The sequence below is a fragment of the Saccopteryx leptura genome, chromosome 7, assembly GCF_036850995.1.
Source record: "Saccopteryx leptura isolate mSacLep1 chromosome 7, mSacLep1_pri_phased_curated, whole genome shotgun sequence".
In the NCBI taxonomy this organism is placed as follows: Eukaryota; Metazoa; Chordata; class Mammalia; order Chiroptera; family Emballonuridae; genus Saccopteryx; species Saccopteryx leptura.
This window is the reverse complement of record NC_089509.1, coordinates 71,515,349-71,587,437: the sequence shown is the minus strand read 5'-3', so window position 1 is coordinate 71,587,437 and position 72,089 is coordinate 71,515,349.

Sequence of the window (72,089 nt, the reverse complement as noted above, 5' to 3'; positions counted from 1 at the left end):
CTCAGCGCCCAGGCCCAACTTTGCTCCAGTGGAGCCTTTGGCTGTGGGTGGAGAAGAGAGAGATAGAGAGAAAGGAGAGGGTGAAGGGTGGAGAAGCAGATGGGCGCTTCTCCTGTGTGCCCTGGCAGGGAATCAAACCGTGGACTTCCACACTCCCGGCCGATGCTCTACAGTTGAGCCAACTGGCCAGGGCACTGATTATCTTTCAATCCTACAAATCATAGAGGCTTAGCATGTTAACTTTATATTTCAATGTCCAGATCTTTGATTTCCTTTAAGATTTATAATTAATAGTAAGTAATTAATATAATTAACTGTATGTCTGTAAAACATACTTTAATGTGCTGTATTGTTTTAAATACATCACAAACTATAAATTAAAGTGTAAAGAAGGATGCATAAATGCCTTTGACTTACTTTAATATCAATGTTATTTTTTAATGTAAAATTATATATATATATAACAATACAGTGGATGTTTATGAAAGATCATAGATATATTTGTATTCTATTTATCAAGGAAATATATATACTTTTTAAGTGAGAGGAGGGGAGGGGAGATAGAGAAACAAACTTCCACATACACCAGGGCCAGGATCCACTCAGCACCCCCCCCCCCAGCTGGGGTGAACGCTCGGACCAATTGAACTATCCTCAGCGCCGGGGCTAGGACCTATGCTCAAGCCAATCGAGCCTCTGGCCAAGACAGGGGAAGAGAGAGAAGGGGGAGAGTTAGAGGAAGATAAGTAGATGGTTGCTTCTCATGTTTGTTTTGACTGGAGATAGAACCCATTACATCTTCATGCTAGACTGATGCTCTATTCACTGAGCCAACCAGCCAGGGCAAGAAATATATATATAAATATTTTGCTTTTAAAAGAATAATTTGTGTTCACACCAGGAAAATTTTTTTTTAAATACTAAGAGGGAAATTTGAAAGTATATGTTTAATAAACTATTATTGAATACAAGTAATGATTTTGAGAACATTGAAATATGTTAAAACAACATATTTGGTTAAATGTGTTGGAGTGAATAAGAAAAAAAAGCACAAAGATATTTCACTGCAAATTTTTACTACGATAATATACAGAGGAATGAATCTTAACTTTACATTTTCATTATTTTAAAATGACCAATATTTTTTGCCCAATTGTTCTTTTAAAAATGTTCATTGTTTTATTATGTTTTGACATAATCTTAAAAAATATGGTCTCTAATTTTTCTTTATAAACTTTTGGCTTATGTTATCTTTTCTTCTCTGAAAATTTTTATTGATTTTGTTTTTCTCTCACTCAAGCACCATATTTAGAATAAAATAATCTATTAAAATAACTTTTGCATTAAAACTATCGTTGAGTTACCTAAATAACAATTGAGTGATATGAAGATTTGATCTTTCACCTTCTAAAAGGAAGGATAGCAAGAATAATTTTGTTTTCAAATCTAAAAATTTAGTGAACTTACAAATATTTTGACAGTTTTTAACTAATCTTTAAAATCCCCAAAATTCTGAGAAATATAGGGTAAATTTAACCTATATAGATTATTTAAAAATATATCAATATAGATATGCTTCAATGATAGTGTACTTTTCAGGTAAAAAAAAGATATAGCAATGTTTATTTACAGAACACAAACATTGGCAACAAATTAGTGAAAAAATATATAGCTTTTTTTAAGTTTCCACACTTTGTATATTTATAATATTTATAATATATTAATGAACTAAATTAAAGGCCTAGAGATTTGTTAATGGTTTCATAGTTTGTATTATAGTTTTACTCTTGGAATATTTAATGAAAATATATTTATTATATGTTAAGCACAAGTGAAACTTCTACTATCATATATATATATATATATATATATATATATATATATATATATATATATATATATATATAGAGAGAGAGAGAGAGAGAGAGAGAGAGAGAATTAGCCAGTGTTATCCCCAATAAGTATTGACTATCTTCTCTTGCCAAGAAGCACTATATGATCCTAAATTAGAAGGCTAGGAATTTTGATAGTACCCTCCACAAAGCACTGCACTTGAGAAAATGATTGGAGAAAGTCTTTTCAGTAATATTAACTGATATTACAGCAGTAAAACTTTAAGAAATTGATCTGTATATGCTTTTTACTGCTAAAACAGAGGTACCCAGTACCTAGCAATAAAAATTATAAATTCTACAGTATTTGAAATTGAAATAAAGGATCCTTTTTTTATTTTTTTTATTTATTGATTTTAATTTATTGTATTTACATAGATTCTAGTGTCACACCGAATGCATCCCTCCTCTCCCGCATTCCCCTCAACATTTCCCTTTCCCCCCTCCCCATAACACCCTCCCCTCTTCCCTTCAGGTTTATCCCATCCTATCATCCTGTTTTCCTCTGTCCTCTTTTCCTCTGGTCCCTTTGATCTCTCCTCTGTCTCAATTTCGTTCCTCAGTTCACATTGTTCATTGTTTATGGCAGCATTGTTCACAATAGCGAAGATCTGGAAACAGCCCAAGTGTCCGTCAGTGGATGAGTGGATTAAAAAGCTGTGGTACATATATACAATGAAATACTATGGGGCCATGAAAAAGAAGGAAATCTTACCTTTTGTGACAACATGGATGGACCTGGAAACTATTATGTTAAGTGAAATAAGTCAGGCAGAAAGAGAAAAATATCATATGACTTCACACATTTTAGGAAATAAAGGATTCTTAAAAATCCTTCCAAAGCAGACAATCATAGGAGGGTGACTGCTAACTCAAGTCCTTTTAATTAAACATATGACAATAAGATATAGAAAGCTTCCACTCCTAGATAAGCAAATAATTATTTATATGAGAACTTTTCCACATCTCTTCCTTCAGCTTTCCTTTTAGTTATCTATATGTGGCTGCACTCCTGACCTCTCATAGCACTTACATATCCTCAGAGACAATTTCATTTTTTTCTTACATATGATTGCCAAATTGGTCACTTGCCCCACATGATCTCATTGACAAAATATTAATGTTTTTTTAAGCACTATAGAACATAGATAGCCATCCATTTAGTCTGATACTAATATTTTTCATCCTAAATGGAAAAAAATGGAACATTTAGTTTAAAAATAAAATGAACCATGATGGCTAAGGTAACAAAAAACTTCTACTGAAATTACCACATTGTTATCATTGTAACCAAGCTCATCAGGGATTAAAACAGATCTTGCTGCTATCCTGCAGCAAGGGTCAGTGTGTTTCATTCAGTTTCCAGTCTGTTTGTAGGAATCATTCAACATAGGGAAAATTTCTACCTCAAGAAATCAGGAATCGGTAGAAATCAGTATGGAAATTGAGAATCAGTTTGTTTTAATATGACAAAAACTATTCCTTTACCTTCAAGCCCAGAGCTGTGTTAACTCTCTTGTACTTTGTCTTAATATTGTCTCCAGGGGCTTTTGTTATCATGAAATAATATGGAACTATAATGTTGATCTATTTTATTGCTGACATTATACTCATACCACTGGGCTGAAAGTAGAAACACCCTGTATCTCCTGATAAGATAGATATGTGAGATAAGATAAGATAAGATAAGATAGATTCAGAGCATGCAAAATGAATCTTGTGAATGTTGGAGGGCTTGGCTTTGGACATCAGATATAACCTTTTGGGTGTGATTTACAAAATAATGTATGTTACATCTCATGAAAATGAAACCAAAACATACATGGTGGTCTTTTTGAATTTCATAGGTGATATATACAGTATTTGCTCTATTAAATTTTTTAACTAGAAACTTTTCAGGCTTCCACTTTTAAGTGATATCTAGACAAAGAAATAGCTTTGCATCACTGGCTCTAGCATGCTTGTACCTATACCTTGACTTTACGACCCAGCAGACCAATGTAATCAGAAGTGACTCTTGCAGACAGAGATGAAACCATCCTCAGGGAAGCCCACAGTGCCAGAAAATCTCAGCTGACACTACTAAGATTTTGGAGAAATGTATATCATCCTCTACTGAAAAATATTTTGAAAAGTAGTTCTGGGATCATAGCTACACCTTGTTAGAGACTAAAAACTTGGTCAAAGAGCGCTGAAGCATAATGTGAAATTTGCACAGAATTCTTCCATTGTAAAAGGGAAGTAGAATATTCCAGACTAAGCCAAGTTGTTCAGAATCTTTGAAAATGTAATCCTACACTTTTTCTGCTTTCCTCGCAATCCCCAGCTATAACTTTATAGTGAATTTGCTGTCATTATTTAATAAAGGAGAAAATGCAGGTCAAGTCATATTTGGGTTTATGGATGGGTCACAACTAGTCAAGATGAATGGTTTCTATACTATAACTTCACTCAAGAGTGACCTTCAAGGCATTAGTACAGTAAAATTCTCTCTGTGGACGTCTTTAGGTAGTATATTTTCTTGGGTATTTTACATGGCCTGAGGTGTGGTTCTCAAGTGACTTATGTTTAGTACCTAAGGGGTTGGCATGCTACTCAGGGACTTGGGAAAAGCAAAATTAGAGTTAATGGTGACAAGATTATGTGGGCGAGCCTTCCAGAATGTGCAGAGTATATAAAGACTTTTATGTCTTTTTAGCTGTCTGCTAGATAGCATCTATGTAGAAAAACTGGTTTTTAAAAATATTCAGATAGACAAAGTAATCTTAGAAGTCAGTTTTTCTGTCAGCTATCCTAGTGTTTGCTCAGTGAGGACATATATAAAGTAGCCGTGGTGAAAGTGCTGCTGCCCAGCATGGGTTCCCCTTGTTTTTCTCCAGATTACTGCTAATCTGGCTATTTCTACCAATAATTGCTAGTACGGTACTATTTCTTGGTGGGTCAGAAAGATACTTGGCAGCAGATAAATTTTATTATATTTATGCTGTAATGGACTGCACAGACTTGTGTCCTCTTACAGTTAGCCATATATTCCTGATATGGATTTGCATTCCCAGACCAGAGTACTCTACCAGCTTCATTATTTCATTATTATTGAATTTTTAGAATGCTTTATTCAGCATTGTAGTATTATACACAACATCGTCTCTCTGTCCAAGGGACAAATGCACTGGTAACAAAGAATATCCTTATGTGATTAAAAAGTCAGCAGATCAGTTATTTGTGAGAAAGCCTAGGTCATAAGATTAGGCTTGTGACCAAAATGCAGGTATTTTTGGGATAGTCCATGAGCAGACAATCTTAGAGCATTGTTAAGAGTTGATATCTGCTAATACCTTAACTTTATCTTAGCAGGGATTCTTTTGTTAGAATTAAGTGACACTAAATAGCATTGATATTGATTATTAAAGTATTTTCCACATATAGGATTTTATGTAAACCTTAAATAACTTGTGATGTAGGTATTAAGTTTAAATTATTATCTTATCCCCTATTATAAATGTGGGAACTGAGGATACAAACCTTAAATGAGCTGCCAAATATATCTTGTAAGTAGGAAATTGAGGTGAAGCTAGAATTCATATCTTGAGAAACCAGCTTTTATTTGTTTTTCACAGTATATGCTTTTCCATATAAAGTTTTTATGTTTTTTAGAAGCACAATAGGAATTTAATCGATGATAAAACAGGCTTTTGATTATATTTTCAAGATATCAGCTAATTACACTAAAACTATTCTTAAACATCATCAAGTTTATTCACACTATATCAGCATTTCATGAGCATAACCTCATGTTTTCTCGTGTTAATAAATAATAGTTTGTTGAATTAAATGTGGACTGGGTATAATTTAGTTCAATGTCAAGAATTCCATACAGCTTATACTATGAGGTCACTCTAAACTGAAGGAAAAAAGAAAAGCACACTACATTGCATAGTGGCAGATGCATTTTTAGTTGCTTTTCAATTAAACAGACAAAATTGGATTTGAAGATCTGACTTTACCCAAATAATCAAAGTTATTATTTTATAACTAGAGGCATAGTTGTGAATTAAGAGCACAATCAGGGGCATCAGTCAAGCATAACAGGAACAGTTCAGTTCACATATGTTCTGTTTTAAAATGGAACATCCATAACAGTTCAGTGGAGCTCAAAATTACAGCTGAGAGTGATCAGCTAACCACCCCGAAAAACTGCATATGAGAAATAGACCGAAAATTATTTTCTTAACAGTGACATCTTGCTGCAACTTTATGTTCATGAAGAGATCTAAAGAACATTCCTCTCAAAATAGAGTATAGATAATAATTATGCATATTAAGATACGTTAATGTTTAATGGAAAAAATTTTAAAGTTGGAACAAACATTTTTAACATCACATTTTTAAAAACAAATTCAAAAGCCAGTGCTAAAAACATAATCTATAAGAAATGTAGTGTCTTATTTATCATTATGATAGGTTCTGAGGGCAACAAAGATCATCTAAGAGAGTGTTTTTCAACCACCTGTCCACATAAGAGCTAACCTCCCTGACTCAGTAAGAATGTATATAAAGTAGCCATAGTAAAAGTGCTGCTTGCTGTGTTGTATTACATTAATGCCAGTGTATTATTATTTTTCCATTAAAATATACACCTCCAAACAGCAACACTACTCTTTAGATAGAAATACTCAAATAGCTCACTCACAACATAATAGGTTCAGACTGTGACATAAATTATATTCTGAATTAGGAACTGGTTCCCTGCTTTTCTACCTGAGTAGAGCTGGAACCCAGAGGAGAGAGGTCATCACACTTTTGGTAGAAAGTACTCAAGAACAAAGTTTCTTAAATACTACCACTTGTGGCCTTAGCAAATGTTCTTTATTACTTTTTTATGCACTTTTTTTTTATTTCTCCAAAGTGAGAAGTGAGGAGGCTGGGAGTGGGGGAGGAGGCAGACAGACACACTCCTGCATGTGTCTGACCGGGATCCACCAGCATGCCCACCAGGGAGGATGCTGGACCCCTCAGGGGCGTTGCTCCGCTGCAATCAGAGCCATTCTAGTACCTGAGGTGGAGGCCATGGAGCCATCCTCACCACCCTGGTCAACTTTGCTTTAATGAAGCCTTGGCTGTGGGAGGGGAAGAGAGAGAGAGAGTGAGAGAGAGAGAAAGGAGAGGGGGAAGGGTGGAGAAGCAGATGGGCGCTTCTCCTGTGTGCTCTGCCTGGGAATCAAACCGGGGACTTCCACACGCCAGACTGATACTCTCCCAGTGAACCAACGGGCAGGTCCAGCAAATGTTCTTTTTTATTAGATGATTAATTTCTATCCATCTTTAACTTCTAATTGAGGTCTACTTTGAGCCCCAATTTAAGAATCTTCTCCCTTTCTCAGCTCTAGAATCAATCTTTTCTCCCTCAAATCCCTGGCCGCCTGGCCAGGCAGTGACACAGTGGATAGACCATCGGACTGGAACACAGAGGACCCAGGTTTGAAACTCAAGGTCACCAGCTTGAGTGCAGACTCATCTGGTTTGAGCAAAGCTCACCAGCTTGAGCCCAAAGTCGCTGGCTTGAGCAAGGGGTCACTCAGTCTGCTGTAGGTCAGGGCACATATGAGAAAGCAATCAATGAATAACTAAAAAGCTGCAACGAAGAATTGGTACTTCTCATCTCTCTCCCTTTCTGTCTATCTGTCCCTATCTATCCCTCTCTATGTCTCTGCCAAAAAAAAAAAATTCTGGCCATTTAGTGGAGAATAGCATGTAGATGTGCTCAGTGCTTACAGTCTGTAGTTGCATCTACTCCAATTTTGATCCAATACTCTGTATGTTGCAATTTACACTTTTCACTTTCCATATTTGCAACTGTTTTCTACAATAGTGAGACTCTTGACTTTTACTATCCTCAATATATTTACTCATTTGTTCAAATTCATCATGTGCAGATATTACTTTAATAATTGTTAGCCTATATCACTCTAAAAATCAAAGCTTTTTTGATTAAGCTAGAGTTCAATATAGATTTACAGTTTAATTTATTTTTTAGGTAAAACTTTACACACAGTGAAATATACAGATCTTAAGAATACAATTTAATGTTTTTTGACAAATATATGAATTCACTCAACAGCAGATCCGTTAATTATATGTCCTATCCTCAAAAAGTTTTCTCATATTTCCCTACTCATTTTCTACAAGCAGCAATCATTTTTTGTTAAATATATTTTTTCATGATTATATATTTTTTCTGTTCTAGATCCACGGGTAAATGAAATCATGGTAAGTCCTCTCGGGGTCTACATTCTGTCACTCAACATTATGTTCAAGAGATGTATCATTTAACATGCTATTGCAAAGGTTGCATTATTCACAGGATGTGTGCAGAAGAAGTCAGCAGAAGGCCATGCTTTGTATCCATCTTGGAGAGTTACATTATAAAGTATCCCCTGAGGCAGAGAATGCTTCTACTGGCTCACCTGCCCTCTTTCCCCTTTGAACCATGTCTGCAAATCTTCCACACAGAAAATCAGCAGCTTAACATCTTGGATATCTCTTCTATATTTAGCACATGCATTTGTTAACTTGGCTTTAGATTATTTGTCTTGCTAACAGCAAGCCTTTGTATTCTAAAAAGATTTTATAGCTGCAGAAGATGAAAATATTTTCTTTAAAATGAACAACTAAGGTGCACAAGGAAGAATTGATGCTTTTAATCTCTTTCCCTTCCTGCTGTCTGTCTGTCTCTGTCCCTCTCTCTGACTCTCAGTCTCTGTCACAAGAATAAATAAATAAATAAATACTAGTAATAACATGAATATAGTGAAGTAAAATGCAGTAATACAATGAAATGTACCTAATGTTATTGCAAAATATGCATTTCAGGCAATCTTTGGCTTCTAATGATATAATAAATGAGTCATATTCCTAACAAGACATATTTAAAGACTAGGAGAATGAATTAATTCTGTATGTTTAATCTACAAGAGGAGGTGTATAGAATAAAACAGCAACACTGGAATGCTTTAATAGTTTGAAAGAGCTTATTAAAATTAATGAAGACCTTTAAGTGAAAGCATTATATGAGACCCTGGAAGAAGTATATAAAGCATAATATTTAATGTCACTGTCTTTGTGGTTCAGAATCAAAGGTCTTTTTTTTTTTTTTTTTTTCATTTTTCTGAAGCTGGAAACAGGGAGAGACAGTCAGACAGACTCCCGCATGCGCCCGACTGGGATCCACCCGGCACGCCCACCATGGGGCGATGCTCTGCCCACCAGGGGGCGATGCTCTGCCCATCCTGGGCATCGCCATGTTGCGACCAGAGCCACTCTAGCGCCTGAGGCAGAGGCCACAGAGCCATCCCCAGCGCCTGGGCCATCTTTGCTCCAATGGAGCCTTGGCTGCGGGAGGGGAAGAGAGAGACAGAGAGGAAAGCACGGCGGAGGAGTGGAGAAGCAAATGGGCACTTCTCCTATGTGCCCTGGCCGGGAATCGAACCCGGGTCCTCCGCACGCTAGGCCGACGCTCTACCGCTGAGCCAACCGGCCAGGGCTTCAAAGGTCTTTATAGATAGCAAAGGTAATTTTTTGAAGCAATTATTTTTCAATTTCATTAAATCATTCTTACCAATATAACCAGTTAGAATTAAATGTTTTCTGACACTGTATCTATTTCCTCTGTCAGTAAATAAGATAATAGGAGTACTATTAACAAACAAAAGAGGAATATTACCTTCATAATAATAATGCTGCTGTAAATTTTGAGACAGTAAGATTCAAAATATTAAAGGCTGAGTATCCTATTTCTAGCTGGGTCAATCTTTGAGTTTTAAAAATTTATAAAGATGATTTAAAATGGCACGTTAGAACAAGCTGAAGCTACCAATCGTAACTGCTAAAATCTCTGAAGATAATTGATTATACAAAGCTCTCTAGCCTAGTTTTGAAATTGGCTGTAGTATTTTTTACCCGTCAATTTTTTTTTTCAAAAGCATCTCTTTCTTTGACAGCTTTTGGGACACTGTGTCCAGACAAATTAGTAATATTACTTATTATATTAATAATTTTCCTCTATCTAGGCCCGCATCTCTCTCATAAACTTCCATCATTTATTTATGCTGAATATTTCAATATTTCAGTTTCTTTCAACATTTTAAACACAATTAAAGCTATCTCCATGCAAACACAGTAGTATAAACATAGTTATTTCTCACATAATGTTAACCTGCCCTGACCCTTCTTCCTGCAGTGGCTGTCTACTGCTCTCAGATCGAGCAGGCTTTGAAACAGAGGTGCTCAAGCTGTTGGCAGATCACCAAGAGATCCTCAAACTGTGAGCTCTCTGTCTATGACGGGCGAAGGAGTTTGAATCAGAATGTTAATCTACTACATGACTAAACATATGGTTTAGTTGCTCTTCCTTATTTTTTTTACAGCATGACTTTTTTTCATATGGCAAGTAGTGCCTTAAGTCACATACAAGCACGAGCTCCGGAACATGTTGCAGACTGGCTTTCTGAACGGCATTTCTCCAAACCAAGGTTCAGCGGACTTTCTGTAAAGGATCAGGGAGGAAACATTTTTGATTTGTGGGCCATGCCGTTTCTGCTGCACACACTCACCTCTGCTGTGCAGCAGAGACACAGCCATAGACAATACATAAGTGCCTTTGCCTGTCTGTGTTCTACTAAAACATTATTTCTTTTATGGACAATGACATTTGAATATCATGCATTTTTCCATGTCACAAACATTGTTCTGTTGTGCCTAGTTTGTGAGCCACAGAAAAATATTTGCTAACTTCTGCTCCAAACCATCCTTTAAGTATCACTTAGACACTCATAAAACTTTTTTCTAACTTAACAAGAGTTAGTATTTCTCCTATATTTTTCTTTAGAATTGATTCATACTTATAAATGTTTATTATCTTTTATTTCTGTGATGATTAATTTTTTTCTCCAGAAGATTGAAATAACTTCTCTGAAGTTTACATTTTTTTATGTGTGTGTGGGATTTGAAACTAGGAGTCTTGCAGTAAAGAATGTGTCATTAGTCACTATAAAAAATGTCAGTTCTTAAACTATCTATCTGCTATCTTGAGCAAAGTAAGGGCTGAGGAACAGAACTTGGTAAATAGAGGAGAAAGTATATTTTTGGGATTTCATGAGTAGCATTTACGAGATCAGTGTATCCAGTGATTTTGCTGGACTCTGAACAAGTTATCTAGGTTCTGAGTCTCAGCTTTATCTTCATCTCAAAATTTAAAGGCTATGTGTGATGAAGTTTCTTCCATTTTCATGATTCTGGGATATCAGGGCACTATAGAAACAGTATTGCTCTGTATACAGGATGAAGCAAAAGTATATTTATAGTTGTGAGTACACAAGACAGTTTATTCTTTTTTATTATTTATTAATTATTGTGTTATTTTTAATATGAACACTGTAAACGTACTTTTGCCCTGTCCTGTATTGAGTTTGCAAAATGCACAGATTTGCATATTTAAAAGACAAGAGGTGAATGTTAAAGAGGTTATGCAGCCAAAACAATATTTTTTTAATGGTTCATGAATGAATGTGAGAACTGAAAATAATTCAGAAAACACATTAGTATATGTTACACAGATTTTACCATCAAATTCATGAAGCTAGATTATAGCATTTACAGATATGGCAAACATAGGAATTATTTACACACCAACCTCAGCACCTTCAGACAAAGTGAGCAATTATGTTATGTTCTCCCTAAGGTAATCTATAGCAGTGGTTTTCAACTATTTATACTTGTGGACTGTTGAAAACAGGAGAATTATCTTGGGGATCACTAAGGCAGAAATCACCCTGAGCATAAGTGAATCTTACTATCATTGGGTCTATAATCTTCATATTGTTGTATTGGAATAGAGAGATAAGACGTCTTGCCACACAGTCAATCAATTAGCCAAATTAAGAAATTAAGAGTCTTTAATTAGCTGGCTACATGGACCGCATGGAAACCTAAGTCGTTCAAATCAATGTGGCCCCGACTGCATTTTGGAGTTAGCTTTTATAGGGAGAATTACATACTGATTGAGAAATGGGGAGGGGAGAAAGCATAACAGTAAAACAAAGTAGTGAAACAAGCTTTCTTACAATGTTTATCTGTAGGGTTAATTTAGGGAGAAACATTCTGACAACACCTGCTATTTCAAAGTCAGTCCAAGGCCACAGTCTGAGAAACCAGCCTCAAGGCCAATAGGGAGTAACTTACTTTCAGAAGAAGTAAGTTCTGCTAAAAGTTTCTTTGTTTTAAGGAAAGTAAGTTTGCTAAACATTATTTATGTTACAAGCCTTTCTTTTCTATATTTCAATACAACATCAGGGTGGACCAACACAACATTTCTAGCAGACCAGTCTTCAGGTTGCAAGTTGAAAAACACTGATCTATAGCATCCATGGACTAAAACAACAAATTCTAGTTTTTCTAGATCTCTGACACTAACTTTTCTGACTTCAATTTACATTGTCAGTGGTGCTACTCTACCAGAATTATCTTTAGAATTTCAAAGTTCATTTACCACATGTTGCCTAATATGTCTGTAATTTTTGGTCACAAACTACACATTAGAAAAGTCCCCTTGATTTATTTTCTCATGTGCTTGCTACTCATGGACTGCCTATAAATATAATTCAAGTTCCTTACAAATTTTTCAAGTGGGATCTCTCCGTTTCTTGGTTAATAGTCACGGGGGATATCAAAAGACTCACAGAAAATCTAAAATAAACCAATCCTAAATTTTCTCTGCAGGAAGGAAAGAGGCTGTTAAATTTCCCAACTACCATAATCTTTGAGATAAGAGTTAAAATTGGCTTCTTTCTTGTTCTCCAAAAAAACACTATCCTGGATTACTTTTCCTTAGACTATTAAAAATAACCCCTTCTATTTCACTTTACTGCACTCTTCTTAAGCCATATATTGCTTTTCTGGGCATGGAAACATTCCCTCCTGATTGTAATATTTGGCAAAATCTTCTTTACTATTCCGTGTGTGTGTGTGTGTGTGTGTGTGTGTGTGTGTGTGCTTCAGACCAGATAAGTCATTGGAATTGTGGGTGGAGTGCAGAGTGCATTCCTAGTAGCTGTGGCTGATGCAATGCTGTGAGAATACTCCAGCTCCCAGAAGCCTCCTGGGCACACCCAGGAAGGAAGCTCGCCTGCTATAAGGAAGTGACTTAACGCCAACCACGCAGCTCCCTGACCTTTTCAGCCATTGGCTTTGAGGAACATGCTGTAACACCCTATAGGCTGAACCTGTGTATATAAGATAGTTTACTTCCTGAATAAAGTGGATCTGCATCACTGAACCTGGTCCCCGGAGTCGGGTCTTTGCGTCTCTGTCATCATCACCCCCGGCAGAACTTGTCCACAAACATGATAGTGTATGATACTGTCTCTCTAGTGGTGGAACACATGGGTTATCAGAATTATAAAATAAAAAAAGAACACCTGGTTAAATATGGGTTTCAGAAAAATAACATTTTTTTTTTGGTAAAAGTATTCCCCATCCAATATTGGAAATATACTTACACTGATTATCTGAAATTCAAATTTTACTGAGTGCTTCTCATTCTCTATGACAACCTTAATAGATAGCATATATGTCATATTGTATACTTAAATATATTTTTTGAATAAAGAAAGTCAGTTATATGGATGTGTAGGTGAATGTGTGTATATTTTCAGAATGATGTGGCTACCACCTTTATTTCCCCTTCCCAAATGAAAGGTAAGACCAATGAAACCCATGGCTCTATAACTGTTGTCATACTTCCTTTATTATAAAGTAAGTTGCATAATAAAAGGTAATTTTATATGGAATACCACATCATTGAATTTAATATATGGCAAACCCTTAAATATTGATGCTGATTGAAGTCTTGTCAGCAGCAAAAGGAAATCCACACTCAGAATATATATCCATCCTAATAAGGATGAACTATTGTCTTTTCTAAGATGAAATGAGTAATAAGAAATCAACTCCACATCCGCTGACTGGTTGACCTCCATGACAGATCTAAGATATATATGGGGACCTCAGAGCCTTTAGCATCCACTGCTGACAACCTGGATATTTTACAGTACTGGTGGCTTATATCAGTTTCAGTAGGAAAGAGGCTTTGTGTGTTGTTTTATTCACGGTCTATATATTTGCCACCATGGCTACTCCCTTTATGTGCACCCACTGAAGTGTCAAGAATAAGTTAGTTGATATCTACAGCACATCATCTCTACCTCCTGGTTACTGAGTGCTCCTTGTGTACTGGATATTTCTTGCAGTACATCAAAGGTCCTCATATTTAGTGCTCACTCCTATAGGTAAATTTATGTGCCTTTTTCCATATGCTCTCATCTATGGACTTCTAATCTCTATCATCCGAAGTTCCTGACCAAAGTGTTAATTATCTACTCAAGGATCTATGTATGTTCTTATATCAGGCCACTCTCTCTTACACAGGTACCGGGACAGATATATAATCCAAACCTCTGTTCCAGAACTATTTCTCTTACAATGATCTTTGCAAGAAATCTTGATAAGTAATGTAGTAAAATATCAATATATTTTTGTCTTATTAAATATACTGAATTAACCAATTAATTTACAACCCCCCCATTGATGATCTGTAAGATAGTACACATGAGGTTATAGATATAAACTGAGGGAAAACATTAGAAAAACAGAGATGAGACCACTGGGGGGTTGAGGGTGAAATTAAACTTCCAGGCAGTTCTGGTTTTGCATACATGTGGAGCATGTGGCTCTAGTAGCCAGACTACAGCCTTTACAAAGAGTCCCAAGTGCTTCCTACTGAAAGAAAAGAGAGAAGTGGTACACAGAAAGGATAAAATATATCTTAGGGCGTTCAGAATGGAGAATTAACAGTGTCTGCACATTCCTTTTTTTTTCCTTTTTTTAATTAATTTTAATGAGGTGACATCAATAAATCAGGGTACATATGTTCAAAGAAAACTGGTGGGATCTTGATAACATTATACGGAGTGAAATAAGTAAATCAGAAAAAAACAAGAATTGCATTATTCCATACATAGATGGGATGTAAAAACGAGACTAAGAGACATGGACAAGAGTGTGGTGGTTACGGGGGGGGGGGGCAGGGAGGGAGAGGGAAAGAGGGAGTGGGAGGGGAACAAAAAAACTAGATAGAAAGTGACGGGAGGACAATCTGACTTTGGGTGATGGGTATGCAACATAATTGATTGACAAAATAACCTGGACATGCACATTCTTATAACCCTGTTCTTTCTTAATACCTGTTTAGAAACTCACCAACACAAATTTTAATATATTCTTCCATTTGAACTAAGTAAATTGGAAAAAAATGACTAAACTGTCTAAATAGATGTCATTACAACTTAATAGTCTTAGAACTCACCAGGATTCACTGTGACTCTTCTTGGTCAACAGTCACATAATAAACATTTCAAATCCACAATATTACCTTAACTTCTGCTTCCATCATTTCCTTATTAGACAATTTAAAACTGAGGTATCCATGGATCTTCTTCTCAGGCTTTTGTTTTCAGCTTCAAATATAATTGCTCACTAGCTTCCCTCTGGTCTCAGATGATGAGTTACACCTCTTGCTCAGAATAACCCCTCTGCTTGTATCATCTCCATCTTTTACCCATTAGTCATACATTCTCCACTTCTCTTTCCCTCTATTTTCTTAGCCCAAATTTATGAATATATATTTTTATTAAGAAAAACATTTCTGTATGTTGCAAACCTTCTAGTGGCTGTCTACTGGTCCTATAGAGATATATTTAAATTAAAACTTGTCAAGGAGAGTCTTAAACTTAAATGGTTGTGTCTACTCTTGCATTTCACTCCCTAATTTGTTGTAGTCTGAGTTGTTTCTCGTTCAGGTCTTGACGTTACCACAGATAAGTCCTCAATGATTTATTTGCCAAAGCAAAAAAAAAATTTTCAATGACTATATACTTGGATATTGACTTTCTTCCTCTGCCTGCTTAGACAATGTATTTTATGCCTTCTCTTTTCTGCTCAGGAGATACTAAAAATTATCTCCTGGTGAACCCAAGTATTCTAAAGATCTAAAACACCTTCACTATCTGTATTTCAGACTAATGGGTTTTAGGTTCACATATTCAACTTCCTTTTGTATGCATGCATATACTTTATAGTCATAGCTAACACAGAACTATTCATAACTGAAATCATAATCTCTCTATTGAGTTATCTACCCTAGTAATCAAAGGTCATCTTTTATTCCTCTCGCTAATTTCACTAACCACACTGAGTTTCTATAGATACACTCAATTAAACATTAAGACCTGTTGGTTTATCTCTTATGCATTTGTTAGAACTATCCTAACTTTATCCATTGCTACTACAGTAACCCTCATTTACAGCTTAGTCATTTCTTAATTAATTTATTGCATAACCAATAACTCAATTTTAAATTTGTAGTTCTATCTTATGAAAGTGCTTTTTCTATGCCTTTGCTTAAAAAATTTATCTAAAAAAACCCCTCAACTGTCTTTGACTTTTTTGAGTGCTGATAGTTTACATGGAAGGTGATTCAAGAAAGCGACATTGTAAAGTGAAGTGAGATTGGAGATGGAGGAAATTTAAGAAATGATGCATTAATAGGCAGATTATCACCTTGAGAAACTAGGGCTTAATCCTGTTGAGAGCCCTCTAAAAGAATTGTATAGCATACCTCAGAGTAACTCTGCTGAAGAATAAGAAAGCAGAAAAGTTTATTCACCAATTTCTATCTCTCACTGGTCACGAATGATGTATGTGGTGAGTTAACCTCCTGACACTTTCATCTGCCCCTGTGAAAGCTGAGTATAGTCCTATAGTGAGGGGAAGCTGTCCAGCACAGAGAAGCAGGTACTTGAGGTAGAAAACCATTACTGAGTATAGGAACTGTACCTGAAGCCATAGGTAACCTCCAGTTTGGGCTAAGGACATGGGAATGTAGCAGTGACAGAGTCTGTTGCAATGCAACATTATTTTTTATTTTAAACTCTTTAGTGTCTTCCCATTGTATACCCAATGAAGATTTCCATAAATTTCTCTAAGATGCAACAAGTAAATTCTTATCACTTCCTACCTTGTATATTTTATTTTAGCCACAATCAAGTTGCTTATAGATGTTAAACATGTTTCTATGTTGTCCCAAACTTATCCTCACCTTTTACCTGACTAATAATTATTGTTCATGATATAGTCAAGAAATTGCTTCTTCCAGTGTTGCAAACTGGAGACTACCATAGTAATATAGGTCCTTTATTTTTTTATCCTCCACTACCATTATTACAGTCATATGTTTCTTCTACATACCTATTATAGTAAATTCATCTTTTACCTCTACTAAACTTTGAGCTTCTTGAAGAAATAAAGACTTTATCTTATTTATTTATTTATTTATTTATTTATTTATTTATTTATTGCAGTTTCAGTGTCTGACATAGCAAATTGTCCGTACTTACTGAATAAAACATTAACTTCTTGTTATCTCATATGTGGAGAAGTAATTCAATCTGAGTAAGTCACTTTTTACAGCACAATGGGCTATAACTCAGAGGTATATTAATTTTTTCTGCAAAAACCTTTTATGGTTTTAGTTCCATTTACATTAAAACACCTCTTCTATATTCAGTCTTTAAATAAAGTATGCATTGTATAAACATTTCAAGTGTTTATCTAAGACATAAAAGTAAATCAATGATACTTTAGCTATCATAAAAAATATGTTAAAAGCAGATTTCTATACTGCTCATTGGTTCACTGTAAAGCAACTCTATAAGATAAAATGCAGAATCTGACTACCCGTAGCACATTATCATTCATTTTCTTGAAATTAAAGAGAATTATTTTAGCTTAATTTCCCAGATATCTATTTTACTGATTTTTTTCTAATAGCAACTTCTAGATGAAGAGCTTTATTTTTCATATATGATTGATATGCAAATACTAAATTTAACTCATATCTTAAGATAAGCCTATTCTTTTTTTTACTTAAATCACTATGAAAGATCAATACTGCAGTTTCCAAGATTTTTACCAAATAATAATTCTATCTTACTGCTTGAATGCACTTTTCACTGAAAACTCATAGATGCTAAACCAATAAAAATGCACTTTGCCAAATGACTAGAGATCATGATATATATTTGAAATATAGATTAGTTATTATAAAGAAGTTTAGAGAGATAAGATAATCTAAGAATATAACAGCAAAGTGCCTGAAAGCATTTTGTATGAAATATGCTATGGTCAGGTAGTACGTATATCAATAACATATAACAGGAAGAAGATGGCTTTTTCTAATTTTATTTCTCTTGACAGCTACTAAAAGGATGTTTGTTGAATTACGTGAATCTCTAGTTTCTGTTCTTTCTGTTGAGATCTGACGGATGGGAGCTCAGAAGCAGTCACACACAGTGTTGCTAAATGTGATATGTGTACCAATCAGGTAATACCTGTTTCCCAGGTAGGCTCCTTAGCTTTCCTCAGCATCTTTGACCCACTTTATCCAATACATCTTCACAACAACAAAATCACAAGACATTTGTGGAATTTTCTGTGAATTATATTAGCCAAGTATCATAGTGATCTTTTTTCTGGATCTCATTATTAAATATAACTAAAAAACATATCTTCCACATAAATATACTTATATTTTCACTTAGTATCAATGATTATTCTTTATTTAAATGATATCACTTTAAAAACATGATCCAACAGATGATAGATTTTTATGAATTTTGGTGAATTTAATAATTGAAATACAAGCCCATTTAAATTTTTAAAATATTCCAAGTATACTGAGTATAAGTACAGTTTTAAATTTTTAACAATTATTGATATTCACCTATTTTAAATACACTAACAAAAAATAGTGACTTTAAAAACTATTGAAATGTATTTTTTTGAAATAAAATTTGAATAGTAATTGCTAAATTTTCTTCATTCAACTTCTCACTAAAGTAGAAACACAGAAAAAGACAATGAAACACAAACAAAAGGCACATATCCCTGAAAATCAAGACTGACAGAAACAATAATGTCAGAATTGACAACAATTCTAAAGGAATCAAAGCGGGACTTAGAAAAGCTTAAGCAAGGTTAACAAAGTATGGTTTCACATCATAAAAAAGAAAGCCTGAAAGAATATATAGTTAATTTTTTGTTTCTTTCTAGAATGCCCTCTGACTCAATGGACTGAGACTTGCCATAAACAGACACTGAGCTGCTGTCCCAGCCCACCCTTCAGGTCCTTCTCTGTTTCACAGCAGCAGTGATAACTGTCCTCACCATTTGTCTTCTCTGCCACCCTTATAAATTCAGGTCAGAGATGAAAAACACCAGAAAATTCTGGGAAATTATAAAGGCACATAGTCCTCTGCATTGAAGGAAATGGAATACAAAAAAAAAAAAAAAAGTGAAAATGAAGAAACTGGAATCAGAGAAACCATAATAACATATTATATCATTAAAAAATAAATTATATCATTAAAAATACCCCTCAATACAATGATTGAGGGGTATCATTGACTTCAATCTATAGATACAAATGTCAAAGATTTGACAGGATACTTAAGTTTCCCGAGACTATGTTGTGATCTTTAGTGTCAATGACATTGCTGGGATGTGAGTTCTTTATGGAGTCTAATTTCAGAGAGTAGAGTCTTGAAAATAACAGGAATAGACAAATTAATAGTTATGAGTTAATAGTTAATTAGTACTTACTCTGTGTCAAGAATTGTGCTAGATTCTTTTGTTATAGTTTATTGAAATCTAATGTATATGTCACACAATTCAATCATTTAAAGTGTACAGTTCAATGATTTTTTCTATATTCACAGTTTTATAACCATTAGCAAAATTAACTTTAGACAATATCACTCCAATAAGAAACCTTCCATGCTTTAGCTATAATCCCTCTCCCAATCCCATAATTTTCTCCAGCTTTAGGTTACCACTAATATACTTTTGTTTTTAATATTTTAAATAAAGAATAGTGTATCTTTAAGGTGTACAACATGATTATTTGATACACATAAGGATATCATTACTCCAGTCAAACTAATTAACATATCATTCCACATAGTTACCATCTTTTTAGCATGTTGAGAGAGCATAAAATCTACTCTTTTAGCAATGTTTCAGTGTTCAGTACAATATTAACTCTAGCCATCATGTTTATTCATCCTACATACCTAAAATATTTGACTATCTCACCATTTTCCCATCTCCCTGCTCCTGATAACCACTATCCTACTCTATGCTTCTATGTATTTGAATTTTTAAAATATTTCACACAAAACTGATATTGTGAAACTTTCTTTTCTTTTTTCTTTTAGGCTTATTTCACTTAGCCTAAAACCCTGGAAATACACATTGTTGCAAATGATGGTTTCTTTCTTTCTCATTCCTTAATAATACAACATTTTATTGTGTGTATGAATATCTTTTCAGTATCCTATTTTTACTTTCTTTAGATATATATCCAGAAGTGATATTTCTGGATCATAAGGTAGTTATATTTTAAATTTTTTAAGGAACCACCATTCACTGTTCCATACTGGCTGAACAAATTTATATTCCCACTAACAGTGTGGAATGGTTTACTTTTCTCTTCATCCTTTCTAATACTTGTTATTTCTTGTGTTTTTGATGATAGCTACCTTAACAGCTGTGAAGTGACCCCTCATTCTGGTTTTGATTTGCATTTCACTGATGATTATAGGTGTTAAGCATCTTTTCATGTACTTGTTGGCCATTTGTATTCTTCTTAGAGAAAATGCCTATTCAGATCCTTTGCTAGATTCTTGACAAGTATAATCTCATTAGGTCTTCTGAGCAATTAATTGTATGCGGAATGATCATGAGTCCCATTTTATCAGTCAGAGGAAAGATGGGCAAGTATAAATGAGTTGCCTCATTTCATACTTCTGTCACTGACTCAGCAACACAATTGATTCAAATTTCATTCCTCTGCTCCTGAGTCTGTGGCAGAATCGATCCACACTCTCTGGAAACTTTATTTAGGCTGAGCCAATCTGATTTTCTTTCTTTAGAATTCTGAACTGTATAACAGAACCAGTTCATTTCTATATGTTGATGAACTATAAGGTAGCTGAATGGCCACATGCTGCTATATAGAAATAAGAACAATGAGGGGACTGAGAGAGAAGAGCAATAGCAATGAGATGAAAGAAGGAAGAAGCAGGAATGAGGAAATAAAACTGGATCTATTTCCAACTTTGTTGCTGCATCTATGTGACACCAAGTAGCATTCCAGTCCTGGCTTTGTGTCTACCACCTCTATAATTACATATTTTACTTATGCTAAATTTGAGTAAATTGTTTTATATAATAGTTATATGTGTTAATAATATGCCAAACCAAAAGATAATGTTGGTTATTATTTTGAGATGAGATTTATTAATTCCTATTTTCTTGTTTATTTTTTATTTTCCAAAATTCTACTAGTTGGAAGTTAATTAAACATTAGATTAAATGAAGAGAAGTTTAACTACTTTTGCTGAAACATTCAATTATATGTTAACATTAAGGTTTTACAACACCCTATTTGACAGTGATAGAGAAATAACAGAGCTCACATCAGAAGTCTTTGACACTAGCTTTGCAGAAATATTTAGAGCATTTAGTCTAATCTTTATAATGTATACTTTTGCTTTAATGAGATATTTTAGGAAAAAATATTTGTGTGTGATTATATATATGTGTATGTACCCACTTACACATACATATGTATATTCAACTTTAATTGCAAAACATGATTTTCTGAGATTTTTTTCTTAAATGAAAAGTCAAAAAGCAGTGCAGAGATGATGCTCTAATATTAGTGAATAATCAGAAAATGTAATGAATGAGTAGTTTTATTTCTATAAATATCTAAATATAAAACAAATTATATACAGTAAATGTCAAGAAAAGACAATGAAATATTCTACTTTTATAGTCTTAACTTATAACTATTAAATATCAAATATAATTTTTCAAATGTTAATTCAGAAGTTCTACCATAATATAATAATTAGCCTAAATCTTGTCATTAAAAGTAGAATATCTGATTATAAGCTTTAGTCTTTCTAAATTAGTAGAGAGCACATATTTTCTATATTAGTGAGAGAAATATAATGCATAGAATTAATATACTATGTATTTTTAGGACAGAATAATTATCTATTCCAATTTCCAAGATTCCATTACTTAGAATTTCCAGAGTCAAGAAATAATTTTTATTTTACATTTAAAGGCGAAGTCTTAATGAATTGGTTGCAGTGGTAGCTAAAAAGAGTATCTGATACATTATTTTAGAATTCAGCTACATGTTATAACTTGCTTTTAATCTCAATAAAATGTCTTTTATTTATTTATTGAGCTGTTGTAAGAAAACTGGCCACAAAATAATGAAGACGCTTTTAGTGGTGATGGGAATATCTTTATCATGGTGATGGTGAAATTCACCTTTTTACTTTGTCAGAATTCATAGCACAGTGCTCTTAATGTGGTAAATTTTACTTCATGTATGTTACACCTCAACAAACCAATGACCAAACAACAATATCAGTAGGAGAATAGAGCATGGGACATTAGGGGGGAAATCAGCACATGGGCTCTCTTTCCTTCACATAAATTTTCATCTTGATGAATGGCTCATTGTCCCACATATGTCATAAACTTTGCTCTATCTCTCTACCTGATCTTGCAAGTTCAAAAACGCCTTTTCTCAAACCTCATTTTTTTTTCTTTTGAAATCATTTTGATAACCAGTGGTATGCTTAGAATTCATGCTTGTCAGGTACTTTTATAAATATCATTTGCTAATTTGGTTGAACACAGCTTTGTGCCATCAGCCTGGTGCCTAGCTGACCGTACTTACTCAGATGTCATGTTGTTTTTGTCTGGCTGGGCAACTTTTCATTTCCTGAAGCCCTATTTTTCATTAGTAATAGTGTCTAGGAAACATGTCTTTTAAAGATCTAATTCATCATCCTGGCGATGAGGCTTGAGTGTTTTTATTTTCCCTATTATTATTCACTCTAAAGGTAAAGTATTGATTTTTTTTTCTGCAGTGTGCTTTGTTTCAGTGATTCTCATTCAGCAATGCACAGTAATACAATCTATTGAGTTTCTTATTAATAGAGATGCAGAGCTGTACTCCAAACCTACAAGATCAGAATCTATGAGTAAGATCTCTGGAAAGTATGTATTTTAATGCACATAAAAATTGTAATATTCATTTCTGTTTGCATTGTTGTGAGGGACCAATTTTATTGCAAACAACAAAACTGATATTAACATTTATAATATATTACTAAATCTGAAATTTAGATTCCTTTGGTTCTAATTATTTACATCAATGAAACTACAAAAAGGCAGATCAGATTACAATTGAACATATATTTATATATAGGCAGAAATATGTGTAACATGAAAAATGTCAAATTAATTTTCCTTTACATTCTTACAGTTAACATAAATAATATGCCTTATGCTACTCAGACTGACATTGTACAGATGGAATTCTATTTCCTCTCTGATTTAAAATGTTAACCTAGACACAATTATTTTCTGAAATCATGTATGTGTGTGTATGTAGAAATAATTTTGTATGTCAATTTAGCTAGGAAAGTGACCCAGATATTTGGTCAAAAATGTCTGAATGCAACTGTGAAAGTATTTTTAGATGAGATTAACATTTAAAACAGTAGTCTTTGAGGAAACAGATAACCCTCTACAATGTGGGTGGACCTCATCCAATCAGTTGAAGTTCTTAGAAAAAGACTGACCTTCCTTGAGGAAGAGGAAATTCTACTAGAAGACAGTCTTTGGATTTTGTGTTTGAATATTAACTTTTCCTTGTGGGTCTTTAGTTCACTTGATGACTACTTGGTATATTTTGGACATGCCAGCTTCCACAATTACGTGAGCCAAGTTCTTAAAATAAACATCTCAAATCTCTCTCTCTCCCTTTGGTATGTACACACACACATACATCTATATTCTATTTTGTTTCTCTGGAGAGCCCTGACTAATAAATACATAAGTATTTGCACAAAATCAAATCTATTTCAAAGGATCTCAGTATAAATTAGTACAGAACTAGAAGCTATTTATGTAAAACTTTCAATATTGACTAATTAATTAATAATTATTTGGTAACATTCAAATATCATTAATACCCCATATAAAATAATGTATAGTTTCAAAACAGTTTCAAAAGATTTTTTTTATTTACCTGTCTAAGCTTATGAAATTTATGTAGAAGGTGATATTGATGAGTATTTCAAGCCCATATTTAAAGTAAATATAAAATGTAAAGTTTTCAGACTAACACTATTAGGCTAAAATCAAGAACTCTCTTGATTTTTGATATTTGTCATTTCTTTTCTAGGCTTCCTTCTCCTTGAGTTACCACCTCTACTGGCCTCATCTAGACTCTCATCCCTGAATGGTCTGCGTTCATGGTCAACATTGTTTTTTCAGGCCAGAGTGTTGTATCTGTTCACTTATAGACACAAAGGGAATAAGTACCAATTATGGACCCAGCCTTTGCTCCTTCTAATAGGCTTAATTACTCCTACCAAGATAGTGGTTATTCTTTTTTATTTGTCTTTTTTATTAATCTTTTGGTCTCCAGATACAAGGAGACTGAAATGCCCCAGCAGCAGACATAGGTTATAACTCATTAGGGTTTTTACTTGTGCCCTGGATGAAGTGTTCTGCCTTCGGTGACCAAGGCCTCTCATGCTATAGAACCCAAAGTTCATCTTCTCCTCCTAAATCTGCTTTATTTTTTCAGCTCCTGGGTAAAGTTGAAGTTCAACATACACATACATATACAATATGGCAAAAGCAATTAATAGTGTTACAAGATTTCTATATTATGTTAGAAATCATAAGAAAAGTAGAAATGTATGGGAGTAAAGGATAGGAGATATGCTAATATGCAAGAGTTAAAAAGATAAAATAGCTTTACACTAGTTTTCAAAGAAGTATTTGAAAGCTACTTGGGCACTGCAAATTCTTTAAATTAATTTATATTGGTATAGACAGATACATTTCCAGTAACTTCATACAACTTGGAATTAATCTCAGAACCAAACTATGAGAGTCTATCATTAGGCAGTTCATGTCAACACAAAAAAGATTCTAATAGAATCATGTAAATTTGGGAGAAAGACTATTCAGAGCATTTTATGTGGAAATGACAAGGCCAAATAAATGACTGTCAAAATAACATAACCATCATTCCACAGTGGAATATCTGGCTTGAAAATCTAGGATGATTTATTATATATCTGGAGAAAAAGTAGATAAGATAGCTCAAGCATATCTATGAAATATTGATATTTCTTAAATTTTACATATTATGAAAGTTTTCTACACAATAACATTTGGAAAATAAGTAGTTCAGTCTTTATATTTATGGTAAAGTTGTGTGAATATTCATTTTTTTGAGCTGAGTGTAAAGGAACTATCTTCAGAATGGCAGTTTTTTGGGGTAGAATAATAATTTTCCCATTACTTTTCTAGTTTCTTGGCTGAGATTAAACAGGAGAAAAACAAGCACAAATTTTATACAATGTATACCTTCTCTTGTTTCCAGGAGAGATTTCTAGAAAAACCGAGTAACTCCCTGAAATGGCTCAAGTCACCACATTAAATAACATCTCCAGCTAAAGACAAAATAATATGTTGTGGTTTGAAAGGGGCCAGTCATAGGAGGTCATCAAGCAAAGCATAATAAACATGGGTCCTCGCCTTCTCCATTGATAAATTTCTAGAGATTTAATCATCATCCCTTTCCTGGTACAGAGAGGGAGACATTATACAAATGAAGATTTTTCTCATAAATATAATTTTTTCATACAGAAGAGAAACATCCACTGTTTTTCAGAACTTTTCTTGTGTCTGCAGTTCTTAAAAATAATCAGTTTAAGATAATTCCTATGTAAGAAGGCATATTTTGGGGTGACAAATTCTGCTCTCCTTCAAGTGAAATATAATTATAATAGTTATAAAGAAGATAATAGTTTCCTTTAGGGTTTCCTAGTAGAATTCCTACTAAACTTAATATTTTCTGAGATTGTTATCAAACATTCTTGCCTATTTCAAGAACCATGACCAATGATAAGGCATAGTCGTAAATACCAGGCTTGGAGCTGAGCATAGCTAGAAGTAGGGTTTAAATGATGCCAAGTTTTCTGAGATGCAAAGTCATAAGTAGCTTTGAGTTTTAAAATGTTAAAATTAGATATTGAACTGTATTTTAATTGCAAGTACTAAGAACTCATATAACATTTATCAATATACATCAATATACATATTTAATCTATACAGTTCTTACGGGTTGCCCTCATGCTCTATTTAGTAAGCCCACAGTTAATTTATATAAGTCAAAATGGTGTTCTCAGTTCTTAGCAACCCATATGATACATTTGAAGCAAAGTTTTTATCGAGCTTAATTTCCCAGAAATTTAATAATAAAGGGGCAATCTCCCATACTCTTCAGTACACACTAGAATGATGAATTTAAAGAAAGAAATTCTGGACACAAGCAGAGTAATGTTATTCGGCCTTTCACTGGCTGAATGCTTTTAGAAAAATAATGAAATAATCGGTGCTTCTTGTTTTGTGATTTATTTCAATAAATTGCAAATAGTCATCAAAATTCTATCATAGCTTTTCCCAAAGGTTATATACTAAGACACAATCCATTGATTAATTTTTTCTAAAAATAGCACTAAATGACATTTTTATCTAAAGAGTATGTCATTCTGTGTTTGACTCATTGGTGACTTTTATTTTATATGAAATATGTTTGGCATTTGTACTTATTGAAGTAGAGCAACCATTAAAATAGGAAATTAACTCAGAAAGTAGAGATGGGTTTCCTGTGTATAAAAATGAAAATAGATAAAATGACTTGGTCTATGGTGCATAGAAACTGGTAAAATGGGTGCTGATTTTTTATGTCATTGGGGAGAAATTTTGATTAGATTTCATTTAATGTAGAAAATTGGACCCTGCTACAACTCTATAGTATTCCGCGCTCCAGACAGGCTTACAGACCTCTCCATCTGTCAAATATCATGCTCTTTGGTTTGGAACATATTCCTTGGTTTGGAGCATTATGTTTGAACAGATGGAGTGTCCTGTTTGTAGATAAAATTAACAATGCATTTCTGTGTACATTAGTTCATTCTAGTTTTCATATTTTTTTCCCTTTGGTATTTAAAACCCAAATTACATGCATTGCTGAAAGAGAAAGAGTTTGAAAATGCTGAGCGTGAACAACTCAAAATAATTCTGCTAGAATTGTGGCCAACATCAAAGGTTTTGAAAAATTACTTGACATATAAAGAATATCTTTTCAATACTCCTTAAAATGCTGAACAGCAAAAATTATTATGTTCTAAATCTCTAAAAATATAAATTAGAATTTTAATATTACATAGTCAATATGCTTTGATGCTTTCTATTAAAATGCCATCCTCATATATAGTAAGCTATCAGTGCTCTAACAATATAAAAAATATGAGAACTTTAATGGTCAATAGAATTAAATGTCATTAAGATACTTCCAAAATGAAAGTTATTTCCTCCTATAACTAATTTATAAATAACTAAAAGTCATAATTATCTGTTGCTTAATTTGTCTTATTTTTTATTGATTTTTAAAACATATATGTGTATGTATATAGATACAAATATATTGTCAGTAAAATTCCAAATATTTTGTTTTTCTGGTGTCTTTTTTTTTTTTCTGGTGTCTTTTTAATGGCAATATTATATGTTATTTGTGTATATTTTATATATAATAGTAAATTAGTAAAAAATAGTCATAACTAATTTTTCTTTTTCTTTATAGTTTTTATTTCTTTTGACATTATAAAAACTTCTATTCCATAGAAAGGCCTAAGGATTTTGATATAATTCTAATTTCTTTCACTAATTTTATATTTGTGGGGTAACTATTTCATCATGACTATTCTATCTCACATTTACTTAATTTGTTTCTCCAATGGTTTTTAAACTTTTATTGTAAAATTTTTACCATCTCACCTAATTTTTTTATTGTTCTCAAGTCATGTTTTATACGTTTATAAAATACACAGAAAATTTTTGAGCTCACTATATTATTGAGATTTTCATTCCAGAAACAAAAACATATTTTCTACTTATTTAATATTTTTTTCATTAAATCTAAAGGGTAGATATTTTATTTTAAATCTTTTTTGAGTTGGATTTTTGAGGATCAGATTTACTATAGAACTATGGTTTAATATGTATTTTAATCTAGTTACTGTTAAAAGTTTACTTTTATTAGGTTCTTGGGGTTTTGTGGAGATTTTCAAATAATCATGTCATATATGAATGATAATTTTATAAATATACATATTTATCTTGTTTTCTTATATATATTTAAAATTATCATAAAGACAGAGGTGGGTCACAGGGAACAGAGAGACAGCTGTCAGAGGGAAGGGAGATGAGGGGATGGGATCAGAGATGGTGAAGGGATTAGCGAAATTTAGTGAAATTATATATACATAACATATAGATGCAGATAACAGAAAATCCCAGAGGGAAGGGAGGCAAAGAGGGTGTAGTGGGAGACACAGGGGTGGGGGGTGAGGGTGTTATATTGAGTGGGGCACTTGAATCCATGTTAACACAATAAATAAAAATTAATAAAAATTAAAAAAATAAACTAAAGAATGGCCACAAAAAATAAAAATAAAATTAGCATAGAAATTGAAAAAAGTTGCATAACAACTGTGATAATAAACATTTTTTCTTTATTGGGAATGTCTCTAGTATAAGATATATATATATTCACATACTTCTAAGTATTTTAATATAATAGCCCTGTAATTCTTGTGTGGCAGAAACTGGCTAAACTTTTTACCATTATCCATTTTCATTTTGCTTTGGTGAACTACTAATCGGTATTTCCCAGGCTGTTATATAACTCCCTGTCACCTAAATGCATTTGTATATTTGGCCTAGAGCTAAGGTGATCAAATCAGATGTATTTTTACTCTGTTTCCTCTTTCCTTGAATGCCATCTGGATGCAGAGGATCAAGTTGAAGGCTGGGGAGAACCCACTAAGCAGAAGGTATGTGTACATTAAATAGAATCAATGATTCATCAAATAACTTTGTGGAGCTGAGACCTTACTTGCTGTTACCACACTTCCAACCCTAACCTTGTTGAACAATTGAACAATTGAAAATGATCCTTTTTGTATTAAGCAACTGATATTTGGAGACTATTAGTTAAAATAGGTTTTATACAGTTAGGGTTTTAAAAATGAAGAATTAATGTAGATTGGGTATTTTGGGGTCACTTTTTAAGGTTATATTGTATTTTTGTATTGTTTAAACTGCAGTTGTGTTTAATTATATTAACAATTTTCTATTACTGAACAACCTTTGATACTAGAATATCTCTACTTATTAAAGTGACTTATTTTTATTTTAATAGAGTCAATGTGTTAATATTGTTTTTAAATATTTTCATATATATTCAAAATTATGACAGATGAAAAGGTAGGTTTTGTTATTATATTTATAAAATATTACTAAAAGTTTTATGACTTGATTCAAAGCTAGAAATCAGCTATTAAAAGTAATTGTTTATACATTATTTGATTCTATTGCAATATTACATAATTGCAGACAAACTTTTTTGTTGTTTTGTTGGTTTTTCAAGATTATTGTTCTTAAATTAATTTGTAATCCTATTTGGTTCTGGGAGGTGGCAGTTAGAATGTCCATCTACTTTCTCGCCATCTTGTAATCTTCTGACAGACAAACTTTTATTTAAACCTTTTCACTTCTATTTAAAGTATGATAGCTTTTTAGAAAAGTACAAAGCATAATTATTGAATAATAAACTATTTCTTTTTTGTATCTGGAGTAAACAAACTTGTTAGATTTTTAATACACTAAAGAGTATCACCATTCAGTTGGTGGTTGATACATAAAATACTGAATTAGTATACATAAAAACTTCTTATTATACATAATATCTAATAACCAAACCTGTTATAATGACAACAAATGTCTCTCTAGCAAAAAGTATATTATTTATCTAAGGATTATATATGCAGTTTTTTTTTATTTGTAGGTTCATAAAAAAGGCTAGAGCTTTGAGTTAATAAAAAGCAAAATCACATCATCTGCATGAAGAGCTCATTATATTAAAAATTACCATTTTCTTAGTTATGTAATAACAATATCATCTGACAGCTTACAATAAAATTTTTAAGAAGGTCAATTAAGTATATATTCTTTTAATTAACATACAGTAATTTACAAAGATTTTTTTTTTTGCAAGAGACAAGGACAGAGAAAGAGACAGAGAATGGGACAACAGGGACAGGCAGGCAAGAAGGGAAATTGATGAGAAGCATCATTTCTTTGTTGCAACACATTAGTCATTTATTGATTGCTTTCTCATATGTGCCTTGACGGGGAGGGGGGTCTACTGCAGAGTAACCCTTTGCTCAAGTTAGTAACCTTAGACTTCAAGCCAGCGACCTTTGGGCTCAAGTCAGCGACCATGGGATCATGTCTATGATCCCACACTCAAGCCAGTGACCCCATGCTCAAGCTAGTGAGCCCACACTCAAGCTGGATGTGCCTGCATTCAAGCTGGAAACTTCTGGGGTTTCTAACCTGGGTCCTCTGTGTCCCTGGCCAACTCTCTATCCACTGCGCCACTGCTTGGTCAGGCTACAAAGACTTTTTAATGAGGAAATTAATGGGTTTTTTTATAAAAATTTATAATATTAATAATCATTATTTAGTTCTAATCAGATATTATTTAATATTTTTTATTTTAAAATAGTCAACACTTTTGCCTGACCAGATGGTGGTGCAGTGGATAGAGCATTGGACTGGGATGCAGAGGACCCAGGTTCAAGACCCTGAGGTCACCAGTTTGAGTGCAGGTTCATCTGGTTTGAGCAAAGCTCACCAGCTTGGACCCAAGGTCCCTGGCTTGAGCAAGGGGTTACTTGGACTGCTGAAGGCCCATGGTCAAGGCACATATGAGAAAGCAATCAATGAACAACTAAAGTGTCACAACAAAAAACTGATGATTGATGCTTCTCATCTCTCTTCGTTCTTGTCTCTGTGTCCCTATCTATACCTCTCTCTCTCTCTCTCTCTCTCTGTCTCTGTAAAAAAAAAAAAAAAGAATAGTCAACATTTTAATATATTTGTTATAAATATATTATAGTTTATATTAGTGTCATCTATTCACTTGCCACTATGCTTTTCATATTTCAAAATAATATTTAGCAGGTTCATTCCTTGTTCTTCAAAATAGACAATTTGATTTAAACAAACTTGTTTTTTACCGTTTTTTGAATGACAGACATTACAAATAAGAGTTTTTTATCATCATACAAACTCAATGTTGGTCAGTCACTCCATTCAGAGTCCTCTCGGGACACTAAATTGTAGTCTAAAGAAATACAAATACCGCCCTGGCCGGTTGGCTCAGTGGTAGAGTGTTGGCCTGGCGTGCAGAAGTCCTGGGTTCGATTCCTGGCCAGGGCACACAGGAGAAGCACCCATCTGCTTCTCCACCCCTCCCCCTCTCCTTCCTCTCTGTCTCTCTCTTCCCCTCCCGCAGCCGAGGCTCCATTGGAGCAAAGATGGCCGGGGCGCTGGGGATGGCTCCTTGGCCTCTGCCTCAGGCGCTAGAGTGGCTCTGGTCGCGACAGAGCGACACCCCGGAGGGGCAGAGCATCACCCCCTGGTGAGCAGAGCGTCGCCCCTGGTGGGCGTGCCGGGTGGATCCTGGTTGGGCGCATGCGGGAGTCTGTCTGACTGTCTCTCCCCGTTTCCAGCTTCAGAAAAATAAAAAAATAAAATAAAATAAAAGAAATACAAATACCCCAATAGGACACTGCCTCGAAATTTTAAAGACTTGCTACCAAAAACAATTTTAGTAGCAAGAACAGAAGCAAATTTAAACTGCGTGCCAAGTGTTCACCATTTCTGCTTTCACAAAAAGAACGATGCTCAATGAGGGAACACTCTGCTCTGAACTACCTGATGTGAGCAGCCAACTGATGAGTCATCTTGAGAAAAGAGTCAGACAAAGCAATTATCACAGAATACATTCATCAGTGGTTCCTATAACAGTGTCCGCTAATCTAATACATTCTGTGTAGAAGTACCTCACTGCTGTAAAATTCAAAAGATGTCAAGATGCAATATTTTTGCTTTTTTTTATTAAAAAAATTTTTAGGTGAGAAATTGATCATTGAAGTGCTGGGACATAGCACTTCCAAGTCTAGTTTTCTAGTGTTTCCTTAAAAGAGTTGGTTTAGTCTTGTATAAAGCACCAATTTGGCTTGGACAATATTGAACTATCCTTTAATTTAAAAACACTTTATAACCTGAGTATATCACATAATTGTGTTAGGCTCTCCCAATCTCACTTTCTCTCTTTCTCTCTTCTGTGTGTAAAATTAATGATTTATGACATGGTATCTGGAATCAAGTACTACTTTACTTCTTACTATCCATGTTATCTTGGCTAAATTAATTAAGCTCTGTATGACTCAGTTTCCTAATTTATAAAACAGATAATAATTGATCAAATATTTTAAATGTAATTTAATACATGTAAACCACTTAGAACAGTGTCAGGCATATACAATATTTAGTATTCAATAAATGTTAGCATAAATATTTTATTTATTTATTATTATTTTTTTTGTATTTCTCTGAAGTTGGAAATGGGGAGACAGTCAGACAGACTCCCGCATACGCCCAACCAGGATTCACCCGGCACTCCCACCAGGGGGCGATGCTCTGCCCATCTGGGGCATTGCTCTGCCGCAATCAGAGCCATTCTAGCACCTGAGGCAGAGGCCACAGAGCCATCCTCAGCGCCCAGGTAAACGCTGTTCCAATGAAGCCTTGGCTGACGGAGGGTAAGAGACAGAGAGGAAGGAGAGGGGGAGGGGTGGAGAAGCAGATGGGCGCTTCTCCTGTGTGCCGGGGCTGGAAATAGAACCTGGGACTCCCGCGCGCCAGGCCAACGTTCTACCACTGAGCCAACTGGCCAGGGCCTATTTATTTATTTTTAATTTATGATTTAAATTTGTGTTTACATAGATTCAAGTGTCCCACCAAATATATCTCCCTGCACCTCCCTATCCCCCCCCCCCCATCTAGCATGAACATTTTAAATGGAAGAGTCTACTGGAAAATTTATAATGAAAAGAATAAAAAAAATTTGAAAGAAAAAGCTGTTTTGATTATATTGGAACATGGCTACCACAGCTAAAAGCTCATCTCTAACCTTTCCTGATATTTGCACAAATCTGCCAGTGACAGAAAGTACTTGGGAGGAAAAAGGCAAAATCTCAAAAAGGCACAGGCTACCAGCGAAATGCAGTTTTCTTATTGTTATTATTTGGTTGCACACCCTTAGATCACTCAGGAAATCATTTTCCAGCTAACATTGAATGCTTACTATGTATCAAGTAGACATAAAAGCATCTAACACATTTCATCTCTGTATTGAACTAACTATAAATATAATTATCTTAATTATACAAACTGGAACAAGATATAACATGCACAATTTATAAAGAGATTTAATTTGCTATAATGATATAACATCGTTATTCATTGACTACTCTCACTCTGTAATTCCCAATTGGTCCTCAGTTCAGCAAAATGTGTGTCTTGATTTATGATTTTAGCATTGGTGATTTCCTCCTTCTTACTTCTTTTGATAGGCTGATATCCACTTCATCAAGCCTTTCTCCTCTCTCATATGCCTCTTTTATCTCCTTGATAATGGCATTATTAAAGGATGGGTAAATGACTGTTTTACGGCAGAGCCAGGTTTAAAATTTGGCTTTAACTTGCTATTATAGCCAGGCTATTTAAACTCTTTGTGCCTATATAGCACCACCTGTAAAATAAATGTAATAATTGAATTACCTAACCCATATGGCTGTTGTAGGATTAAATACTGTAGATGAGTTCACATAAGTTCTAAAAACAATACCTAGAACATAGAAAGCACTTAAACAATGCTATCAATTTTTGAGAATCAAGAGGATTTTATGTTAGTTTTTCTGAATACCAACCACCATGCTATCTTTCAACTTTATAGAAAGAAAGAGTGTATGTTTTTTAAAAATAAGATGATCATGTTTAATGATCTTATTTCAGTAATATAGAAGTAACATGTGGCAATAATGCTAAACATTACTCATTGTAATTAATTTACATTATTTCTTGTACTTTGAGACTTAATTCATGTATATCATTATTTTAGCATAAAATATTTCAGATGATTTTATATATCAACACTTTGTTTTATACTCTTGAATGCTGGTAAATGACCTTGCAATCCTAAAATTTTATATGAATGATTTACAATTTAATTAGTAAGTAGGCCATTTAAAAAATTACTGAAAAATCAAATTTAATCTTATATCTGAAAACATATTTACAAACAAAGAAACATAAAAATCAATACAATCAATGGGTTTAATAAAATTATATTTATATATAACTTTCTGAAAACTAGTCTAATTTATATATTATATAAAATGCATGTAAGTTTTATCTTTTAGACCAGTTAGAAATTTTTATTAAGATGGGATATAACAGAGATGTATTTTCTTAAAAATATTATTCATATTTTAAAGTATTAAAAGGTCCACTTATGTAATTTTTATGTTTAATCAAATTGAAACATAGATATGCTTTAAATAATAACATAATAGCCATTTCTTAGTTGATTTTACTTGTAAACTTTTTTCTGCATTATACACTTATTTTACTAATAGTCTTGGTTTATCCAATAATTAAGCTGCAAAAGCTATGCTAAATGGTTTATGTTAAGTGATTTGTAAATGTTATATCTAATTATCTGAAGTTGCTACCATTTTTGTTCCTATTTAATAGATGAGAGAATTAAGGATTAAGTGATTTGGTAACCTGTGAAAGTTACAGAGACAGTGACCTTTTCTCAGTCCATTCTCTGATTCCTGTGGCTGCACTTTTGACAAATAAGTCCTACTATTTCAAAGGGTACAGTTTTATTTTTTAACTTTTAAATATGTTTCTGATTTTTATTATATTTTCAAAGTGAAGTATAAATTTTTAGGTGGAAAAATATATGAAAACATTTTATAAGCATTTCTCTTAAATACTTTAAGTCATAAAGAAATATGCATATATCTCCTGTTCCTAATAAAAGTCAATTTTACCTGGAAAGTCTATAAAGTCTGAATTATAAAAACAGACAACAAACAAACAAATGGGCTGTCTAAAGCCATTAGAGAGCAAAAAAATTTAATCAGAGAAAGAAGGGAACCAAACGGACACACAGTGGACTGTCCTGATTGCTCTCTCCACTGTGGTAATCCAGCTGTTGCCTAAAATGTGCCCAGAGGTCTAGGGACATTGCAAATCAAATATAGAATAGGTTTCACAGTCCTGGAAAAATTCTGGCACCATCTCAATCCCTGATTAGAACAACGGACCAAGTCCTACTCTTTAACAGCTAGAGTTATAATGATGAAACATTTTGAAAATCACTGAAATACTTTCTCTCAAGGTATGCAGCCACTAGAAATTGTATAAGTTTTCTGGTAATATTTTTCTTTGATGACCTTATATATGAATATTGAAGAAACACTGAGATTAAGCATTAAATTTATTTATCTTTTATTATACAACATCAAAAGAATATTGTCTCAAAATCAAGTTATCTGGGTACATAGTTCATTTCAAGTTAAATACTTCTTCTGAGAAATATTTATAAATAAATTAATCTAAAATGTGACAATAAACACAGGAGAGATTATTATTTTTAGTTTTAAAATTTGACAATTTAGTTGTTAACAATCTTGTTTTTATGTAATTTTAAACAGTGTATATACTTTTCACAATGAATAAATAAATAGAAAAGGCAAAGTGAGAATTTAATGACTTCTATAACATTCTTTAAAAAAGCACATGCCTACCTATAAGAACTATAATTTTGTATCTTGAGATTTTATGTACTTTTCTTCAGTTGACTTAATCCATCACTTTTAAAACACAAACTTCCTATCACTGCTGCTGCACATTCGAAACATAATAGCATTTGACAGTAAATACACAGGCTCATCAAATCACTTATCTTCCCATGCTTCTGCAGTAATATTGAGGGGATCTGAATAAATCACATCTCAAAGGGTACAGCTGCTCTCAAACAGCATAACTAATGAATTGCCTTGACTGGAACAGAGCAAGCAATGTCTTGCATTCATAATCTAAGACAGCTGACAGCCCAGTGCTCGATCTGAATCAGTCACTGTAACTAATTACAACTAAAAAATTATAGCCATTTTATGCTAATATTTAGTAAACACATAGTAGCAATGTACACTGATATAAACACCCGTTTTTGTTTTATTTTTGCCCTTCTCTTTTATTTATCAGGATTATAATTGCCCGATTATTATTTTAAAGCATTGTTGATAATGTGAGACTATAGGACAAACTAAAGATTTATACTTTACTAAACACCAGAAACATGCTAAGAGAGTAGATTTGTTTTCTCATCACACACAAAAAAGTGGTAATTATGTGAAGATATTAATTAACTTTACTGTAGTAATCATTTCACAATATATATATATATAAATATGTTGTATACATTAAATTTTTACCTTAAAATGAACAAAAAAGAACAAATTATGATATAATGATATAGAAATTTAAAAAGCTACAATAAAAAATAACCCTAAATTTAGCTTTTATTTCAATTGAGTGAGTGTGTGCATTCATATAAATCATATAATCTATTTTGATATCATTCCAATGCTATAGGATAGTATTTGTGATTAATATTTACTAAAGAAAATTCTGCTTGATACACTGAAGAACTATTTTCAAATATAAAAATATGCTATTTAAAACATTTGACTGATATGTAAATTTTAAAACCATATAATACATTACAAAGCTAGGTTACCGAGATCATAGGTAAAGTTTATACTTAAAGAAAATAAAGTAGTCAAGACTAAATAATGTTCTTAAATAGTTACAAGAATTAGAAATACATTATGTTCCAAAAATATACTAGGATAAAAGAGAAAAAAAATTGTTCAGTTTTACTGACTCAAAGAAATATGAAAAAATCACAATTAAATGACCTGTAACAAAATCTGTTCTGTATTTTAAGTGCTGATAAAAACATAAAAAGCTAAAGAACTAATAAAACAACATTCCAGTCCTCTAAAACATCTCTCCACAAAAATAACTAATGATAAATTCTCAATTAGTAATTTAATTACTGTGAATTTTTATGAAAGAAATAAAGAATATAATAAAACATATAAGAAAATTATATCAATGAATATTTTGTAGTAACAGGGAAAAAGCAAGGTAAAACTAAGTTTATATATTACAAATAAAAATATGTTAATATTATGAAATAAGAGTGATGGGTAAAATAAGTGAAGGTGGTTGAAAGATACAAATTTTTAGTTACAATGTAAGTAATTTCTGGGGATATAATGTACAGTGTAGTGACAATTAATAACTATTAAATATTTAAAAGTTGCTAAGAAAGTAGATCTTAAAAGTTTTTATTACAAAAAATACTGTTACTGTGTGGTAGTGGAATTTAACTAGATTTATGATGATCATTTTGCAATGGATAGTAGAGAAAAAGTAGTTTTACAGTTGTATGAAAAATAATACATTAATTAATAAATAACAATAATAAACTATTTTGCATGCTCAACTCTATAAACTTCCTTTTGCCCCACCCTGTATTTTCAAATATTGAATCATTATGTTGTATACCTAAAACTAATATAATATTGTATGTAAGTTATTTCCCAGTGAAAATGTGTTAATATTATTAGCATAAAAATTACAGCCAAGAATAATGGGTCACCCACTTTCCCCTTCTTATTAAGAAATATTTCACAGCAATGTATACCTCAATTGTATAATTAAAGTTTACATGTATAATATAAAAACGGTATGTTTATATATTACTCAACTTAAAAATATAGAAGCCCAAATTTCAACCTATCTTACTTCAAGTGCAAAATAGAAGGTGTACCACCTTTATATATTATAAATTAGTTATACAATATAGACAATGTATTTGGAATTTAAAAATTAGTAGTGTTTGACCTTATTTTGTCTGTAATTTCTAAAAGATATGAATATCATATTGTCAATGTTCTATAATATCTTTAACATACATTGATAAAAAATTAAATTTATAGTAAGATCATGCAGAACCCCATACTAAAGACCAGAAAAAGTTTTCCTCATTTTCAAGCATAAGTTTATTCACATCTCTTATTATTCATCATTTTTGGAAGACCTTTGACTCCAATAAAACATTTATAATATATGCAAAAAAGTAAGAATAAATACTATTTAAACATAAAATAATTATTATGGACAAAGTCAGATATCTCAAAGATATTACAATAATAAGATAAGGAATTTAAGTAACTATGACAAGTATGTCAAACGCTCCAATGCAGAAGTTAGATAACACATATGATCACATTGATATGTTCAGCAGAGAAATGTATTATTAAGAAACAGGAAAATAGAAATGCTAGAAATCAAAGCACTATAAAAGAAATGATAAAGCCCTCATTAATAGGCTCATTTGTAGATTTGACAGAGTTGAGGGAAATAGGATGAATACCCTCAAAATGTAAAGAAAAGAAAAAGGATGAAAAAAGAACATGGAAAACACAAGGTATAAAACAATCAAATTGTGTGACATATATATAATCAGTATGATAGAAAGAGAACAAAAAAATTAGGCACAAGAGATATTAGAAGAAATAATGACAGAAAGTTTTTCAAAATTAAAGATAATTTAACAGGCCCTGGCCGGTTGGCTCAGCGGTAGAGCGTCGGCTTGGCGTGCGGGGGACCCGGGTTCGATTCCTGGCCAGGGCACATAGGAGAAGTGCCTATTTGCTTCTCCACCCCCTACCCCCCTCCTTCCTCTCTGTCTCTCTCTTCCCCTCCCGCAGCCAAGGTTCCATTGGAGCAAAGATGGCCCGGGCGCTGGGGATGGCTCCTTGGCCTCTGCCCCAGGCACTAGAGTGGCTCTGGTCGCGGCAGAGCGACGCCCCGGAGGGGCAGAGCATCACCCCCTGGTGGGCAGAGCGTCGCCCCCTGGTGGGCGTGCCGGGTGGATCCTGGTCGGGCGCATGCAGGAGTCTGTCTGACTGTCTCTCCCCGTTTCCAGCTTCAGAAAAATACAAAAAAAAAAAAAAAAGATAATTTAACAAACCACATATCCAAAAATTGGAGCATAAAAAGCAAGGTAAATGCTAAAAAGAATACCATATATATTATAAACAAATTAAAAGTAAGAGATACAGAGAAAATCTTGAAGTTAAGAAAAGCAAAACTATTTACAAAAAACAACCATAGAGAGGATTTTAAGATGGCAACGCAGTAGGTAGATGTTCCAACTGCCACCTCCCAGGACCAAATTGGATTACAACTTAATTTAAGAACAATCATCATGAAAAATCAACTTTGGACTAAAAGAAAAGGAGCCTATAAACAAAGATCACAGAAGTGACATCGAGACTGGTAGGAAAAGCAGAGATGTGGAAAGGGCTGCCTTGTTCCCAGGAGACAGCAGCTGCGAAGAGCCTGGAGGGACTCACTGTGGAGAAGTTCGCCCTAAGAGGTGTGAGTCTGAAGCCCCAAGTCCGGCACCAAGCCCAGAGCCCCAGGGCCTAGAAGAAGCATCCACATAGCATTTGGCAGTGAAAAGAACCAAGGTTTCTATCTGTTAGAAAGAGATGGGAGCTCTTAAAAACTCAGGCTCCATCTGAAAGGGCCAGGGTAGAAAGTCTCTTTCACAGCCACTTACCTGGAGCTCTGGTGGATGGGATGGCTGAGAGGACTAAAGTTGCATGCGGAGAGTGTGAAATTGGTGGCCTGAGGATAGACACTGTGGGGGATGGCCACTGGCACCCCTATGCTGAGTCATTCTCTAATATTGCGGTCACCATCTTTCTTGAATGGAGCAGTCCCCTCCCTGTGGCAGCAGCCTGGGGTAATGCAACTGCTCTACCCTTGCGAATCTTTCCTAACTCACCCTGTGGAGACTGGGCCATTCTGAGAAGATAGCCAGGAAGCAGGGAGTATGTCAGTGACTCAGTTTTCTGGCTCTGGGGCCAGAACTTCCTAACCCACCCCACACACATTCCCAAGACTATGACTGCTGCTTCTACCTCATGAGAGACTCAGTAGAAACTGTCTAGACTGTGGGCAACCAACCACATCTCTATGTGGCAGAGGCCACACCAACCAGACCCCTGGGAGCCACACCCTACTGAGGCCTGTGAAAAAAGTCTGAACAGACTGACAAGTAGGGCGAGAGGTGGAGTCACGGCCACTACCATTTCTAATTTCTGAGTTGCTGCAGGCTGTAGATCCACCAGAGGGTTTTTCAGTGGCCAAGCCCAACCAGCAGCCAGCAGGCAGAGGCTACAAGAAGTGAGTCTCAGGGAACTTTAGCCTTTTGTGGACCTTCCCTCAAGTCCAGTGTGGGTAAAAGCCAGCCTAGGTGTGTGGCTTGGTATTTTCATGTGCACCTGGGTCCAGCAGAGGCAGCCACAAACTCTGGATTGTTTGTAGATTCAAGAAGGTTGCTGAGGGCCAGTAATGGACAGTGTCCCCCAGTGGTCTTCAGCAGATTCCCTCCAGGGAAGCACAAGGTTAGCATGTCCAGAGGCCAGCTGCAGAGAGCATCAATTCAGGACCTAATGACTCTTGCTGGAGCAAATCCTAAGGGAGGGTTCTGAAAATTCCAGGACCTGGCGGGAGTCACATCAACTGGGCAGAGGTAAAAGTGAGAAAAAGAGGGTTTATTGTAAGCATCTGGGTGCAGGTAGGCTGAGTCTGATAAAAGAGTCAGCTCCGAGCAGGGGAGAGAGGGTTCGTTTTATATTCTGCTGCCTCTTTCTGGCAAATTCTATTGATGCTGGTTGTCAGGCTTCCGACCTGGGCTTGTCATATTCTTCTGTTTTGGTTCTTACCTCCCTATTGGTAACAGGTCTGTTTTGGTTTCTGTCTCCATTGGTGGTGTGCTCCTTCTTTGTTTTGTCTCCTGCCTTGTTGGTAATAGGCTCCTATTTGATCAACTTAAAGGTTATGTAAAGTTCATCACATACTGACTGAGGAAGGGTTGGGAGGGGGAAGTTTTGAGCCTTGAGGATGCATTTTGCTTTAACAGTCTCATCAGACAGTGGGCCCATCTGAGGAGAGTTTCACTGTCTGTAATCAGCACTGGTATGATAGTTGAGTGCACATTAGAAAGGGTGGAGCTTCACAGTCAGCCTGGGTGCTGGATATCCTTCCCCACTGGGTTCAATTCCACAGGAAGAAGGGAAAGAGGCATGGACCACAGATATTAAAATAGTGGGTCCCTATAAGCCTGTTGTTGCTCCTGGATGAGGAGCTTAGCCACTTTTTCAAGGGGCACAGTCAGCCCCTGGGGAGGACTCTCTCCATCTTCTGCCCTGAGGCCAGGGGCTCACCAACTGTAAGAACTTCTGCAGAGGGACTTTTAGCCCCACCCAATCTGAACCTGCTGCTCACCTCACTGGGGAGAAATATAATTGGAGTATCCAGCATGTCTGAGGCTCTGGAGTAGGGCCCACTTTCCCCTTACTGAGCTCCTGACCAAGAGACCCTTGAAGTGAGGGATTCCACTAACCTCAGCTCCCTAACCCATCAAGCTTGAAACCTTTAAATGGGTTGGTGGGGTTAGGCCAGTCTGAGCCTACACTACAGTATTTCTATAGAAGACTCTGCGGGAAGACCACACAGTTCCAAGAAGAGATGGAGTACCTGAAAAGTGGAGACAAATTTTATAGAGCTTGGAGCTTTTACAAAGTTGCTGTCATCTCAAAGCAGGAGAAAGCTGGTCCTTATACAGAGGTTTCCCCCTCCTATACTTCCCAGGCACAGAAAATACAGGCACAAACAGCAAACAGAGAAGTAGCTACAGACAGGTAGACCACAGCAGGTTATAAGAAATGGCTGATGAAACCCAAGAATACACAGAACCAACAAAAGCAGCAGTGGGTGACAGACAGCACCAACACTAGACTCAGCTAGCTATACAAGCAACATGCTCAAAGGAGGAGTCCCACAGGCACCAGACGCAGTGGAAAATAAATACACCCAATAGGAAAGACACTGCACAGTGTTTAATACTCAAAGTTGATGCTTAGAGCTAGCCAGCCTGAAGTAATAATCGCACCCACAAAAAAACCAATTGCATTCAATACTCACAACAGTAGAGTAAATACTACCCTCAAGAAGCATTCCTATAGTAAAGAACTCAGGTTGCCTGGAGGTTAGTACCACTGAGACCATCTTCCTCATAAAGACACCACAACAAATTTCAAAATCAGACAGTGCTACCTAATACACAGATAAAAAGAGCAAAGAAATATGACTCAAATGAATCAATAAGAGAAATCCCCAGAAAAAGAATTAAGTGAAATAGAAGTAACCAAAGTGCCAGACACAGAGTTTAAAATAGTAATTTTCAGGATGCTCAAAGATCTTACAGCAACAATGAATGATCATGATGAGAACTTAAAGAGATAACAACCATCAAAAAGAATATTGAAATCATAAAGTGCCAGTCAGAAATGACAAATATCATACAATATCAGAAATAAAGACTGAACTAGAAGGAATCAACAGCAGGCTGGATGAAAAAGAGGATTGAATGAGTGATTTAGAGGTCAAAATAAAATAAGCTCAGAAGCAGAGCAGCAAAAAAGAAAAGAGGTTTAAAAAGACTAAGAAAACTCTAGAAGACCTTTGTAACAACATGAAGACAAACAACCTCCACATCATAGGAGTTTCTGACTGAGGAGAGAACAAATAAGGAATAAAGAACTTATTTGAAGAAATCATAGCTGTAAATTACCCTAAATAGATGAAGGAAAAAGTCACACAAGTTCAAAACGAATAGAGAATCTCCTTAAAGATGAACCCAAGCAAGCCTACACTAAGATACATCATAATGAAAATGCCAATGTTAAGAGGCAAAGAAAGAATACTAAAAGTTGCAAGAGAAAAGCTGTTAATTATCTACAGAGAAACACCCATAAAGGAGACATCTGACTTCTCAACAGAAACACTAGAGGCCAGAAAGGATTGGCAAGTAGTATTCAAAGTGATAGAAAACAAGAACCACAACCAAAACTACTTTATCCAGGAAGGTTATCATTTAAAATCGAAGGAGAAATAAAAAGCTTCCCAGATAAAAAAAGACTCAAGGAATTCATTAACAACCAAACCAGTACTGCAGCAAATGTTAAAAGGCCTGCTATAAAAAAAGAGAAAAAGAGAGAAAAAAATCAAGAGAAACAGCTTTGTAGGTTTAAAAATAAAATGGCAATAAATAAGTACATATCGATTATAACAAATGTAAATGTATTAAATGCACCACTCAAAAGACATAAGGTAGTAGCATGGATAAGAAAACAGGACCCCTATATATGCTGTCTATGAGAGACCCACCTCAGAACAAAAAATACATATAGACTAAAAGTGAAAGGTTGGAAAAAATATTTCATGCAAATGGAAAATAAAAAACAGCTGGGGCAGGAATATTTATATTTGACAAAATAGCTTTTAAAACAAAGGATATAGTAAGGGACAAAGATCACTACATAACAATAAAGAAAGCAATCCAACAGGAGGATATAGCCATCATAAATATTTATGTGATTAATTAGGAGCACATAAATATATAAAGCAGATTTTGATAAAGATAAAGAGTGAGATCTACAGCAATACTATGAAAGTAGGGGATTTTAATACCCCACTAACATCAATGGATAGGTACTATAGACAGAAAATTAACAAAGAAACTGCAGCCTTAAATGACAACTAGATCAACTGGATTTAATTAAATTAAGAACATTTCACCCCAAAGCAGTAGAATATTCATTCTTTTCAAGTGCTCCTGGTACATTTTCTAAGAGACCACATGTTATGAAACAAAATATGTCTCAATAAATTTAAGAATATTGAAATCATATCAAGCATCTCTAATCACAATGGCATAAAACTAGATATCAACTACAATAAAACAATGAAAAATATTCTAACATGTTATTAAATAATGAATAGGTTAACAATGAGATCAAGAAAAAATAAAAAAATTTCTTGAAACAAATGAAAATGAATATACAACAACCTAAAATCTATGGGACACAGCCAAAGTAGTCCTGAGAAGGAAGTTCATAGCAATACAGGCATACCTTGAGAAGCAAGAAAAATCTCCAATATACAACCTAACCCTGCTCCTAAAAGAACTAGAAGAATCCTAACAAATAAAGCCCAGAGGAAGTAGCAAGAAGAAAATAATAAATGCCAGAGCAGAAATAGATTGCATAGAGGCAAAAACAAAAACAAAAAAAACAACAACAAACAAAAAACCAATACAACAGATCAATAAAGTCAAGAATTGGTTCCTTGAAAAGGTAAACAAGATTGACAAATCTTTAACCAGACTCATCAAGAAAAAAAGAGAGAGGACTCAAATAAATAAAATTAGAAATAAAAGTGGAGAAGTAAAAACTAAAACCTCAAAAATACAAAAGATTGTAAAAAAAATACTATAAAGATCTAGATGCCAAAAAATTGGACAACTTAGGTGAAATGGATAAATTTCAGAAACATACAATCTTCTAAATGCAATCTGGAAGAATCAGAAACCCTACAGACCAATTACAATAAATAAAATTGAAAGTTATCAAAAAACTTTCAGCAAACACAAGTTCTGGACTGGATGGCTTTACAGGTGAATTTTACCAAACATTCAAATAAGAACTAACACCCATTCTTCTCAAGTTTTTCCAAAAATTTCATGTGGTGGGAAGACTTCCAAAGTCATTTAATGAGGCTAGCATTATCCTCATTCCAAAACCAGGTAAAGACACTGCAAAGAAAGAAAACTACAGGCCAATATCCCTGATGAACATAGATGCTAAAATTCTCAACAAAATATTAGCAAACTGTATCCAGCAATACATTAAAAAGATCATACATCACAATCAAGTGGGATTTATTTCAGAGAGGTAAGGCTGGCACAATATTCACAATTTAATAAATGTGATGAATCACATAAACAAATTGAACTATGGAAATCACGTGATTATATCAATAGATGCAGAAAAATCATTTGATACAATGCAGTACCCATTTATGATTGAAACTCTGAGCAAAGTGGGAATACTCAACATATTATAATAAAGGCCATCTATGACAAACTGACAGCCATTGTCATACTCAATGGGCCAATATTAAAAGCAATCCCCTTAAGATCAGAAACAAGACAAGGGTGCCCTCTTAAACCACTCTTATTCAATATAGTTTTGGAAGTCCTAGCCACAGCAATCAGACAAGAAAAAAGGCATCCAAATTGGAAAAGAAATAAACTGTTATTATTTGCGGATGACATGATACTATACATAGAAAATCCTAAAATTCCAGTAAAAAAACTAGACCTGATAAATGAATTCGGCAAGGTGGCAGGATATAAAATCAATATTCAGAAATTAGTGGTATTTTTATACACCAAAAATAAACTGTCAGAAAGAGAAATTAAGGAAACAACGTCCTTCACTATTGCAACAACAACAAAAAAAATTACTTAGGAATAATTTAACCAAAGAGTTAAAAGCTTGTGCTTAGAGAATTATAAGACATTAAATAAGGAAATCAGGAAAGAAACAAACAAGTGGAAACTTGTACCCAGAGTTGAATTAAGATCAGTTGAGGCCCCAGGCACAGAAGAAAATATTGGGCCTCTTAAAAAAAAAGAGAGAGAGAGAGACACTGGGAAAATAAAAATATATGTTAACCATATTTTTAAATAAATAATATTATGTACTATTAATATTAAAATTGCACATATGAAACCAAACTTGATGTCATTAGAAAAAAGTGTAAAGTTGAGTTTTTGTGGGGCTTTTTAGAAGTTAGGGCCCAGGGCATGTGCCAGTGCACCTGCTATTAAACCCACCGCTGCATATACCGCGTTCATGAATAGAAAGAATGAACAATATTAAAATATCTATTCTACCCAAAATAATCTATAGATTCAATGCAATTCCTATTAAAATACCAATGACACACATTACAGATCTAGAACAAATATTCCAAAAATTTATGTAGAACAAAAAGAAAAAAAGAACCTGAATAGCCTCAGCAATCTTGAAAATGTAGAACAAAGTGGGAGGTATCACACTTCCTGTTGTGAAGCTATACTACAAGGTATTGTAATCAAAATAGCGTGGTACTGGCATAAGAATAAGCATACAGATCAATGGGAAAGAACAGAGAACCCAGAAATAAATCAACACTTTTATGGTCAATTGGTATTTGACAAAGGAGGCAAGATTATACAATGGAGTAAAGGCAGTCTCTTTGAAAATGGTTTTGGAGAATTGGAGAGGTACATGCAAAAAAAATGAAATTAGATCACCAACTCAAACCATTCACAAAAATAAACTCAAAATGGATAAGAAAAACAAACCTAAAAATAAAAAAAAGACTTAAATATAAGTTGCAAAACCATAAAAACCTTGGAAGAAACATAGGCAGTATACTCTTCAATATCTCTCATAGCAATATTTTCACCAATATATCTTCACAGACAAGTGAAATAAAGGATAATAAACAAGTTGGACTATATCAAACTAAAAAGTTTTTGCACAGCAAAAGACACCATTAACAAAATAAAAAGACAATCCATGCAATAATATGGGGTTATTATAAGGGGTTAATAACCAAAATTTATAAAGAACTTCAAAAAATCAACACCAGGAAGGTAAACAATACAATTTAAAAATGGGCAAAGGAACTGAATAGATATTTCTTCAGTGAGGATATACAGATGGCCAATAGACATAGAAAATATGTTCATCACTAATCATCAGAGAAATACAAATTAAAACCACAGTGAGATACCACCTCACACCTGTCCGAACAGCACTCATTAACAAATCAACACACAATAAGTGCTGGTAAGGGTTGGAGAAAAGGGAACTGTCCTACACTGCTGATGGGAATGCAGACTTGTGCAGCCATTGTGGAAAACAGTATGATGTTGCCTCAAAAAATTAAAAATGGAACTGCCTTTCGACCCAGCTATCCCATTTTTAGAAATATATCTTAAGAATACCAAATCATTGATTCAAAAGAAGATGCACCCCATGTTTATTGCAGCACTGTTTACAATAGCAAAGATCTAGAAACAGCCCAAATGTCCATTAATGGATGAGAGGGTTAAAAAGCTGTGGAATTTATCACAATAGAATACTATGCAGCCGTGAAAAAGAAGGAAATCTTACCTTTTGCTATGGCAAGGATGGATCTGGCGATTATTATGCTCAGTGAAATAAGTCAGATAGAGAAAGATCAGTATCATATGATCTCACTTATATGTGGAATCTAATGAACAAAGTGAACCGAGAAATAAAATAGAGACAGAAGTGGGGTCATGAGGAGCAGTGGGACAGCTGTCAGAGAAAAGGGGAATGAGAGACAGGATCAGAAAAGGTGAAGAGATTAGTGAAATTATATATACATAACACATAGATACACATAAGACAGAAAATTCTAGAGGGAAAGGGGGGACTTTGTCAAGAAAGGGGACAAAGGCAGTGTAATGGGGTCACATTGTTGGGAAATGAGCATGTTATATTGAGTGGGACACTTGAATCCATGTTAACACAATAAATTAAATAACTTAATAAAAATGATAAAAATAGTACAAGAAAAGAAAAATATAGACCAGTATCCATCATGAATATAGTTAAAAAATATTAGGAAATAACAATTTGGTAATATATAAAAAATAACTTTAAAGCAAAAAAAAATGTTCTTGAGTCTATAATTTAGAACTTAATTACTGATGAAATATATGTCACAGTATGAAATATTTATTTTGAATGTTTGGGATAGAAGTGCTAACGCAAGAGAACTCTAAGAGATTAGAGTAAAAGGGTAGTAGGATGAAATAAAGAAATTTGTATTTCAAAAAGTTTGTTAGTAAAGATGTAAAACTCAAAAAAGAATCATAATAATTCATCAGACTTCTCTTTAGAAACCTTGTAAGCAATAAGACAATGGAGTAAAATTGCTAAATTGAGTAGGAAAAATGTCAACCAGAATCTTAAAAGTATTTTTCAAAATTATTTTTTAAAGGTCAAGGAGAAATAAAAGCTTCCTTATTAAAAACGAAACAAAACAAAACAAAACTTGGTGTATTTTTTATGATACTTTTATTTATTTTTATTTTTGCTTGAATTTTATTGGGGTGACACTGGTTAACATAATTATACAGGTTTCAGAGTATCAATTGTCAATAAACATACTCTATTAGAAATGTTAAAAGGCAATTCTTTAGGTAGAAGGAACATGATAAGAAATCACAGAAACATAAGTCAAAGCCAAGAGCTAAAGATCATTGAAATTGGGGAAAATAAAGATAAAACAAAACCAATTTTATAGTGTTAATGTGTACATATAACAAAGTATAAGAGGGAGGAATTCGGAATTCCTGATATAAAATCTTTATGCTATACTTGACCTGGTATAGTAAATGTTGATAGCAAATTCAGATTATTTAAACACACACATACACAGATATATGCTAGGGTAACAACTAAGATTTTTTAAAAGTGGTATAAATAATTTTAGAAATAAAACAAAATCATAAAACACGCTCTGTTAAACCAAGCTAAGGAAAAAAAAAAAAGGTAAGAGAAAGAACAAATATAAAAATTGAAAACAGATATGATAATGGTATAATTTAATTCAATCATATCAACAATCACCTTAAATATGAATATTCTACATTAGTTAAAATATTCTAAAGTTTACTGTTAGATTTTAAAAAAAGACCTAGGTATATATTGTCTTTAAAATAGAAGATATTCTTTAGAGAAGTCTTCAATGAATCCTTGCATCAAATTTTCTTGTTGTGTATTTCCAAAATAGCACTGTACTTTACTTTTTGAAATATATAGCATAGTACCAATTACTTAAAGACTATATTCTAGTCTACATCAGAATTAATGTTTGTCTCATCTCTAAAACTATCCCAGAGCCTATCACAATGCTGATCAAATGTCCTATGTAAAACACTCACAGTCTTTAAACAATTCAAAGGTTTACAGGTAATTCATAGAAAAAAATTGATATGGCAAGAGTTTTCTGAGAATAGCTCATTAGATGGGGGAATATAGTAAACATGCAATTAGATCCCGTGATTAAATTTTACAAAAATAATTATTTAACTGTAACATAAAGTATTCTTCTTAACAAGTAAATAAAAATATCACTATATAAAAGCATCTGAGAAATAACCTTTCAGTTTATATGACAAAGACAATACTAGTATATCTGTGGATGCTAATGTGGAAAATGCACATAATGATATTTAAAATTGTGTTCATGATGGTTTATAATATTTGGAGAAGCTAACATGATTTAAAATAATGAGTAGAAAAAAATTGTTAATGGATTTTCAGTACTTTGGTTGATGAATTCTAAATTACATATAAAAATGGAATCAGATCAACAAGGTTTACTCAAAAACAGGTTTGATGTTTGGCAAGTACAAATTTATGTAGTGAAACTTCATTCTCTGTTCAAAATAGCTATGACTCTGCTCTTTATCTTCCCTTTATGTGTTTAATTTTAAAATCATCTCTCAGAATCACAATCTTGACATATTTCAATTTATTTATTATTTGTTTGATATGAGTTAATAAAAAAATTGTGGCTCACTTTTCAGGCATGGGTTCTAATTTTAAACACAATGATTTTCTTTCTTTGAAGGCTAATTATCAAAGAAAATTCACATACAATATTCATCTGTATGCCATATAAAATCATGTAATGCCCTAAAATCATTAATAAAAGACCATTTATTGACAGGATAAAGGGCTAACTAAATTATAATTTAAAAGAAAATTAAGAGAGGGAAAAATGCTATTATCTCCAATATATACAAAACAATAAATACTGTAAATGTAAATATATTAATGAGAAAAACAGGTAATGTTATAAAGAACTAATAGATGTACACATTTTATCTGTAAACGTAAGTGTAATAGTTTCTCCACAAGAATAATATGTCTGTAACAATGACAGAACAGTACCCATCTATAATATATCAATTACATTTAAAAAAAACAAAACCCTCCAAAGCAGAGATACATAGCCATCACTGATATATGTCAAAAATCTAATCATGGGAATTATGTGCTGTGTACTAGATTTATTTCATTATATGAAGAGCAAATGCAGTTTAATGGTTATGTTTTACTACAATATGAAAGAGCAATTCATTTTTCTTGCTTAGATATGCTTTAAATAGATTTCCAGTTATATATGATAAAAGGTGTACAGTTTAATATTTGCATATATCAAAAATATGTATCATTTCTTTTCAGAATAATGTGCTACCTTTAGAATGCCATTGTTAATTATATTAATGTTCAAGCCAGGCAATGCCTCCAAATTATGCACATATCATCATCCCATTTTCTTAATCAGCACTGAGTGCAAAATTCTTGCTCCTTGACTCAGTTGTGTTATGCCTGTCTCGACTCATCCAAGTCAGACCGGGTCTATTAAAATTCAAGTTTCCTGTAATAATATCAGATTATATATTGATACAATCCATTTTTCAGAGACAAATTGAATCGAATTGCCACATTTTGTATAGGCAAATATGTGAATTTAGTCAATGGGCATAGAATATTTTAGTGTAAAGAGAATATTAGAAATGGCATTTTCATTTATTTATAGTTCTAGTCGCTCTTGGAATAATGTGAGGGAGGAAAAAATGCATGTGATCAACAATAAAAAAAGTTGAAATTGTATATTTAATTATTTATTGTAGTGAAGGAAAAAGAAAAAATATCTGTTTTTAAACAAAAATAGGACTTTGGTGTAATTTTTTTTTCTTTTTTACAGAGACAGAGAGAGAGTCAGTGAGAGGGATAGATTGGGACAGACAGACAGGAACAGAGAGATGAGAAGCATCAATCATCAGTTTTTCACTGCAACACCTTAGTTGTTTATTGATTACTTTCTAATATGTGCCTCGACCATGGGCCTTCAGCAGACCCAATAACCCCTTGCTCGAGCCAGAGACCTTGGGTTCAAGCTGGTGAGCTTTTGCTCAAACCAGATGAGCCGGTGCTCAAACTGGCGACCTCAGGGTCTCAAACCTGGGTCCTCCGCAACCCAGTCCAAAGCTCTATCTACTGCTCCACCGCCTGGTAAGGCTGGTGTGAATTTTTTTATGTTGGAATTATATTGAGCCTGACCTGTCGTGGCGCAGTGGATAAAGCGTCGACCTGGAAATGCTGAGGTCGCCGGTTCGAAACCCTGGGCTTGCCTGGTCAAGGCACATACGGAAGTTGATGCTTCCAGCTCCTCCCCCTTCTCTCTCTCTCTGTCTCTCTCTCCTCTCTCTCCTTCTCTGCCTCTCTCCCTCTCTCTCTCCTCTCTAAAAATGAATATAAAAAAAAAAAAGAAATTATATTGAAAAACATGGCTGATTGAAAATACTGGTATGTTTTTTATAAAAATGGAGAGCAATTTGAAAAATTATTACTTATATCCCAACTATACCTTAAAAGAAGTTCTGTTTTGGTTAATTTTCAAAAAAAAAAAAAAAACCTTAAAAAATGGACTTCTATTTTTTTAGTGTATAATTTTATGAATTTTAACATATATAACTTCAGATAATCATCAGCATAATATGATAAAGAACATTTCTATTACCTAAAAGAACTACCTCATGCTGTCTCGTTATAGTCACAGCCTTCCATGACTTTGGCAACCACTAATTTGTTCTCTTCATTATATTCTGTCTCCCCCCTCCAAATGTGGATATCATTGACAGGAATTAATATAATATATAACCTTTGAAAATTCTTTCTTTCACTCAGCAAAATACCTTTGGGATCTATTCAAGTCTTTTCATGTATCCACATGTATATAAATTTTTGCAAATATTGATGAATAGTACAGGGGTCCTCGGGTTACAACACAGTTCCATTTCTATGACAGTGATGTAACCCGAATTTTGGTGTAAATCAAAACAAACCCTAGCCTAAGTCACTTACCTATCCTAACACAGTTCTAAAATCATAATTTAGGACATAAAAACACAACTAAGTCACAGAAAAAGGAAAAGGACATAAATATACTGTACTACATATTTTTTTGCCACATGTAACCAAACTAGTTCTCCCACAGTCTGTAAGTACAACGCTAATGGTGTAAGCCAAAACACTCACGTCACAATTTTTTTTAAGTTTTTATAGGAATGAGCATCATATATTAAGACTGTTGTAACCTGAGAACCCCTTTGTATTCAATATTATGGATGTACCTCATTTTTTAAGTGAGAGGAGGGGAGCTAGTGAGACAGATTTCCCCGTGTACCTCTATGGAGATCCATCAGGCAACCTCCATCTGGGGCCGATGCTGGAATCTACCAAGCTATCCTCAGTACCTGAGATTGATGCTCAGATGAATGGAGCTAACCTCAGTGCCCAGGGCTGATCTAGAAACAACTGAGTCACTGGCTGTGAGAGGGGAAGATGGAGAAAAAGGTGAGAGAGAGGAAAAAAGAAGCAGATGGTTACTTCTCATATGTTCCCTGACTAGGAATCAAACCTAGGATATCTGCAGGCCAAGCCGATGCTCTATCCATTGAGCCAACCAGCCAGGGAAAGATGTACACCACCATATTTTATCCTTTTACCTACCGAATAACTTTTTCTTCAGGAATTGCAAAATATATTCATAAATTAGAAAAGTTTATTTAGAATCACTATATTGTCACTTCAATTGAAATGTGGAAAATTTTTTCTCCAGACAGTTCCTTTTAGTGTCACCCTTTTAACTATGGTTATCTTATATTTTACATCTATGTATTTATATAGAAACCCACGTGGAGCAATGTAATTTTATTTATTTATTTATTTTTTAATTTATTTTTTAAATTATTTTTATTTATTGATTGATTGATTTTAGAGGAGAGAGAGAGAGAGAGAGAGAGAGAGAGAGAGAAGGGGGCAGGAGCAGGAAGCATCAACTCCCGTATGTGCCTTGACCAGGCAAGCCCAGGGTTTTGAACCGACGACCTCAGCAGTCCAGGTCGATGCTTTATCCACTGCGCCACTACAGGTCAGGCGGAGCAATGTAATTTTAATTTCAACTTTCAGAGATATTGTGGAGAACTCAGGAGAAGTAGTTATCTATTACATGCACTGTACATTTATAATTTATGGTATCCTACTTTATTCCTGATTTTCCAAGTTTCCCTACAGTATCTTTTCTCTTCTGACTGAAGAATTTTTTAAACAATTATTTTGGAGCATTTTGCAGGCTCTAAAAGTATTTTAGTTTTTTGATCTGAAAATAATTTTCTTAATTTTTTAAAAACTTTCAATAAAAAAAAATACAATATCTATATATTGTTTTCAGGTACACAGTATGGTGATAAGATATTTATATAACATATAAAGTCATTACCCAATAAGTCTATTACCCATCTAACACTGTACATAGTTATTATATTATTGATTATATTTCCTATGTTGGCTTTAAACCTCATGACTGTTTTTATAACTGGCAACTTGTCCATCTTAATCCTTTTCCCTTTTCACCCATACTCCTAAACCTCCTCTCATTTGGAAACCATTACTTTGTTTTTGAAATCTATGAGTTTGTTTCTGTTTTGTTTGTTCTTTTGTTTTTTAGATTTCACATATAAATGATATCATATGGTATTTGTCTTTCTCTGCCTGACTTATTTCATTTAGCATAATACCCTCTAGGTCCATCCATGTTGTCCCACAAGGTAAGATTTCATTCTTTTTTTATAGCCAAGTAGTATTTCATTGCAAATATATACCACCTCTTCTTTATTTGTTTATCTATCAATGGATACTTAGGTGGCTTCCATATCTTGGCTATTGTAAATAATACTGCAATGAACATATGGGTACATATATCTTTTCACATTAGTGTTTTAGATTTCTTCAGATAAATAACCAGAAATAAAATTGAGATATACAGTAATTCTATTTTTAACTTTTTGAGGAACCTCCACACTTTTTTTCATAGTGGCTACAGCAGTATACAATTCCACTACTGTGCATAAGAATTTCTTTTTCTCCACATCTTTGCTAATATTTGTTGATTTACTGATGATAGCCATTCTGGCAGGTATAAGGCTTTATCTCTTAATGGTTTTAATTCTCATTTCCCTGATGGTTAGTGATGTAGAGCCTCTTTTCATGTCTATTGGCCATCTTTATATCTTTTTTGGAGAAATGTCTCTTCAAGTCCTCTGCCCATTTTTAATTGGATTATTTGTGTGTTTTTTGGTGTTAAGTTATGTGAATTCCTTATATAGTTTGGATATTGACTCCTTATTGGACTCATCATTGGTGAATATGTTCTCCTACTCAGGAGGTTGTTTTTTTGTTTCACTTGTGTTTTTAGTTTTCTTTTCTGTATTTTCTTGTAGTCCAATTTGTTAATTTTTTTTCTTTTGTTTCCATTGACCACTGAAGAATGTACAAAATAATAGTAATAATAATAAATAATAATAATAAAAACAATGTCAAAGACTTTAATGCCTATGTTCTTTTCTAGTTTTATGATTTTGAGTCTTACATCTAAGTCTTTAATCACTGAAGATTATATTTATTTTACTATTATTCTGAAGTATATTTTTACTCAATTTAGAATTCTGACTTGACAGCTCATTTTTTTCACAACTCAAAAAATATTATGTTTCTTTCTTCTGTCTGCCATGATTGGCGGTGAGAAAACTGTAGTCATTCAAATCATTGATAATAAACCATTCTTCTCTGACTACTTTCAAGATATTTATTTGTTTTTAATTTTTAGACATTTTGATTATATATATATCAAATCTGGACCCAGATTACTTTGGGATTTGTTTAGCTTTATGAATTTGTAGATTTATGTCTTTCATCATATGTGGAACTTTCACTTCATTATTCCTTCAAATATTTTTTCGACATCACATCAGACATAATTTTTTCTCTCCTTATAGAACTCCAAAGTATTGAAATTTTGTTGTGCCATAGGTCCTTGAGTCTATTCATTTTTTTTTCTTTTCTCAGGTGTTCAGACTGAATAAAGCTATTTTCAAGGTAACTAGTTTCTCTTCCATTTCAATTCTGGTACTGAGTTTATGCAGTGGGGTTATTTTAGTTCTAAAGTTACTATTTATTTCATCTTTAAATTGTATATGCTATCTGTACTTTGTATTTTAACATTTTTTAAAAATGTTGAACATTTTTATATGAACTCCTTCCAAAAGCTTTGTCAGCTTTTAGATTTTCTTTTTATTCAAGCAAGTTGATATTGACATGGTTGATTATACACTGAATAAATTTGTATTAACTTTGAGTGATTTTGTTTACCGAACAATTTTGGAGTGATTTTGGGTAACTTTGGCTAATCTTGCACATTTTGAATTTTGCATATTGATACATTGGTTTTTGCTTAATTTCTATGGAGAATGCCAAAGTTTATGTTTTAGCATAAAATTCACTTGATTATTTTCAGGCTGCAAGGTCTAACCTGCATTTGTTGGATTGTGGTTCCATTGTCAGGTCCTTTTTAAACCTTTTGCAGTGCTATACAAGTCTGTGTTTTGTATGCCACACAGGGTTTAGTGATGGACTTGAGTAGAGGTCTTTTATCTCAGTTCTTAAAGCTTTGTATATGCTAATTAAGATTAGATTCTTCAATGCATAGACCATAGGTGGGCCCAGTAAGTATTATACTGTTTTATGGGATTGATTTTTCAAGCTTACTCTCCAAAATCTCCTCAGCACTTTTCTGTTTCCTTGAGCTCCCTATTTTAAAGGCATAAAGCAAGTACTTTTGCTATTGAGCCATGTCTGGGGCCAAGAAGTAAGAGGATAGAGAAATCGAGAGAGTAGACAGCTGGATTTCAGCTACACCATTAGAATCTAGCTCTGGAGAGAATAGAAAGATTCTAGGTCCTTAGACTGTTAGCCCCAGCAGGCTGCTGTTATTGCTTCTATTGCTGACACCACTACCAAAACCTCCCCAGAATTACCTTGTCTATAAGATGATGAAGAGGTGACAATGAGAAAGAAATGTTATTCCCCCCCTCTCTCAATGATTATTAATCATTCACTACCATATTTCTCAAGCTAGACTACACAGCTATATCTAGAGCTCTTTTTGTTTTTGTTGTTGCTGCTTTGCTCCAAGGTGTTCCGTCTGAGGATCTTATATGAGATAAGTTTAGGTCAGGAGATACTAAAGAATGCACCAGTTTGGAAGTGCCTAAATTTATGGTTTCTATTTCTTTTTTTCTTTTTTTCTTTTTCTTTTTTATTTTTCTGAAGCTGGAAACGGGGAGGCAGTCAGACAGACTCCCTCATGCGCCCTACCGGGATCCACCCGGCATGCCCACCAGGGGGCGATGCTCTGCCCATCCGGGGCATCGCTCTGTCGCCACCAGAGCCATTCTAGTGCCTGGGGCAGAGGCCAACTTTGCTCCAATGGAGCCTTGGCTGAGGGAGGGGAAGAAAGAGACAGAGAGGAAGGAGAGGGGGAGGGGTGGAGAAGCAGATTGGCGTCTCTCCTGTGTGCCCTGGCCGGGAATCGAACCGGGAATTCAGCACGCCAGGCCGACGCTCTACCACTGAGCCAACCGGCCAGGGCTATGGTTTCTATTTCAATCTACTTGTTGCTGTCTACAATTCAGAGTACTCAAATCGCTGCGCCATCCATTCTGTCAACGTTTTATAGTGCTCTATAGAAAGAGAGAGGTATACACACCTCATCTTACCTCAAACTGAAAACTCCCCAGTTCTATATTTTTTATATATTGCTTTTCAAATAAAAATGCGTCGTTTTCATAACTGTATAAAAAGCTTTAATTTTCTTCAAACCAGATAAATCTCACATTATGAAGTAATATTGGAGGTTCAGATGTAAGTATAATTGTCAAGAATTTAGTAACTTTACAGAATGTTGTTTTGTACATTAAATCTAGGCATAAAATGCAGCATTGATGCCCCCCATATGTTAATGTTATCTATGTTAAAACATTTTTAATATATTTTTACTGGCATTTGTGTAATATAAATAGATACTATGATATGCTTTTATGTCAGTCATTTATATGAAGATTATAAAGGTTTGTGTGTAAAGAAAATAGCTTATATAAACTACAAATTATTATAAATAACAAATATCCCAAAGAACTGAGACACATATTTATGTAAATAATACTTTTGTTATATTTTAAGCCATGTTAGTTCACCCAATATCACTTAAAGTAAATAGTAATTTATTTCTCCAATTTTTAAAAAATATTTACTTCTAATTAGTCCCTAATAAATTAGACAAATTTAATAATGCCATATTAGCTTGAAATATTTTAACTGAACTAAAATATGACTTCAAAGTATCACAACTGAAACCAAATCCTATTCATTTTCTTCTCATTGACCATGAATCTAGTATTGATCAGTGCTGCATATTAAACAAAAAAGTGATTTATCAGGTGATAGTTTGCTGTTTGATATCTTTCAAGTATTAGTTGATAAAACACTTGTTTTTTACATAAATATAATTTATGATATTTTTGCAGGTAGTGCAATCGTCAGTTCTATATTCTAAATACTCATGAATGTCATTATTTTAGAATATAAAATCTTTGTTATTTTTTAAATATACTATTTAAATTTTTTTAATTAAAAATGACAATAATAAAAATTGCAACTTTTATATTTTCAGTTTGCTCAGTGATTTTTAAATTTATTATGAAGAAATATCAAATCTATGAATGATCTTGTATTCAATTGGTGCTGTTTTCTTAGCTTAAGAAAAGACTTCTTGTATCCTAAACACTGCAGTAACTTTCACAGCTGATACTGAGTGTATGCTGCTTTATCATTTCTGACAAGGATTGATGTCTCATCATTTAGACACATCAGAAACTTACATTGCTACTCTCATATCATTTAATTGGCATTATTTAAAATGATGAAAAAAATGCCTCAGTACCAATCAGAAATTGAATTTTCATATAATGGGAAAGACTGTTCCATGTGTTACTGGCTTGATAGAAGATGAAACAGCAATTTATGATTGCTATATTCTTTTTTTTTTCTTTCTAGATTGACAATTGAATGTTTAGGTCTCTTATATCTACAGAGTATTACCTGAGGTCTCTTCCTCAAATATAATTGTTGACTGAATTTTTAAACTTTTTGGATACAAAATTATTTCAAATATACCTGTTAAATATTTATATGTTTTTATTTGTGCAAATACAATGAAAGACTATATTTTTACATTTTCAGTAAGAAAATGTGATATTCAGCTTTATATATTATTGCATTATCAAATTAGTAGCCAGAAACATTCCTTTGCAATCAGATAAAATATGGGTACATTAAGAAAGTCTACTTTCTGTAATTAGAAATCTTGGCAACAGAAGTTGTATCTTGTAAAGCTCATCAATGTCACTGTAGTTTAGAAAATTGTTCTAAAAGAGAAGTTTTCCTCTAACTCCTTGTTTCATTAATCAAAAGCTCATTGTCTTTGCCTGACCAGGCGGTGACGCAGTGGATAGAGCGTCGGACTGGGATGCGGAAGGACCCAGGTTCGAGACCCCAAGGTCACCAGCTTGAGCGTGGGCTCATCTGGATTGAGCAAAAAAAAGCTCACCAGCGTGGACCCAAGGTCGCTGGCTTGAGCAAGGGGTTACTCAGTCTGCTGAAGGCCGGTGGTCAAGGCACATATGAGAAAGCAATCAATGAACAACTATGATGTCGCAACGAAAAACTAATGATTGATACTTCTCATCTCTCTCTGTTCCTGTCTGTCTGTCCCTATCTATCCCTCTCTCTGACTCTCTCTCTCTCTGTCCCTGTAAAAAAAAAAAAAAAAAAAAAAAAAAAAAAAAAAAAAAAAAAAAGCTCATTGTCTTTAATATTTTCTATAAATATATCTCTTTAAACATGCACAAATATATGTAATATTTTTTGTTGTAGTAATACATATATATAAGTAAATAATACTGAGCGACTTAAATGAAAAACAAGGGTACTAACTCGCTGTCTCCTTACCAGTCATAACCTTCAGTTTTATACCTTGAGCATTGGGCAGTCAACTTCTTACACCTTTTGAAGTTCTTTCTACAATTTGTTGCCACACCACTCTAAAATTTTATGCTTAATAATATCTTCTCAACTTTAGATACTACCTATTCATTTCCTCGTTAGACAGTTAAGATTCTTACATTACCATTTAACATCCTTACACCACCAACATATTATTTTATATTGTGAAGAAACCCATTCCTTCTTGTTGATAAGGATAGAAAGAGCAGCTGCAATAATTCCTCAGTGAATGATTCCAGACTGTGAGGATCTACTTTTCTTTGACCTGTATGTTTTCAAAGATAAATAGTTATGTTGACATTTCTTAGTATTACAGTGAGTTTGAGTTGATTTATTTCTACTGAATCCTGGATGTGGTGTTAGGACCTCAAATTTGTTACTTGAAACCGTTCTGTTCTTACTTTTAGTCTTACTTTGAGTTTGATTACCAGGCCAAAGACAAGAACTAAAGTATATTACAATATCCTATGTAATAGTTTTATTACAAATTTTTGATTAATAAGTAAACCTTACACCAATTTCACTTTGAATTTATTGATCAGTGTCATGTTAAACATTACCCAACAATAAAAAACCCATGTTGTTTTGTTTTCCATTTATTAATTTTTAATATTTTATTTTAGTAAGACTACTATATGAGATCTACACTCTTTTTTTAGCTTCATTTTTTATTATTATTAATTTTAATGGGGTGACATTGATAAATCAGGGTACATATGTTCAGAGAAAACATCTCCAGGTTATTTTGACATTTGTCTCCCGTCACCTTCTATCTGGTTTTCTTTGTGCCTCCGCCCTCCACCCCCCAAGATCTATACTCTTTAAAGACTTTTAAGTGTATGACACAGTATTATTACATATAGGATGGTACAATGTTGTACAGCACATCTCCCCTTTTTAATTCTTATTATTTTCATGTTTTGGTAACCATACAACTTTACTATTTTACAAAAGCTACTCCCTACTTCATAACTATTTCTTTTAAACATATCTATTTGCATTCACCCTCCTCTTCAAGTTTACTTGTAGCTTTTTAAGAATGTTACTGTAATGACATCAAATTTTGACATAAGATGGCTCTAAAATCTCCTGCTAGTGTTCTCTTTTCTTGCTCTTTGGTGGCTGCTGGAGGTATTGATGTTCTTGTCACACAGTACATTTGATGGGCTTTTCAAAGAAACATGAAAAGTATATTGACTATTTCCCTCCCTTTTATGCATGAAAATATTTTTATTCTATTCTCAAAACATTGATAATCTTGTTTATTGAATTCTAGTATATAACTAATTTATTCTCAGAAATTTGTAAAGAACATTTGTCCATTGTTTCCTAGAATCCATAATTGATTTTGATGATAATTTTAATTTATTATTCTTATATTAGAGTACCCTAATCCTCCCCATGAACGGAAGGCTGTTAAGCTTTTTTCCACTTAGAATGTTTCACCTTGGTGAGAAATTCTGTCCAGTCATAAAGGACAAGGAGATTTGGTGGGCTCCTTCATTTTCTAATTTTTCTTTCATTAAGAAGTTTTATTTTATTATTTCTTTAATATTTTCCCAGCATTTCTTTTCTTTTCTTCAGCTCTCCCCTTCTGTAAAACCAGAGTTGAGTTTATACTTTCCTTAAACTTTGTTTTTGTCATTTTTTTTCTGTTATTTTTACTGATTAAAACCAATCAGTGCTCTTTTTTGGTTCTCATGTTTATTTTTTTAGACTTTTTAATTAATATTTTAAAACAACATTTACCTCTGCTGCTTCATGAATATAGTACATACCCTTACCACCCCAATATTCTGTTATTTTTTTTGTTTTTGAAAATATGAGGTGTTATTTAATGTATTTATAATTTCTTTATCTTTATTTTAAAACTGCTTTATAAAAGTATGACTGTCATATGAAAAGTTATATAGGTTTATTTAGTTTTAAATTTTTATTTTACTGTTTATTCTGTTTCTGATTTTTCAGAAGTCCTTTATTTATTTATTTATTTATTTATTTATTTATTTATTTATTGTTTTTATGTGAGAGGAGAGGAGATAGGCTCCTTCATGCACACAAACCAGAATCCACCCAGCATCACTGGGCTGGCTCAAACCAACTGGGCCACAGTGTGCAAGAAAAGAAGAGAGAGAAAAAGGGGAGAAAAAAAAAGAAGAGAAACAGATAGTCACTTCTCATTTTTGCCCTGGCTGGGATTAAACCTAGGACGTCTTCATGCCGGACTGGCACTCTATCCACTAAGCCAACAGGCCACGCCTAGAAGTCCTATTTTGCCACATTTTTAATTGATTTGTTTTTTGTTTTGTTTGTTTATTTCTATGTATTTTATGATAGATGTCTTCTACAAATAACTGATTATCATTGGTTACAATTCTATATTTAAGAGTAAAAAATAAAAACATTTTGAATCTTAAGCAACAAACAAAGAATGGGTTCTATTTATTCAGTAAATTAACCTCTCTTCTGTTAGTTGTAAGGAGTTTAATTTTCTGAAAAAGTGCTAACTAAAGCTATTTGTATTTATAGATACCAATATCAAACAAGAATGGAAGGATATATAAATCACATGCTTGTTTCTGAGGGAGGAATCTGAAAAGATAACCAAAGAAGTAGTGATTTAAAAGAATACATTCTGAAAAGACATTGAAATACTGGTATTTGAGCAACTTTTCTCAAATTCATAGGTCTCCTCTAATCATGAAAGAATATATTCTTTTATTTGACATGCCCCATCTATGGTTTTGAAGTTTCTTATTAGCAAAATTGTGGGTGGAGCTCAGAACGCATTAATAACAGCTGTGGCTGGTGCAATGCTGTGAGAATACTCCAGCTCCCAGAAGCCTCCTGGGCATACCCAGGAAAAAAGTTCACCCGCTATAAGGAAGTGACTCAGCGCCAACCATGCAGATCCCTGATCTTTTCAGCCATTGACTTTGAGAAACACATTGTAACACCCTATAGGCTGAACCTCTGTATATAAGCTAGCTTACTTCCTGAGTAAAGTGGATCTGCGTCACTGAACCTGGTCTCTGGAGTCAGGTCTTTGGGTCTCCATCATCCTCACCCCCGGCAGGACTAGTCCACAACTGGCACCTAACGTCAGGCAGGGACCTAACCAGCATCCAAGAAACGGGTGAGTGACCCTCTGCAATGGGAAACCTTCTCCCCCACTCTCGAGCCCCACAGACTCAAGCCCTCTATGCCCTGTTGCAGAGTAGGCGAGTTAAAGTTAGTGAAAAGGATCTTTGTACTTACTGGAAAATCCTCTCAGGTTTTAACCCTTGGCTCCGAGATGCACCTCTTTGGAACCTCGATACTTGGGCCGAGCTTTCTGGTGCGTTTGTTTGGCTAAGTACAAACCTTCCCTCTCAGCCTCACTCCTGCCTTATTGGCAATACATGCCTGTTTGACCGGTGCTCCTGCTGGGGACCCTCCACCAGTCCCTAAGGTCCTACAGGCTACTCCTCTTTCAGAGGAGCCCCTACCTCCCTACTTGCTCCTCTCCACTGAGGAGGAAATAGTTTAGCCTCTGAGTTTGACAAAATCGCAGCTGAGCACGCAGAAACGAAACCAACCAAATTACTAACTGAGCCATCAGCTCTGCCACTGGAAAAAGTGGAAGTCACTACTGCCGCATTCCCTGCCGGGGCTCAGTGCCCCACCCCAGCCTCTCAGCCTGCTGCAGACTCATGGGCCAGCCTATATGCCCCCATGTGTCTTTTTTCTTTCTGTCTGTCTTATCTATTTTTCTGTATCTCTCACTCTCTCTCTCCACCCCTTTCTCTGAAATGATGCTGGAAAGACCCAGCCATGGCACAGTGGTGGGGATCACACCCTCTTCTAATGCAAGGGAGAGGTTATGCTTGTGTATTTAACCAATTTGGATCCCAGGAACCCCCCCCCCCAACCTGCTTGACAGGGCTTCTTGGGCACCCACTAAATGGTTCAGTCTTCACCCATCCAAAGCCACAACCCTGGCCTTTTCCACACTGACTGTGCCTTAAGGGAGGAGGTCCTTAGTGCTCCAGAAGAAGCCCTCGTGGCTGGCATGCATGCCCCATCACCCGGGGGGATGTGGAGGCTTTGGCCGGGTGGGCCCAGAGAATTGCCACTGACAGGCCCCCAGGCCCTGGTGCTCTGTTCTTGCTTATGTGTGCTATAGTAACTGCAGACTCCCAGATGCAGGCGGACCCCACGTATGGGCTGCTTTTCCCCACCCTGGCATTATTCTGCCCATAGAGATAACAACAGCAAGCTGTCATTCATCAAGTCCAGTTGGCCTTAATTAAAAGAGAAGGGGGAGATGTGAGTGGAGCACAGAGCACATTCCTAGCAGCTGTGGCTGATGCAATGCTGTGAGAATACTCCAGCTCCCAGAATCCTCCTGGGCATACCCAGGAAAAAAGCTCGCCCACTATAAGGAAGTGATTCAGTACCAACCACACAGCTCCCTGATCTTTTCAGCCATTGGCTTTGAGGAACATGCTGTAACACCCTATAGGCTGAACCTGTGTATATAAGCTAGCTTACTTCCTGAATAAAGTGAATCTGCATCACTGCACCTGGTCCCCGGAGTTGGGTCTTTGAGTCTCCATCGTCCTCACCCCCGGCAGGACTTGTCCACACAAAATAACAAACATATCATTGGATATATGTATATTAAATGTTATGGAGTACATAAACATGACATTCCAGCATATCAAAATCAGGATTACTTGGATGAAAAATACACTGTGCCCATTGAGCAATATTTCTAGTTGGATGCAATGAGAAAGAGAGTAAGAAAGTTTCAGAAATGTTTTGAAAACATGAATGCTTATGCTTTCCTGTAATAAGGTTTTCTAGAGTTTATTCTGTGGAAACTTTATAAATTTGGGAAGAAGAGCTATTGTTTTCATAATGTACTTACATTCTTGAGTAAATTATTATTTAAGAATGCCTCACTGTATTAATAATTTAATATTGTATTTAAATCTCAAATAAAAAGTATATTTAATAGGAGTTTCTAAACAAACATGATAAAGAACCTATTTTAAAATAGCTTAATGAAAATATTATATAAAATGATTTTTGAAATGCTGATTTTGTATGAATAGCTTATAAAAGGAAAAGAGAGATTGTAAAGACACAAATTTCAGTTTAAAAAGTAGAAAAATTGTCCTGGTCATTTGACTCAGTGGTAGAGTATTGGCCTGATGTGTGAATGTGCTGGATTTGATTCCTGGTCAGGGCACATAAAAGAAGCAACCATCTGCTTCTCTACTCCTTACCCTCTAGCTTCTCTCTCTCTCTCTCTCTCTCTCTTTCTCTCTTTTTCTCCTGTAGCCATGGCTAGATTAGACTGAGTTGGCCCTAGGCACTGAAGATGGCTCCATGGCCTTTGCCTCAGGTGCTAAGAAGAGCTTGGTTGCTGAGCAACAGAGCAACACCCTAGATGGTCAGGGCAAAGTGGCTTGCTGGGTGGCTTCTGGTTGGGGCATGTGTGGGATTCTGTCTCTCCCATCCTTTCACTGAATAAAAAATATATATAATAAAAATAAAAAATAAAAATATAAAAATTATGATGCAAATTATTCATATAAATTAAAACTGCAAATGTACAATACATGTATACCAAAATATGTAGATATTTAAGATTACATATCAAACATTAGAATGGGCCCTTATAAGGTGGAAAGGACATGAGTACAGACAGCATCAATGAAGGAACTTTACACTAAGTCAAAAGACTTAAGAGATTGCTGTTAGTACCTGGCCAGTTCACTCAGTGGTAGAGCATTGGACCAGCATGTGGAAGTCTTGGGTTTGATTCCAGACCAAGGCATACAGGAGAAGCGTCCATCTGCTTCTCCACCCTTCTCCCTCTCTTTGTCTCTATCTCTCTCTTCCTCTCCCACAGCCAAGAATCCATTGGAGCAAAGATGGCTCAGGTGCTGAGGATGGCTCCGTGGCCTCCACCTAAGGTGCTAGAATGGCTCTGACTGCACCAGAGCAATGCTCCAGATAGGCAGGGCATTGCCCCCTAGTGGGCTTGCTGAGTGGATCCTGGTCAGGCGCATGTGGGAGTCTGTCTCTATGCCTCCCTGCTTCTCACTTCAGAAAAATACAAATAAAAGTAAAGAGAGATTGCTGTTTAACAGCAAACAAATAGGACTAGTTAGACAAACTATGTGTTTTTGAAAAGCTAATAGGGAGCTGAGGATATAAAAAAAAAATCATTATCTATTATAGAAGAAAAACAAAGCCTTAATTCTGAAAGGAGATAAGTTCTTTGTGCCTAAGGGGTAAGGAGAAACCAGCACAGACTTTAATAAACTTGTATGCATTTGTATTTGATTTTAATATCATAAATAGGTTCACAACCTTATATCTAAAGTTCTGAATTTAAACAGTTTAATGCCATTATGGTTTTTATTTGCAGTTGACTCATAGCTAATGAAGTTGAGCATATTTTCATATGTCTGTGGGCCATTTGTCTTCTTGGGAGAAGTGTCTGTTCCAGCCCTCTGCCCATTTTTTAATTTGATTGTTTTGTATTGTTTTCATGGACTTGAATGAGTTCTTTATGTATTTTGGATATTAACCCCTTATCAGATGTATTGTTAAAAATATCTTCTATTTGGTGGATTGGCTTTCTGTTTTACTGATGGTTTCGTTTGCTGTGCAGAAGCATTTTAGTCTGATATAGTCCCCTAGTTTTCTTCTATATAACTTATTGTTTCAGGTCTTATATTTAGGTCTTTGACCTATTTTGAGTTAATTGTTGTATATGGTGACAAATAGAAGTCTAGTGTTATTCTTTTGCATGTGTTTTTTCAATATTTTAACACCATTCATTGAAAAGGCTTTCTTTTTTCCATTGTATGTTTTTGTCTCCTTTGTCAAAAGTTCTTTGCCAATATACATGTGGGTTTATACCACATTATACCTGTTAGAATGGCTTTTATCAAATAGACAGGTAATAAAAAGTGTTGTAAAAATTTTAGAGAAAAAGGAAACCTCATTCACATCTGGTAGGAATGTATGTATACAGGTACATCCACTAGGAAAAACAGAATAGAGGTTTCTCAAAAAATTTAGAATACAGTTACCAATGACTCAGCAACACTTCTTTGAGGTATCTACATAAATAATTTGAAAACATTTATTTATAAAGATATATGCACCCCTATGATCATAGTGGCATTATTCATGATGGCCAAGGGATGAAAACAACCCCAATGTCCTTCAATAGAGGATTGTGTAAAGAATAAGTGGTACATATATACAATGGAATACTACTCAACCATAAGAAATGATGACATATTGTCATTTGCAACAGTGTAGATGGATCTTGAAAATATTATGCTAGGCAAAATAAATCAGATAAAAAAAAGAAACAAGCACTACGCAATTTCACTCATATATGGGATATAAAACTGAAAGCAGCAAATAAACAAACAAGGCAAACAAATAAAATCTTATAAGCAGAGACAACAGTAAGGTGGTTAACAGAAGGAAAGGAGGGTGGGAGCTGGTAAAGGATAAAGGGAATCAAATATATGGTGATAGAAGGAGATTTGAATTTGGATGGTGAACACACAATGCAATATACAGATGATGTATTCTTGAGACTTTTATAATTGTACTTTTGAAACCACAATTTTATTAACTGATACCTAGGACTCAAATAGCTCAGTTCTATCATATGTTTGTGTTGAATTGTATGAGAAACTATCAAATTGTTTTCCAAGAGGTTGTATTCCAATCAATAATATGAGTGTTCTAGTTGTGCTACATCTTAGCTAAAACTTGTCATTGTCAATGTTTTTGTGCTTAGGCAGTCAAGTGAGTGTAGAGTGGTATTTCATGAGATTTTAATTTGTATTTTTCTGTGGTTAATTATGTTGAATGTCTTTTTATGTAATAATTGCTCATTCATTTATCTTCTTTAGTGAAATGTAATTTTAAATAGTTTGCTAATTCTTTATTGTATAGTTTTTTTTCTTACCAAGTACAATAGTTCATTTATGTTTTAGAAATACATATATATCAAAATGACTTTATAGTAATATAAACAATACAATATTACATATTGATATATATATATATAAATCAAAGACAAAAACAATATTTTTATTGTCTTAAGTTTAAATTACATTGTGTTAAGAATGTTGGTCAAAAATAAAATGCATTTAATTTTGACAAATTTTAATATATAATAATTTTCTGTTTTTTGTGACAGAGACAGAGAGAGGAACAGATAGGGCCAGACAGACAGGAAGGGAGATGAGAAACATCAGTTTTTCATTGCAGTACCTTAGTTGTTCATTGATTGCTTTCTCATATGTGCCTTGACCAGGGGGCTATAGCAGATCTAGTGACCCCTTGCTCAAGCCGGCGACTGTGGGTTCAAGCTGGTGAGCCTTGCTCAAACCAGATGAGCCCTCACTCAAGGCGGAGACCTCAGAGTTTCAAACCTGGGTCCTCTGTGTCCCAGTCAGATGCTCTATCTACTGCACTACAGCCTGGTCAGGCTATAATATTTTTCTTGATGTTTGTGTCATATCTAAGAACTTTTAACTATCCAAGGTCTAAAAAAATTCTGCTATATTTTCCATGTATGTTTCATTCTAGAAGTTTTATAGTTTTTGTTTTGATCTCTCCAAATTTCATGGAGTACAAGGCAGTGACCAACCAAAGTCTAACTCAGGTCAGCAATATGGCAAAGAAAACTTGGGAGTGACAGTGAGTTGTAGTACCTGTCCAGAGGTCTAAAGTACAAAATGCTTAGAAATCCTAACAGACAGGCTATAAATGCCTAAAGTGTTCTTGAGAGACTAGCATTTAAACAGGAAATCTTATTTTTCTTAAAATATTTGTAGTTAGTGGTGAAATAATTCTAAGGAATATTCCTATATCAAACTTCCACCAAACCACCATCCAGTTTAACTATGTGAATTAATTCAGCACCCTTTTCCAGAAACTAGAAAAATGAAGGGGATGGGTAAAATATTTTAGACAGGAAATATTATTATCTTAGAGTCTTTTGTACCTCTCTGAAAATTTTATAAATATAATTTAAAATGTTCATTAACACATGAAAAGAAAAAAAAATGAGCCAGAATCAATAATATATACCAGTCTGTAAGCATAAATCTATAGGTAAATCAGGCCTACAGAGAGTCTGGAAGTGGCACACAAGTTATTTAAAATAGCTAATAAGTATTAAGATATCTACATGAAAATATGGACACAATTTAAGGATATGAAGGCATTTTAGCAGAGAAATAGAAAGCATAAACAGTATCAATTTTAAATAGTAAAACTAAAAAAAATAACCAAAATGAATTTATCAAGTTTATCAGCAACTTGAACACAGCAAAAGAATAAAAGAGTGAACTTGTAAAGAGGTTAATATAAATTATCTAAACTATAACACAAAGAGAAAAATGAATCTTAGAAGAAAACATATTGCCTGAGAGACAATATCAAATATTATATCATTGATATTATTTCTTCTGAGACATAAAACTATTTGAAAGATAATGTCCAACTTTTTTTTCCAAAAGACATAAGTCCAATGCTTCAGAAAACTCACTAAGCTCAGAGCATGGATAAATAAAATAAAGTACCTCTTACACATAACACATTCAAATTGCTGAATATGAAAATAAATAATGTTCAAGCTGCCAGAGAATAAAATCCATACAGAAGAATATCCATCCATTTATAACAGAAGAAATTCCATCAATTCATAAACTTCAAATTGTAGTTATTTTTTTAATTCACCATAAAGGGTAAGACATCAAGTTGTTTAAATGAATTAACAAGAGCTATGAAAGGCACTCTGGACACTCACTTACTGAAGTTTAAGGCAGAAAACTTGATAGCACCCACAAAATACCCTTGTAAACAGGAAAGCTAACAGAAGTCTTTCCAAGACAATTTGGCCATTCATCAAGTATATTACTGCACAAAAAACAAACATAAGACTAAAAAACAAATAGAACTTCCCCAAAATGGTCTATGATACAGAGAAAAGAAAAGCCTCTCTTGTCCTTAGAACCCAAGTTCTGTCCATAGGAAAACTCTGATTTTTTTCCCTGAAAACATATGTAGCCAGTGATAAACTACATCAAAATAAAGTTGTAACAAAGACCTGACTCAGATCCACCAAAGATCAAACTGATGCAGTTCCCACTCCATGGCTGGACAAAAAATAGAACATGCCCTCTTTTTGCAAGAATTCAGTATTAATATGCTTTTCATTGTTCTTTTATATTAATATCTGTCATAAAAATATAAATATTTAGACATGGGAAAAGGTAAGAAAATGAGAACTGTGGTCAAGAGAAGAAAAATATCAGTAGAAGAAAGGCCTGAAGTGATAATCATGTTGGATTTCTCAGACTGGCATCTTTACACAACTATGATAAAACGCCTAGAGCAGAAGGTGGACAACTTGTTCTGGCAAATGAGACATTTCAGAAGATGTGGAAACTATATAAATAAATAAACAAATAAAATTAGAAATAAAAATATCAGAAAACAATTTAATAAGTTAGCTTAATACAAAAAAATTAGTAATATTAAAAAAATAGAAAACCCAAAACTAGCAAAATGGAAATTAGTTTGCAAAAAGAACACAGCACCTGAAATCTATAGAATGATATATGTGCCTGATATGTGTGCAATTAAAGTTTCTGACAAAGAAGTGAAAGGAAATGAAGAAGAAATATATGAAAAGGTAATAACTAAGAGCTTTTTTTTATGAATGATAAAAATAATTCAAAAACAACAAGACCTAAGCAAGATAGATTTAAAAAGAATAAAAAACAAACCTAGGCACATCACAGTGAAAATGCAAAATTAAACATTTATAGTAGATGTTAAAAATAATTAGAAGAAGAATTGATACATTACACACAAAAAACAACAATACACATGAAGGATGACTCCTAAGACCAAACAACAGTGCAATACAATCTTTAAACAGTTTAAAGAAAAAAAACCCTGCCACTTATAGTTATATGCAATAAGCATATTCTTCAAAAGAAAAAAATATAAACTCTATTTTAGACAGAATATAACTAACAGAGTACACTGGAAACATATTTACACTACAGGTGATGTTTAAGAATGTTCTTTACCTGAAAAGTATGTTCTTTACCTGAAAAGTAAATAACACCAAAAAAACTTGAATCTACAGAATTAGCTGGAGAGCACCAAAAAGGTTTTAAAAATATTGGCATATATAAAAAAAATTTTACAATGTACATTTATTTATTTCAAAGATTATTAACTACTGACCTAATTATGGTAATAAGAAATTTTGAAAATTATACCACCTATGGGATTAAATTAAACAAAACATAGGCAAAAATGGTGACAGTAGGAGTAAATAAAACTGATACATGGTTCTTACACCATTGGTGGAGTATAATATTAAAGAAGGGTAGTCTTCATAATTTAAAAAAATAGAATAAAATCTAGAAAAAAACCCTAAAAATATCAAGATATATTTCTTAAATTGAAATATGTTAATAAAAAACAGGAGAATGAATAAAAAACAAAGTGGCCAATCAATAAGAAAGACCCAATTATTTCCTCATATTAAGAAAAGCACATTAAATAAAGGCATAGATGTGTTGAAAGTACAAGAATAGAAAACATTTACAATAAAAATAATAAACATAAATAAACCAATAAGGTTATATTAACCAATAAGGTATTATTAAGAAATAAATTTAAAATAAAAAATATTATTAAAGATAAAGCAAAAATTTATAATGGTAAATGTACTAATTTATGACTAAAAATTATAACAATCTACACTGAGTATCACTTAACAATAAAGCTTCAAAATATATAAATCAAAATCTAAAAGATCTAAACATAGAAATAAATCACAATATTTGATATTTTAGCACCCATGTTACAGTAATTAATAAAATGACTAGACAAAAAAATATAAAATATAATATATATCAAAAATATTTTCAAACATATTTCATTAATTGCTATATAAAGTACAATACACCAACAACTTGATTTCCTTCTTCTATATGGCTGCATAGTTATGGTCCTGGCACAGCAAACAAACTTCTCAAATTTGGAGAAAATCGTGTCCATTAAAGTGTTCATTAAGTGGTCCATTTCTACTTTTTTAACTGAAAAAATTTTATAATTTTCAGCTTTCAGTTCAAATAACATATCCTCTGTTTAGACTTAGATGCATAATAAGTGCTCAATAATAAAGATTTAATAAATGACTAGAATTAAACAATTATTTTCTAAGTGAACTTTCTTAATAAAAACGGTTCTTACATCAAGTACTATATTTCCCATCGCACTTTAAGTTATAATTTGTGTTTTGTTTACTGTTCTTTTTCCTACTGCTCAGCCTTAATTTTTTGTTTTTTTTTAACTTTTTTAAATTTTTATTTATTTACTCATTTTAGAGAGGAGAGAGAGTGAGGGGAAGAAAGAGAGAGAGAGAAAGAGAAAGGGGAGAGAAGCAGGAAGCATCAACTTCCATATGTGCCTTGACCAGACAAGTGCAGGGTTTTGAACTGGTGACCTCAGTGTTCCAGGTTGATGCTTTATCTACTGCGCCACCACAGGTCAGGCCCCAGCCTCAGTTTTGATGACAAATGCCACATTGTTGCCCCCTTTCTTTAAAGTTTTATCTGCTATATCTTGAGTATAGTGGGCTCTAATGAATATTTAGTAGAATAGTCCAGGGAATGCAAAAATGTTATATAATCACCTTTTGAAATTGTATGGATTATTAGGTTTTTGAAGATTGTAATAATATGAATAAATG